The sequence below is a fragment of the Zea mays genome, chromosome 3, assembly GCF_902167145.1.
Source record: "Zea mays cultivar B73 chromosome 3, Zm-B73-REFERENCE-NAM-5.0, whole genome shotgun sequence".
Lineage (NCBI taxonomy): Eukaryota > Viridiplantae > Streptophyta > Magnoliopsida > Poales > Poaceae > Zea > Zea mays.
In genome coordinates, this window is record NC_050098.1 from 153,506,872 (window position 1) to 153,577,855 (window position 70,984).

The following is a 70,984-nucleotide window of genomic DNA, read 5'->3' on the forward strand; positions in this document are numbered from 1 at the left end:
TTTCAGCTTGTTTCCTCCACTTGTGTTTGAGGCCTTGCGCTCTGGCTGTTCGCAGAGCTCGAGTCTACCCTTGATGAGTCCACCAGGGCGCTTGCCCAGGCGGCCGAGCAGAGGGAGGCCGACCACGCGGCCATGTCCGAGGCCATCTCGGACTTCTGCCGGGTCTTTGGCTTCGGTGACGTCCCCTCAGGAAGCTCCCCTCAAAGTCGCCTGCAGGCCTTGGGTGACCACGTGCGCGGTAGACTCCGCGAGGCGCTACACCACGGCGTCAGGCGGGCCTTCGCCGTGCTCGCTTCCCACTACGTCGTGGATCTGGAGCGGGTCAGAGAGGGGTATTGCCTCCCTGAGAAAGATGAAGCCGCCCTGGCTGAAGTCCAGAGGCTCGACGCGGCCGCCGTGGGCCCGGGCGCAGTGCTGGCGACCACCATCGAGGCAGAGATCCTCCCGCCTGCCCCGTCGTCCGAAGCCGGGGTGGACTCTGCCGAAGGCGGGGACGAAGCCGAAGGCGCGGCTCCTTCCCCGGGCGACGCCTAACTCTGCCGGAGCAGTTTCCTTTGAATGCACGTGTGTCTTTTGCGGCCGCTGAGGCCCAAACACTTTATTATCGAAGCATAAAGTCGTGCCCCTTTTCCTTTTATTTTGCGTGCCCGGCCCCGTTCGTCAGTAGTAGGGTGGCTTGCCCAAGTAGGAGTCATTTTTCGTGGTAGGTGACGAGTGAGGTATCCTTAACCCAGAGGCGTAGGAGTCCCTCGGCTCAGTCAGCCTTGCCACTTACATGCACCTGCGTTTGCTTCTTGGGGTTCTGCTACGACATAGCCGAGGGAACGCGAAAGCCTTTTTGATTGAAAATTTTGACGCAGAGGGGGTTCCCCCCTTTTAGCCCCCGAGGGAGGGTCGGGCTTTGCCGAGGCAAGGCTGACCCTTCCTTGATGACTAAACTTTGCGTGGGAACGAGGTATACGAACAACTTGAAAGCATCTTAAGGGTAGAAGCGACGTAGCTGTTGGATGTTCCAAGCGTTGCTGTAGACCTCACCCTGACTGTTGGCCAGCTTGTACGTTCCGGGCTTCAGAACTTTGGCGATGACGAACGGCCCTTCCCAGGGAGGCGTGAGCTTGTGCCGCCCTCGGGCGTCTTGTCGCAGCCGAAGCACCAGGTCGCCCACCTAGAGGTCTCGGGACCGAACCCCTCGGGCGTGGTAGCGTCGCAGGGACTGCTAGTACCGCGCCGAGTGTAGTAAGGCTATGTCCCGAGCCTCTTCCAGCTGGTCCAGTGAGTCTTCTCGATTAACCTGGTTGCTTTGGTCGGTGTAGGCCCTCGTCCTCGGGGAACCGTATTCTAAGTCTGTGGGCAAGATGGCCTCGGCCCCATAGACTAGAAAGAACGGCGTGAAGCCCGTGGCTTAGCTTGGCGTTGTCCTCAGACTCCAGACCACCGAGGGGAGTTCCTTCATCCATCGCTTGCCGAACTTGTTGAGGTCGTTGTAGATCCGAGGCTTGAGTCCTTGTAGAATCATGCCGTTGGCGCGCTCTACTTGCCCATTTGTCATGGGGTGAGCCACGGCGGTCCAGTCCACCCGGATGTGGTGCTCCTCGCAGAAGTCCAGGAACTTTCTGCCGGTGAACTGGGTGCCGTTGTCGGTGATGATGGAGTTCGGGACCCCAAAGCGATGGATGATGTTGGTGAAAAACGCCACCGCCTGTTCGGACCTGATGCTGTTTAGGGGTCGGACCTCGATCCACTTGGAGAATTTGTCGATGGCGACCAACAGGTACGTATAGCCCCCGGGTGCCTTCTACAAGGGGCCGACGAGGTCCAGACTCCACACAGCAAAAGGCCAGGTGATGGGTATCGTCTGCAGGGCCTGAACGGGCAGGTGGGTCTGCCTTGCGTAGAACTGACACCCTTCGCAGGTGCGGACAATTCTAGTGGCGTCGGCCACCGCCGTCGGCCAGTAGAAACCTTGTCGAAAGGCGTTTCCAACAAGGGCTCGAGGTGCTGCGTGATGGCCGCAAGCCCCCGAGTGTATCTCTTGTAGGAGCTCCTGGCCTTCGGCGATGGAAATGCATCGCTGGAGGATGCCTGAGGGGCTGCGGTGGTAGAGTTCCTTCCCGTCCCCCAGCAAGACAAACGACTTGGCACGCCGCGCCAACCGCCGAGCTTCGGCTCGGTCGAGGGGTAGCTCTCCTTGGTGGAGATATTGCAGGTACGGGGTCTGCCAGTTTCGATTAGGCGCGACCCCGCTTCGCTCCTCCTCGATGCGTAGTGTCTCACCCTCGGGGGCCGAGGGTACCTCGGGCCGAACCGAGGGTGCCTCGGGCTAGGCCGAGGGTGCCTCGGGCTGAGCCGAGGGTGCCTCGGGTTGGGCCAAGGGCGCCTCAGGCCGAGCCGGGGGTACCTCGGACTGAGCCGAGGGTGCCTCAGGCTCGGCCGAGGCCTTCTCGGGATCGGGCGTGTCGTCGGTCTTGACAGAGGGTTGATGCAGGTCTCGGGAGAAGACGTCCGGGGGAACCGTTGTTCGCCCCGAGGCTATTTTAGCCAGCTCGTCCGCAGTCTCGTTGTAGCGTCGGGCGATGTGGTTGAGCTCGAGCCCATAGAACTTGTCTTCCAGGCGCCGAACCTCATCGCAGTAGGCTTCCATCTTCGGGTCGCGGCAGTGGGAGTTCTTCATGACTTGGTCGATGACGAGTTGCGAGTCACCGCGAGCATCGAGGCGTCGGACCCCTAGCTCGATGGTGATGCGCAACCCGTTGACCAGAGCCTCGTACTCAGCCACATTGTTGGACGCCGGGAAATGGAGGCGTAGCACGTAGCGTAGGTGCTTTCCGAGGGGCGAGATGAAGAGCAGGCCTGCGCCTGCTCCCGTCTTCATCAGCGACCCATTGAAGAACATGGTCTAGAGTTCCGGTTGGATCGGAGCTGTTGGGAGCTGGGTGTCGACCCATTCAGCCACGAAGTCCGCCAACACCTGGGACTTGATGGCCTTCCGAGGGGTGAACGAGATCGTTTCGCCCATGATTTCCACCGCCCACTTTGAAATTCTACCCGAGGCCTCTCGGCACTGGATGATCTCCCCCAGGGGGAAGGATGACACCACAGTTACCGGATGAGACTCGAAGTAGTGTCGCAACTTCCGCCGCGTCAGGATCACCGCGTATAGCAGGTTCTGAATTTGGGGGTAGTGGATCTTGGTCTCGGGCAGTACCTCGCTGATGAAGTAGACTGGCCTCTAGACGGGCAATGCATGCCCCTCTTCTCGTTTCTCAACCACAATTGTGGCGCTAACCACCTGAGTGGTCGTGGCGACGTAGATCAAGAGGGCTTCTCCGGCAGCGGGGGGCACCAAGATGGGCGCGTTTGTAAGGAGCGCCTTCAGGTCCCCGAGGGCTTCCTCGGCCTCAGGGGTCCAAGTGAAGCACTCGGCCTTCCTTAAGAGGCGGTACAGTGGCAGGCCTCTTTCGCCGAGGCGCGAGATGAAGCGGCTCAGAGCCGCAAGGCATCCCATGACTCTCTGTACGCCTTTCAAGTCCTTGATGGGCCCCATGCTGGTGATGGCCGCGATCTTCTCCGGGTTGGCCTCGATGCCCCGCTCGGAGACGATGAACCCCAAGAGCATGCCTCGGGGAACCCCGAAGACACACTTTTCGGGATTGAGCTTCACGCCTTTCGCCTTGAGACATCGGAATGTCACTTCAAGGTCGGAAAGGAGGTCGGAGGCTTTCCTCGTCTTGACTACGATGTCATCGACGTAGGCCTCGACCGTCCGGCCAATGTGTTCGCCGAACACGTGGTTCATGCACCGTTGGTACGTTGCACCCGCGTTCCTCAAGCCGAACGACATGGTGACATAGCAGTACATGCCGAAGGGTGTGATGAAAGAAGTCGCGAGCTGGTCGGACTCTTTCATCCTGATTTGGTGATACCCCGAGTAGGCATCAAGGAAAGACAGGGTTTCGCACCCAGCAGTGGAGTCCACAATTTGTCGATGCGAGGCAGAGGGTAGGGAACCTTCGGACATGCTTTGTTTAGACCAGTGTAGTCTACACACATCCGCCATTTCCCTCCTTTCTTTATCACAAGCACAGGGTTGGCAAGCCATTCGGGATGGAATACCTCTTTGATGAACCCTGCCACCATTAGCTTGTGGATCTCCTCGCCTATGGCTTTGCGCTTTTCCTCGTCGAATCGGCGCAGAGGCTGCTTCACGGGCCGGGCCCCAGCTCGGATATCCAACGAGTGCTCGGCGACATCCCTCGGTATGCCGGGCATGTTCGAGGGACTCCATGCGAAAACGTCGATGTTTGCGCGGAGAAAGTCGACGAGCACTGCTTCCTATTTGGGATCGAGCTCGGAGCCCATCCGGATCTGCTTGGAGGCATCGCTGCTGGGGTCAAGGGGGACAGATTTAACCGTCTCCGCTGGCTCAAAGTTGCCGGTGTGGCGCTTCATGTCTGGCACCTCCTTAGAGAGGCTCTCCAGGTTGGCGATGAGGGCCTCAGATTCGTCGAGGGCCTCGGCGTACTCCACGCACTCCACGTCGCATTCGAACGCGTGTCGGTACGTAGGGCCGACGGTGATGACCCCGTTGGGGCCCGGCATCTTGAGCTTGAGGTAGGTGTAGTTGGGGACGGCCATGGACTTCGCGTAGCATGTCCTCCCCAGTACTGTGTGGTAGGTTCCTCGGAACCCGACCACCTCGAACGTGAGGGTCTCCCTTCGGAAGTTGGAGGGCGTCCCAAAGCAGACGGGAAGGTCGAGTTGTCCGAGGGGCTGGACGCGCTTCCCGGGGATGATCCCGTGGAAAGGCGCAGCACCTGCCCGGACCGAGGACAGATCAACACGCAGGAGCCCGAGGGTCTCGGCGTAGATGATGTTGAGGCTGCTGCCTCCGTCCATGAGGACCTTGGTGAGCCTGACGTCACCGATGACGGGATCGACAACGAGCGGGTATTTCCCCGGGCTCGGCACGCGGTCGGGGTGGTCGGCTTGGTCGAAGGTGATGGGCTTGTCGGACCAGTCTAGGTAGACTGGCGCCGCCACCTTTACCGAACAGACCTCCCGACGCTCTTGCTTGTGGTGCCGAGCCGAGGCGTTCGCCGCTTGCCCACCGTAGATCATGAAGCAGTCGTGGACCTCGGGGAACTCTCTTGCCTGGTGATCTTCCTTCTTATCGTAGTCGCGAGCCCTGCCACCCTCCGCGGGTGGCCCGGCCTTGTGAAAGTGGCACCGAAGCATGGTGCACTCCTCAAGGGTGTGTTTAATGGGCCCCTAATGATAGGGGCATGGCTCCTTGAGCATTTTGTCGAAGAGGTTGGCACCTCCGGGAGGTTTCCGAGGGTTCTTGTACTCGGCGGCGGCAACAAGGTCCACGTCAGCGGCGTCGCGTTTCGCTTGCGACTTCTTCTTGCCTTTCTTCTTGGCGCTGCGCTGAGTTGATGCTTCGGGTGCATCTTCCGGTGGGCGGCCCTGGGGCTGCTTGTCCTTCCGGAAGATAGCCTCAACCGCCTCCTGGCCAGAGGCGAACTTGGTGGCGATGTCCATCAGCTCGCTCGCCCTGGTGGGGGTCTTGCGACCCAGCTTGCTCACCAGGTCGCGGCAGGTGGTGCCGGCGAGGAACGCGCCGATGACATCTGAATCGATGATGTTGGGCAGCTCGATGTGCTGCTTCGAGAATCGCCGGATGTAGTCCCGGAGAGACTCTCCCGGCTGCTGTCGGCAGCTTTGGAGGTCCCAGGAGTTTCCAGGGCGCACGTACGTGCCCTGGAAATTGCCAGCGAAGGCTTGGACCAAGTCATCCCAGTTGGAGATCTGCCCCGGAGGCAGGTGCTCCAAACAGGCGCGAGCGGTGTCTGAGAGGAACAGGGGGAGGTTGCGGATGATGAGGTTGTCATCGTCCGTTCCACCCAGCTGGCAAGCCAGCCGGTAGTCCGCGAGCCACAGTTCCGGTCTCGTCTCCCCCGAGTACTTTGTGATAGTAGTCGGGGTTCAGAACCGGGTCGGGAACGGTGCCCGTCGTATGGCGCGGCTGAAAGCCTGTGGACCGGGTGGTTCGGGCGAGGGACTCCGATCCTCCCCGCTGTCGTAGCATCCCCCACGCCTGGGGTGGTAGCCTCGGCGCACCCTCTCGTCGAGGTGGGCCCGACGGTTGTGGTGATGGTGCTCGTTACCGAGGCGACCCGGGGCCGCAGGCGCCGTGTTGCGCGTGCGCCCGGTGTGGACCGAGGCTTCCCGCATGAATCGGGAAGTCGCGGCGCGATGTTTCGAGGGGTACCCCTGCCTTCGGGAGGCGGAGTTTTCGGCCCGTCGGACCGCGGCGTCCTCCAGGAGATTCTTGAGCTCTCCCTGAATTTGCCGCCCCTCGGTGGTTGATGGCTCCGGCATCGCGCGGAGAAGCATTGCCGCTGCAACCAGGTTCTGGCCGACTCCGCTGGAGGTGGGTGGCGGCCTTACCCTGACATCGTCGGCGATGCAGTGCTGGATACCCTAGGGTAGATGACGCACTTCTCCGGCCGGAGGTTGGCCCGCCCATTCCTGCCCGACGTCCCGGCAGATCGGCTCAAGTGTTCCTGCTCCCTCGTCGAGCCTGGCCTGCACCCCGCGGATTTGCTCGAGCTGTGGGTCATGACCCCCCGCCGGAACGGGGACCACAACTAGCTCCCGTAGGATGTCAACGCGAGGCACAGGCCTAGGGAGATCACCGTTCTCCGGCATACCAAGATGGTTGCCTTCGGAGGGACCCCCTAGATCGACGTGGAAACATTCACGACTTGGGCCGCAGCCCTCGTCGCCAAGGCTGTGGCTACCGTCAGAACAGTCGGAAAGGCAGTAGTCGCAAGCGGTCATGAAGTCCCGCATGGCACTGGCGTTACCAAGCCCGGAGAAATCCCAATAGAAGTCGGGCTCGTCATCTTCCTCGGACCCCGAGGGCCCGTAGGTCGAGACGTCCGTCAGCCGGTCCCAGGGTGACCGCATACGATACCCCAGAGGGTTTGGACTCGCCTCTACGAGAGCGTCCACCAAAGCGAAGTCGCTTGGCGGGTCGAGGCTGAATCCAAAAGGCGTGAGATGGGAATCGGTTGGTACCTCTTGGTCGACGGGCGGTGACGAAGTCACGTTAGGGACTAACTGCACCGTCGTCTCAGGTACGAGGGTGACGCCCAGCAAGTCCTTCGCGAGCGTGCTGGCGTCGTTCGTTTGCTTGGGATTGGCATGTTGCGGGGAGACGGCGCTCGTCTTCGTCTCAGACGCGAGGTCGATGCCCGACGTGCCGCTCGTTGGGGCGCCGGCGCCGTCGACTCGCTCGACAGCCGACGAGGCGCCGCCTCCTGCTTGGCGTTGGTTGCCCCGTCCCCTCCTCTGTCGGCGGGGGAGGAGACGGGGCGAGCTCGAATGTTGTTCTTCCACCACGCGGGGAAGACGTCGTCGATTCCGCCGCCTGCGGGCGGGCTGTCGGTCGCCATTGTTGCTGTCGCACGGCGGGGGAAGGAGTATCATGTCGTAGCTGCCGTCGAGGGACATGAACTCATGACTCCCGAAACGAAGCACCGTCCTGGGCTGGAAAGGTTGCTGGAGACTGCCCATCTGGAGCTTGACGGGAAGCTGTTCGTCAACACGCAGCAGGCCCCTACCTGGCGCGCCAACTGTCGGCATTTCGAAACCCGGGGGTCTCTGGACCGACGAGTAAATTGTCGCCGCGTGCCCCAACCCAGATGGGTCGGCGCGAGACAGAGCACGAAGGGGGGAGGCAGCCGGAGGGAGACGGGTGTGAGAGGTGGAATCCCGCGGCCTTCGTGTTTGTCCCGCGCCCAGGTCGGGTGCGCTTGCAGTAGGGGGTTACAAGCGTCCACGCGGGAGGGAGCGAGCGGCCTCACGCGGGCGCCGTCCTGTCCTTCCCCGCGCGGCCAACCTTCTGTAAGAGGGCCCTGGTCCTTCCTTTTATAGGCGTAAGGAGAGGATCCAGGTGTACAATGGGGGGTGTAGCAGTGTGCTAACGTGTCTAGCGGAGGAGAGCTAGCGCCCTATGTACCTGCCATGTGGCAGCCGGAGAGGTTTTGGCACCCGGTTCGTATGGTGTCGTGGCCGTCGGAGGAGCGCTGGAGCCTGGCGGAAGGACAGCTGTCGGGGCTGTCGAGTCCTTGCTGACGTCCTCTTGCTTTCGTAAGGGGGCTGAGAGCCGCGGTCGTCATCGGGCGTGCGGGGCGCCATCATTACTTGTCTGGCGGAGCGAGCCAGACAGGACGCCGGTCTTGTTCCCCGTAGCCTGAGTCAGCTAGGGGTAGGGTAATGATGGCGCCTCCTGTTGACGTGGTCGGTCCGTGCCCTGGGTTGGGCGATGTGGAGGCTCCTCTGAGGTCGAGGTCGAGTCTGTCTTCTGAGGCCGAGGTCGAGTCCGAGCCCCCGGGTCGGGCGAGGCTGAGACCGTCGGCTGAGGCCAGGGCTGAGTCCGAGCCTTGGGGTCGGGCGAAGCGGAGTTCGTCGTTCTTCGGAGCTGAGCCCGAGTCCGAGCCCTGGGGTCGGGCGGAGCAGAGTTCGTCATCTTCCAGGGCTGAGCCCGAGTCCGAGCCCTGGGGTCGGGCAGAGCGGAGTTCGCCGTCTTCCGGGGCTGAGCCCGAGTCCGAGCCCTGGGTTCGGGCGGAGCGGAGTTCGCCGTCTTCCGGGGCTGAGCCCGAGTCCGAGCCCTGGGGTCGGGCGGAGCGGAGTTCGCCGTCTTCCGGGGCTGAGCTCGAGTCCGAGCCCTGGGGTCGGGCGGAGCGGAGTTCGCCGTCTTCCGGGGCTGAGCCCGAGTCCGAGCCATGGGGTCGGGCGAAGCGGAGTTTCCCATGGCACCTAGGGCCAGGCTTGGCCGCTGTCAGCCTCACTATGTCGAGTGGCACAGCAGTCAGAGCGGCGCAGGCGGCGCTGTGCTTTTGTCAGACCGGTCAGTGGAGCGGCGAAGTGACTGCGGTCACTTCGGCTCTGTCGACTGGAGGGCGTGCGCCAGGATAAAGGTGTCAGGCCACCTTTGCATTAAATGCCCCTGTGATTTGGTCGGTTGGTGTGGCAATTTGGCCAAGGTTGCTTCTTGGTGAAGACTGGGCTTCGGGCGAGCCGAAGGTGTGTCCGTTGCTGGAGGGGGGCCTCGGGTGAGACGTAGATCCTCCGGGGTCGGCTGCCCTTGCCCGAGGCTGGGCTTGGGCGAGGCGTGATCGTGTCCCTCGAATGGACCGATCCTTGACTTAGTCGCACCCATCAGGCCTTTGCAGCTTTGTGCTGATGGGGGTTACCAGCTGAGATTTAGGAGCCTTGAGGGTACCCCTAATTATGGTCCCTGACAAATCTTCACCATCAAAATATGGTGGTTTGCCTAGGGGCACGAAAAGTAATGGAGCGCGCTTTGAAATACGGGGATAGCGTAGGGGCATCTTACTATACTTCTTTCGCTCATGGCGCTTAGAAGTAGTGGACGACTCAGAGCTTGATGTGGAGGGTGACGAAGAGTCGGTCTTGTAGTAGACCACCTTCTTCGTCTTCTTCTTCTTGTCACCTCTCCAATGCGACTTGATGGAGTGAGCCTTTTTCTTAATCTCTCCCTCTCTCAAATGGTCACTTAGACCGAGTGAGCCTTTTCCTTAATCTCTTGGGTCACTGAGACCCCGCAAGGACCACCACACACTTAGGTGTCTCTTGCTTCGATTACAAATCACTTGAGAAAAGAAATGAGAAAGAAAGAAGGCAATCCAAGCGACAAGAGCGCAAATGAACACAAAATCTCTTTCTCACAAGTCACTAATTGTTTGAGATGAATTTGGGACTTGGATGGGATTTGATCTTTTCAATAGTGTCTTGGAATGAATGCTAGAGCTCTTGTATTGAATGTTATCTTCAGAAAACTTGGATGCCAAAGGATGTGGTGGTTGGGGGGTATTTATAGTCCCCAACTGTCGGTGTTTTGGGTCCGACCGCGCACCCAGGGTTACCCCTCAAGGTGCTTTTAGGAGTAGGACAGTGTTACCGACTGTAGCTCGATGGTTCGTGTTGGACGCACGAGATATAGTGGACAATGATGTACATGTTCGGGCCGCTTTGAGATGCGTAACACCCTACGTCCTGGCGAGAGTGCTTTATGTGTTGAATTACAGGGGAGTTCTCTAGTGCTGGAAAACGTAGAGAGCGGGGTGAATGGCTAAGTAATGAGTGATGTCCCTCGTCTTGAAGGGGTGCCCCCTAGGCCTTATATACTCGACCGTAGGGCATTACATGTGGATATGATAACAATGTGTGCCAAAGTAATAGTGAACTAACTGAGTCTATCTTCCTATAGTTCAGCCGACTCATCCTCGCTCAGTTCCGATGTACGGGGCCCCTGCGCGGGAAGGTCGGGTCACAGTTGCGATCACGACTCAAATCCATCGGGCCGTCTGGGCCTGCGTTGATCCAGTCTTGTGTCAATCTGCCTTACTGGACGTTTCTCCCAGGCCCACGAAGGGATGACCTCGCGAACTATTGGGTCCATGGGTCCTTCGTGAGGTCTTTTATCCTTCCGGTGGACCCGGGGGATATCTGTCCCCCACAAGCCCCCGATCTTTGGGTTGATTTTGAAATAACCGACTCAAAGATCCTAGGTCTAGCTTGCAGTCTTTGATTTTACCAGGAAATGTCTTGAAAATAAGCCTGTCGGGTCGCTACTTCTGAACTCTGAGTGATTCGGTTAAAACGATTTTTTTACTGTCTTCTTCTGCTATTATTCCTCGAAATTTGGTGTTCTTTCTCAGGTTCATGCTTCGGAGGTCAGCATTTTGCACTATTGAACTGTGAAGTCCATTGGGTGCACCAATGGGTGTAGCCCCCGAGTTTCGAGTGGATTTTGGCAGATAATCCACTCGAAGGTCTTCATTTCAAGTCTTCTCAGAGATTATTTTTATCTTCCACCTGTGCTTTTTCAGAGGTAAACCTTGCCTTAGTTTTGCCGTATGCTTTAGAGGTCAGCATTTTATCTTTCGGGGATGATTATTCATTGGGTGTAGCCCCCGAGCTTCGAGTGGATTTTTGAAAATAATCCGCTCGAAGGTCTTCATCTCATGGTGTCTTTTTTTCTTTAGGAATCATCCTTTTCTTTTGTCGAATGCCTTAGAGGTCAGCATTATGTCATCAACGTTATGCTTCAGAGGTCAGCATATATTTTTGTCTCTGAAGCCGAGTACCCGATCTGCCCATATCTTGCTAGGTCTGGCAATTTATTTGATCTGTGACTGATTGGACATTCGATAGACAGCTTTTGGCTAGTCTTCATATCACTTCGTGCTTCAATGCTTCTGTCGATTAGACTTGTACCTCATCGGCTATATTTGGCATTCCTCTGATATCTGTTGATATCCTTCTTTGGTCTTGGGGTATTCATTGCATATACTGTATGGATGTGACTGCTTGGGAAAATCTATTGAAAATTCCTGGACGTCCCCCCAATGGGTGTAGGCAAGGGATGGCTTGGTGCACTGAGCGTTTAGCGAACTGCCTCTGAGTAGTAACTTGATGTGACTGCGGGTGTAATCATATCGCCCAAGAAGTTGACTGAAGTCCCAATGGGTGTAGTGTTACGTGGAACGACGTCAGCCGCCTGACGTGTTTTCAGACGGTTTGAATTGCATATTGAATTTTTGTGACTGTTCCATGGCCGTGGTAGGAGGTGAGCGGTTGCCTTCTTCTTCTATAAATAGTGCTCTTGCTTCTCTGGCATTTTCACATTTCTTGCTGCTGCTTGCTGTTTCATCTCCTCTTCTTCCTTCCACTCCACCATGGGCAAGAGCAAGAAAGGTGGTGGCTCTTCGCATCACTCCGGCGACAAGCGCAAGCGCGAGCCAACTCCTCTCTCGGAGGACTTCGGTGACTCGGAGTACTCGGAGGAGGAGTTCTCCTCCGAGTCCGAGGGCTCTCTGGCTCCTGCCTCTCCCTCGGTGTCGTCTAATGATTCAGACGACTCCCAGGGGATCGCCGCAGAGATATGGACTTACATCCGGGCCATCGAGCGCGCCAGGCTCGAGGGCTCGGATAAGTCAGAGTACTCCTCGAACGAGGAGAACTCCTCGGGCTCGTCCGAGGAGGGCGGCGGCGGCGATGGCAGTGACTGTGACGGAACCTCCCAAGTAATTAGGCCCACCTACAGTTGTCCTCGTCCAACGGACATCAGACAACCCTGTAGGTGCCCCTAAACTACTTGACAAGTTCGGTATCTTTCCTTACCTCACCAGGAACGTCTCACCCATCTTGTAGACATTACAGAACATCGGAGATAAAGAAATGCGGAAGCGAATTACATAATCTTACATTTATTTCAAAAGCAAGCTTGAGTTAGGTTATTACAGACCAGTCTAAAAGTGAGTGCATAGAGGTAATATAATACAAACCAGGGGAGGCACAAGACTGCTCCCGATAAGCTAAAAGCAAAAGATCCTAAACGGAGGACCGAGTCCTCCCGCACTTCAGTCTTGATTTTCTTCTTTCGGAACCACCTTGGCACAGAAGCAGCAAAAGTCTGCTACTTCCTCACCTAAAAACAACAAAGGGATAAACCCTGAGTATGGAATACTCAGCAAGTCTTACCCGACTAAGGAAAAGACTCCCAAGGGTATGCTGGATAAATAGGAGTCAAGGAGAGGATTTAGCAAAAATCAACTTATAGTTTTGCAGAAGAAGCTTACTAAGTGAGTCCTTACTTTTCATCTTTTAATGCCATCTTAAGTATTAATAGACTCTATTTGCATCTAGTCTAATTTCACATCAAATCAAGACAACATTAGTTTTATCCATAGTGTTCACCTCCTGACTCTAGGTTGTAGAAAAGTGACCAAGTCTTCATAACCGCGAAGGTACGGCGATCCGAATCGATTATACTCAGCTGAGGATCTCCAATCACACGACATATGTAGCACTTAACCCTTGCATATGTCAACCCGCCACCGGGGTTCTTAAGACCGGATCAGGTTCACGCAGACCGAGAGCACAGATACACCACCGTCCAGCCTCTTGCCACGGAGGGTACACGCTACTCTCGCCACCGCTCCACGCCCATCTCGTGTTGTCTTATTCCGGCCTTAGTCTGCCCGAGGCAAGGCTTACCCATGACGAGGCATGTGACCAGTTAAAGGGTCCTCGGTCAGCACGCCTACATACGCGTTAATCCTTAACCAACCTGGGTAGAACATCACCTGTTCCTACCCCAAGTTTCCATTTAAGTATTTCCACCCTTAGGAATGTGTCTGTTCCTTAGGATGAAAGAGCATCACGGGGAGCTTTGCAGTAAGATCCCACTATTGCTCCAAATGAAAATATTCTTGCAGGTAGAAGCTATCCTCTCCATGGTTAAATTGAGGACAACTTCTATCCACAAGATCTAAGCAAGGCTAAGCATTTTTGTAAATCATAATTTTGATACTTCACAGAAGTATCTATAAAGGTATGGATATCAAGGAAAGCAATGCATCAAAGGGTTTCAAGTAACTCCTATGAACTTAATGCACATTTCACTAGACTTAAGTGTGCGAAAAGTATTTAAAAACTCAAGGAAAGGGGTTGCATGCACCGGGGCTTGCCTTCGTTTACAGGTGATTCAGGCTCGGATCCACAAATGTCGAAGTAGAAACTATTCCCGGCCTGAGTGTCCAAAGGTGGTTGTACTTGCTCTTCAGTTACTTCTACCTCTTCTTCTCGTTCTAATCATAACCATACATATGTATAAGAATGGATGCCATGGGATGCTCATGAGGATGCAAAGACAACATAAACTTATTATTTATGTCTTGAATACAACTTGCCTTCACGGGGTTCCGGGAACTTAGGGTTTCCGGAGTCGGTAAAGGAGTTCATGGAGCAGGGGGGAGTGTTTTGGGTTTAGTGATCAAACAAGGTCCAACTCAAACCAAACTCTACCCATGGCTTCTAAATAATGTGATAAGCTTACATAAAAAGTTTGGGAAATTTTGGGCTTATTATTTATTCTCTAAAAATCCAGAATCAATAGTTTAGGTTATTTTAAATACCCTAAAATTCCTTGTTCAAACTAAAAATCATAAAACTATTTTTATTAAATACTATGGAAAATAACAAGCCTAGGAAAATTAGTCTCATATTTTTAGGATTTTTCTATAATTTTCTACAGATTTCTAGAGTTCTGCTGTAAAAGAAAAAGGAAAACGATAAAACAGTACTGGGCCGATTCTGGCCCAACAAGCCCAGGTCCAGGGAGAACAGTGCTCGCGCCCGCGCGCGCGCGCCCGCGCCCAGGCAATTTTGCAGAAAGGGCCTCGCGCTTCTGGCTAAACAGAACTAGGTCCCTTTACTATTGTTTTGAGTCACTGACGGATTGCACAAATGCCCTTGGGGTTCTGTCAATTCACAACACGAGATCCCCGACGGCGCTTAAGCGCGGCCGTGCTCCGACGAGCAAGCAGACCGGCCGATTGGGGCAGTGACCGGTGCTCCCGAGCGACATACACGGAATTAAACTCCTACGGAGCATTTCCCCTAACCTAATTGTACTAATGGTGGACTGGGGAGTTACGGCCACGGTGGCCGTAAGCAAAATGGGGAAATGATCGTGTTCCCGGCGACCCAGGGCGGTCTAGTTCGATTCAATGCTTCGGTAAGCATCAAGAGGACACAAAGATGTTGAAACAAGAGAACCGAGGGTGAGATCGGACCTGAAACGGGCTGTCCACGGCGAGCTCGATTCACGGCGGCGGAAAATGGATTTGGGGAAACGAGAAAATCAAGTGCGCGGGTGGATGATTGTGGCCGATTAGCGGTGGCTGGATGCGTAAGGATGTGGTGAAGCTCACGGCGGGGTCAATTTATAGAGCTCCGAAGCGGTGGCACTTAATTTGATCGCGATGCGTCGACGGCCGGAGAGGAGGAAGAAGCACTGGCTTCGCGGGTACGTGGCCAACGACGTGGCAGTAACTCCGGTGAGCCACGGAGGGTTCAGAGAAGGTCATGGCGACACGGTGAAAGTGTAGAGCCACGCGGCACCCGGCCGAGAGGCGGCGGTCGACGGCGAGTACTTACCGCCAGCCGCAAAGTCGAAGGAAGACAGGGGGGGTTCGTCGGAGTGGTGGCCAGCTCACTGGTGACGAGGACCTTACCGCGACAGACTTATCTAGTGACCGCCGAGCACGAATCACAACGACGACGATCGACGGCGACGGCTATCGGCGACGAGCACGGGGAAGATCTTTTTCAGTTACCGGTTACTGTACCATGGGAAGACCCCATCAGTTAGCCTGACAGAGCAAGTTCAGAGCAGTATTTTTCCAAATTTTACACTGCAACTTTGTCAATACTCTATACCAAAGTTGTAGAGTTACAAACCAACTACAATCCAACTATAGAGATCAAACTCATTTGAGCACTGGATCATGCTTGGATTTGGGCTAGAAGTTGATGTCAGTCATGTGCTACACTGAATTTCAGATCAAACAGCCTGACAGCCAGTTTTGGATTGGGTTTTTCTCCAAATTTCTCATAACAACTAAGCTCACACTCTTTAGCAAAGTTGTTCTCCTATAATGGGTCTTCAACTTTGATGTGGTGACCTAGGGCAAAAACCCTATATCCTGAAAGATACAAGGCTCCAAAGTTGAGCCAATATCACTGAAATCCAGACTTAGAATAAACTCACATGAGGTATATTTTGCATTTAAGTCCAAAACCTTGGGTTTTGCTTTCAAGTCCACATATTTGTGAACCAAAGGACTTAAGACACTTATTTGGCTTGGTTTTTGCACTTTAGTCCAAAAGTGGACTAATTTTGAATATAAGCCCCTAGGGTTTGGTTTTAGGGTTTTCCAGGGTTCCAATTAGGGTTTCTGGTATCTCAGGGGTATAAAAGTGATTCAAGCTTATCCTTAGGGTCATTTTATGACTTTTACCCTAAAGTATTTAGGTTTTCTTAACTTGGGTAAAGTTTTACCCCTATAATCCCCATTTAGGGTTAAGTTCCTTAACCAGGGTTCTAGTTGCAAAACACTTAAAACAATACAACTTGTTTGAAATTTTTGCCTAGTGAATGCACTCTAGGTGTGTCAAACATATGCAATGCCAATGCTATGATGCCATGCTCAAGTTTTAGTTACAGTAACACCAGGGGTGTTACATCCTTCCCCCCATAAAAGAATCTCGTCCCGAGATTAAAAATCCTAGGGTAGGGAATGGTAAAGGAAACGCATCACATTTTTATTTCCTTATTTTTGGTACAAGACAGGGGTGATGTGGGGGTTACTTCTTTATTACAACAGCTATACAGGCTTTACAATTTACATGAGGCTAGGAAGCCTGGGAAATTCTTATCTAAAAAGTCTTGGGTTTCCCATGTAGCCTCATCTTCCGAATGTTGGTTCCACTGTATCTTGTAGAACTTGAGAGTCTTTCTTCGGGTGACCCTGTCCTTTTGATCCATAACTCGAAGAGGATGTTTCGAGTATGTTAAATTCGGTTCCAGGACAACATCAGTCACTTCAACGGTTCGATCAGGAACCCAAAGACACTTCTTCAATTGTGACACGTGGAACACATTGTGCACAGCAGACAATGTTTCGGGGAGCTGAAGTCGATACGCCACTGGCCCATATCTTTCTAGAATAAGAAAAGGACCAATATATCGTGGTGCAAGTTTTCCTTTAACTCCGAAACGCGATACGCCCTTCATTGGTGATACCTTCAGGTAGACATAGTCCCCTTCAAGAAAATATAAGGGCATTCGCCGTTTGTCTGCATAACTCTTTTGCCGTGCTTGAGCTTTCTTCATATTATGGATAATTCTATGAACCTTTTCTTCAACCTCTTTCACCATATCAGGTCTAAAGAAGTATCTTTCTCCAGGTTCAGACCAATTTAACGGAGTTCGACACCGACGTCCATATAAAGCTTCAAAGGGTGCCATCTTGATACTTTCTTGGTAACTGTTATTGTATGAAAACTCCGCTAGGGGCAAACATTCATCCCATTTTGGTGAGAAGTCCAGGACACATGCCCGCAGCATATCTTCAAGTATTTGGTTCACCCTCTCAGTCTGCCCACTGGTTTGAGGATGATAAGCCGAACTGTGGAGTAATTTAGTACCCAAGGAGTTGTGAAGTGCTTCCCAAAACTTCGCTACAAATTGAGGTCCACGATCCGACACAATGGTCTTTGGAACACCATGCAAACTGAGAATACGGGCAATGTATAATGCTGCATAAGTGGCTATTGTATATGTGACTTTAACAGGTAAGAAGTGGGCAATCTTCGTGAGTCGATCAACTATAACCCAAATAGAATCATACCCTTTGGCCGTCCTGGGTAATCCCACAATAAAGTCCATACTGATGTCTTCCCATTTCCATGTTGGGATTGGCAAAGATTGTAATGGACCAGCAGTTTTCATGTGTATGGCCTTGACACGTCTGCAAGTGTCACACTTCGCCACATAGCGTGCAATCTCAATCTTCATTTTTGTCCACCAGTAATGTTGCTTTAAATATTGGTACATCTTAGTGCTTCCGGGATGAATAGAATAGCGACTAAGATGTGCTTCATCCAGAATTTGCTGGCGGAGCTCTTCGTTCTTTGGCACAACTATGCGGTTTTTAAACCATATCACACCTTGATCGTCTTCTTTGAAACACTTGGCTGTTCCAGCCCTTATCTTTTCTCGTATGTGCTTCATACCCAGATTATCTTTTTGAGCATCAATTATTCTTTGCAAAATGATTGACTCAAGCCTTAACTGATTTAGAGTCCCTTGTTGAATGATCCCCAGGTTTAGCTTTTCCATTTCTTGACACAAAGTGTTCTCGAAGGTCTTTGCCATAAGACAGTGGCAGGAAGTCTTACGACTCAATGCATCTGCCACCACATTGGCCTTGCCTGGGTGATAATGGATCTCCAGTTCATAGTCTTTAATGAGCTCAAGCCATCGTCTTTGTCTCATATTCAACTCTGATTGGGTGAAGATGTACTTCAAACTTTTATGATCTGTATATATGTGACAGATATTACCCAGCAGATAGTGACGCCAAATCTTTAGGGCATGAACCACAGCAGCTAGCTCCAGATCATGAGTTGGATAGTGCTCCTCATGCCGGCGCAACTGCCTTGAAGCATACGCAATCACTCGGCCCTCTTGCATCAGTACACAGCCGAGCCCACTGCCAGATGCATCACAATATACGTCAAAAGGTTTAGTGATGTCCGGTTGAGCTAATACCGGAGCAGTGGTCAATAGTGTCTTCAATTGCTCAAAGGCTTCATTGCACTTAGAAGACCAATTGAACTTGATGTCATTCTTCAACAAACTTGTGATTGGCTTCACAAGCTTAGAAAAATCTGGTATGAATCTGCGATAATACCCAGCTAGTCCAAGAAAACTCCGGACTTGGTGAACAGTTGTTGGGGGTTTCCACTCCAGAATATCTTTGACTTTGCTAGGATCTACCGCAATTCCTTTAGCTGATAACACGTGCCCCAAAAATTGAATTTCTTCCAGCCAGAACGCGCACTTGCTGAACTTGGCATATAGCTGATGTTCCCTGAGGCGCGTCAATACAATCCGTAAATGCTGAGCATGGTCCTCTTCATTCTTAGAATATATCAAGATATCGTCAATGAAGACTACCACGAACTTGTCCAACTCGGGCATGAACACCGAGTTCATTAGATAAGTGAAATGGGCAGGGGCATTTGTGAGTCCGAAAGACATTACCAAATATTCAAACAATCCATATCGCGTAGTAAACGCGGTCTTCGGTATATCCTCGGGCCGAATACGGATTTGATGATAGCCCGACCTGAGATCAATTTTGGAAAATACCCTCGCCCCAGTCAGTTGATCAAATAAGATATCGATCCTGGGAAGGGGGTACTTATTCTTGATAGTGACCTCATTTAGGGGTCGATAATCCACGCACATTCTCAAGGTTTGATCCTTCTTCTTAACAAAAATGGCGGGGCAACCCCATGGGGACGAGCTTGGCCGGATGAATCCTTTATTCAGTAGATCTTGCAATTGAGTCTTCAGTTCCGCCAATTCATTAGGGGGCATACGGTACGATCTTCGGGAGATAGGAGTTGTACCGGGCTTTAGCTCAATTACGAATTCTACATCTCTTTCAGGGGGCAGTCCAGGCAAATCTTCCGGAAATACATCTGGAAACTCACATACTACCGGAATGTTCTTGATCTCCGGTACAATGGCTTCATAGACTCTACCAGAAGCTTTGGCTGGATTGGTTGCGGGGAGAGTCAAAAGAATCTCTTCTTGGTTATAGCTCAACCTGACGGTTCTGAGTTCAGTGTTGAGAATTGCTTTGTATTGGGTTAACCAATTCATTCCCAAAATTACCTCTATATCCTGGCCTTTCAGAACAATCATGTTAGCAGGAAAGTTTCGTCCGGCCATTGTTACTGGCACTCCATAGGCCACTTCTTTAGTATAAATGTGTCCCCCAGGTGAATGAATTTTAAATCCCTCCTTTGATTCATGGTATGCCATATGATGTTGTTCCACAAACTTCTTGCTAATAAATGTATGTGAAGCACCAGAATCAAAAAGAATAATTGCTGGGTGACTGGCTACAGGAAACGTACCCATCATCACCGGTTCTCCTTCCGGTGTAGTAGCCACTTGAGTGTAGTATACACGCCCCGTTTTCTTTGTATTCTTCCCCACAGCATTTACCTTGGGCTGAAGTGATTTCCCAGATCCTTGCGAAGCATTAGATTGATTTCGCCTAGGGTATGGGCAGTCCTTGATGAAGTGTCCCGACTTGCCGCAATTAAAGCACCCTTATTCCTGCTTGCCATTAGTCTTGGCGGCCTCATCGTCAGGTGTGGGAGTCCAGACGTCAACCAACCTCAAAGAAGGAGGAGGCTCAAAAAGGTCTAACTCCCCACCCAGCGCACGTCCCGCAACGTGAGATGGTCCAGCTTCTGCCTCAGCAGGTTGTGTAGGCTCACTTGGGTGTAGTTGTGAGTATAGTATATGGACTTCCTCGTGCAATGTATTGCAGTAAACTTGCAGGTCATCGACAGTCGAGCTAAGTTCTTTAATTCGGGCCTGAGCCCTTGCTTCCTTAGCACACATTAGCAAACGAGACTGCACGGCCCAGTCAAGTGCTAAGTCTCGATCAGCGAGTTGATCTTGCAAGTGTCGGATGTCCCTTCTCAGTTCGTTGATTCTATCACCGTCAGCGACCCAAGCATCAGACCTATGTTGAAGTGCTGCTTGAAGTCGACTCACACGAGCTTCAAGGTCTCCGATAGGGTCGTTACTTCCACTGCTGCTACTTTCATGTCGGGGAGCCAATTGATGCCGAGGCACCCCAATTGGTCCCGTAGACTTGCGTGCCGTTAGCCTGGTACGTGGCGGCATCTTTTCTAAGGGGGAAAATGCTATTAGTATAGTGCTTAGCATGATGCATGTATAATTATAGAATCAACCTTAGTCGATTCAACCTTCTATATGTTGCACTCTTCCTATCTGGTCTTTACGATAGACTTCTTCAGAATACTTAGGTAAGAAGAGAAAAGAATTTCTAGGTAAGACTTTTGAAAATTCTTTTGAAGATGCTTCATAATATCTGCCAAGAAGGGCTACGCTCCGATACCAGCTGTGACGGAACCTCCCAAGTAATTAGGCCCACCTACAGTTGTCCTCATCCAACGGACATCAGACAACCCTGTAGGTGCCCCTAAACTACTTGACAAGTTCGGTATCTTTCCTTACCTCACCAGGAACGTCTCACCCATCTTGTAGACATTACAGAACATCGGAGATAAAGAAATGCGGAAGCGAATTACATAATCTTACATTTATTTCAAAAGCAAGCTTGAGTTAGGTTATTACAGACCAGTCTAAAAGTGAGTGCATAGAGGTAATATAATACAAACCAGGGGAGGCACAAGACTCCTCCCGATAAGCTAAAAGCAAAAGATCCTAAACGGAGGACCGAGTCCTCCCGCACTTCAGTCTTGATTTTCTTCTTTCGGAACCACCTTGGCACAGAAGCAGCAAAAGTCTGCTACTTCCTCACCTAAAAACAACAAAGGGATAAACCCTGAGTATGGAATACTCAGCAAGTCTTACCCGACTAAGGAAAAGACTCTCAAGGGTATGCTGGATAAATAGGAGTCAAGGAGAGGCTTTAGCAAAAATCAACTTATAGTTTTGCAGAAGAAGCTTACTAAGTGAGTCCTTACTTTTCATCTTTTAATGCCATCTTAAGTATTAATAGACTCTATTTGCATCTAGTCTAATTTCACATCAAATCAAGACAACATTAGTTTTATCCATAGTGTTCACCTCCTGACTCTAGGTTGTAGAAAAGTGACCAAGTCTTCATAACCGCGAAGGTACGGCGATCCGAATCGATTATACTCAGCTGAGGATCTCCAATCACACGACATATGTAGCACTTAACCCTTGCATATGTCAACCCGCCACCGGGGTTCTTAAGACCAGATCAGGTTCACGCAGACCGAGAGCACAGATACACCACCGTCCAGCCTCTTGCCACGGAGGGTACACGCTACTCTCGCCACCGCTCCACGCCCATCTCGTGTTGTCTTATTCCGGCCTTAGTCTGCCCGAGGCAAGGCTTACCCATGACGAGGCATGTGACCAGTTAAAGGGTCCTCGGTCAGCACGCCTACATACGCGTTAATCCTTAACCAACCTGGGTAGAACATCACCTGTTCCTACCCCAAGTTTCCATTTAAGTATTTCCACCCTTAGGAATGTGTCTGTTCCTTAGGATGAAAGAGCATCACGGGGAGCTTTGCAGTAAGATCCCACTATTGCTCCAAATGAAAATATTCTTGCAGGTAGAAGCTATCCTCTCCATGGTTAAATTGAGGACAACTTCTATCCACAAGATCTAAGCAAGGCTAAGCATTTTTGTAAATCATAATTTTGATACTTCACAGAAGTATCTATAAAGGTATGGATATCAAGGAAAGCAATGCATCAAAGGGTTTCAAGTAACTCCTATGAACTTAATGCACATTTCACTAGACTTAAGTGTGCGAAAAGTATTTAAAAACTCAAGGAAAGGGGTTGCATGCACCGGGGCTTGCCTTCGTTTACAGGTGATTCAGGCTCGGATCCACAAATGTCGAAGTAGAAACTATTCCCGGCCTGAGTGTCCAAAGGTGGTTGTACTTGCTCTTCAGTTACTTCTACCTCTTCTTCTCGTTCTAATCATAACCATACATATGTATAAGAATGGATGCCATGGGATGCTCATGAGGATGCAAAGACAACATAAACTTATTATTTATGTCTTGAATACAACTTGCCTTCACGGGGTTCCGGGAACTTAGGGTTTCCGGAGTCGGTAAAGGAGTTCATGGAGCAGGGGGGAGTGTTTTGGGTTTAGTGATCAAACAAGGTCCAACTCAAACCAAACTCTACCCATGGCTTCTAAATAATGTGATAAGCTTACATAAAAAGTTTGGGAAATTTTGGGCTTATTATTTATTCTCTAAAAATCCAGAATCAATAGTTTAGGTTATTTTAAATACCCTAAAATTCCTTGTTCAAACTAAAAATCATAAAACTATTTTTATTAAATACTATAGAAAATAACAAGCCTAGGAAAATTAGTCTCATATTTTTAGGATTTTTCTATAATTTTCTACAGATTTCTAGAGTTCTGCTGTAAAAGAAAAAGGAAAACGATAAAACAGTACTGGGCCGATTCTGGCCCAACAAGCCCAGGTCCAGGGAGAACAGTGCTCGCGCCCGCGCGCGCGCGCGCCCGCGCCCAGGCAATTTTGCAGAAAGGGCCTCGCGCTTCTGGCTAAACAGAACTAGGTCCCTTTACTATTGTTTTGAGTCACTGACGGATTGCACAAATGCCCTTGGGGTTCTGTCAATTCACAACACGAGATCCCCGACGGCGCTTAAGCGCGGCCGTGCTCCGACGAGCAAGCAGACCGGCCGATTGGGGTAGTGACCGGTGCTCCCGAGCGACATACACGGAATTAAACTCCTACGGAGCATTTCCCCTAACCTAATTGTACTAATGGTGGACTGGGGAGTTCCGGCCACGGTGGCCGTAAGCAAAATGGGGACATGATCGTGTTCCCGGCGACCCAGGGCGGTCTAGTTCGATTCAATGCTTCGGTAAGCATCAAGAGGACACAAAGATGTTGAAACAAGAGAACCGAGGGTGAGATCGGACCTGAAACGGGCTGTCCACGGCGAGCTCGATTCACGGCGGCGGAAAATGGATTTGGGGGAAACGAGAAATTCAAGTGCGCGGGTGGATGATTGTGGCCGATTAGCGGTGGCTGGATGCGTAAGGATGTGGTGAAGCTCACGGCGGGGTCAATTTATAGAGCTCCGAAGCGGTGGCACTTAATTTGATCGCGATGCGTCGACGGCCGGAGAGGAGGAAGAAGCACTGGCTTCGCGGGTACGTGGCCAACGACGTGGCAGTAACTCCGGTGAGCCACGGAGGGTTCAGAGAAGGTCATGGCGACACGGTGAAAGTGTAGAGCCACGCGGCACCCGGCCGAGAGGCGGCGGTCGACGGCGAGTACTTACCGCCAGCCGCAAAGTCGAAGGAAGACAGGGGGGGTTCGTCGGAGTGGTGGCCAGCTCACTGGTGACGAGGACCTTACCGCGACAGACTTATCTAGTGACCGCCGAGCACGAATCACAGCGACGACGATCGACGGCGACGGCTATCGGCGACGAGCACGGGGAAGATCTTTTTCAGTTACCGGTTACTGTACCATGGGAAGACGCCATCAGTTAGCCTGACAGAGCAAGTTCAGAGCAATATTTCTCCAAATTTTACACTGCAACTTTGTCAATACTCTGTACCAAAGTTGTAGAGTTACAAACCAGCTACAATCCAACTATAGAGATCAAACTCATTTGAGCACTGGATCATGCTTGGATTTGGGCTAGAAGTTGATGTCAGTCATGTGCTACACTGAATTTCAGATCAAACAGCCTGACAGCCAGTTTTGGATTGGGTTTTTCTCCAAATTTCTCATAACAACTAAGCTCACACTCTTTAGCAAAGTTGTTCTCCTATAATGGGTCTTCAACTTTGATGTGGTGACCTAGGGCAAAAACCCTATATCCTGAAAGATACAAGGCTCCAAAGTTGAGCCAATATCACTGAAATCCAGACTTAGAATAAACTCACATGAGGTCTATTTTGCATTTAAGTCCAAAACCTTGGGTTTTGCTTTCAAGTCCACATATTTGTGAACCAAAGGACTTAAGACACTTATTTGGCTTGGTTTTTGCACTTTAGTCCAAAAGTGGACTAATTTTGAATATAAGCCCCTAGGGTTTGGTTTTAGGGTTTTCCAGGGTTCCAATTAGGGTTTCTGGTATCTCAGGGGTATAAAAGTGATTCAAGCTTATCCTTAGGGTCATTTTATGACTTTTACCCTAAAGTATTTAGGTTTTCTTAACTTGGGTAAAGTTTTACCCCTATAATCCCCATTTAGGGTTAAGTTCCTTAACCAGGGTTCTAGTTGCAAAACACTCAAAACAATACAACTTGTTTGAAATTTTTGCCTAGTGAAAGCACTCTAGGTGTGTCAAACATATGCAATGCCAATGCTATGATGCCATGCTCAAGTTTTAGTTACAGTAACACCAGGGGTGTTACAGTGACAGCGACGACGACGGAGGCGATGGTGATGGCGGCGGAGGCGACGACAAGAGCGGTGACGGCGGCGGCAAAGGTGGCAGCGGCGACGGCGGTGGCGGCAGCAGCAGGGGCAGCAACAAGGCCAGTGGCTAGATGCCACTGGTTTTAAATGTTAGTATAGATTAGTAGTAGAAGTAATATTAGTGAAATAATGTAGTAGTAGCTAGTAGTATAGTGTAGTAAAATATGATGTAGTAATGGGGAGGTCATCAACTCATAATGAGTTGATTTGTAAGTTCAGTAGTGCTTCCCATATAATGAAGAATGATTTCGCTCCATCTTGTGTGTATCATTTTGCCTTCTTGCTGATCGTCGATCGTGTTAATGCCTACTGCAGAGGCTGTTTCTGAACGTAATGCTTAAGTAGCGACTTAGAATCATTGAGTCATGCTTCAGACTGCCTTCTTCGCGATGCCAACGCTTTAGTAGTGGTGGCCAAGTGATTATCAGCGATGTTGGGGCTTTTAGAAGTGATAGCCGAGAGATAGCGGGCCATGTCAGTGTTTTAGAAATAACGACCGAGCAGTTACTGGCGATGTCAGCGTTTTAGAGGTAACATCCGAATCCTCTGGAGCCACGTCAATGTTTTAGGAATAACAGCCGAGTGACTGCTGGCGACGTCAACGTTTTAGAAGTAACAGCCGAGTGATAACGGACCACGTCGGCCGCTTTGGAAATAGTGGCCGAGTGAAGTCAGGTAACGTCAGCGTTTTTAGAAATAATAGCTGAGTTAATTTGGGCTGCGTCGGCCGTTTTGGAAATAACGACCGAGTGATGACATGGCACGCCAGCGTTTTAGAAATAACGGCTGGGTGATGACATGGCACGCCAGCATTTTAGAAATAACCGCTGGGTGATGACATGGCACGCCAGCGTTTTAGAAATAACCGCCGGGTGATGACTGGGCGCTTTTTAGAAATGGCGTCTGGCCCGGGAAAACCCCATATGTACTGCACTGTCGCACACCTCCACGTTCCTTGCCCTAGTTTCTGCTTTTCTGCATCCAAGCTTTCTCTGCTCTCCTGCAATATTGCTTCCGCTCCGCTCGCTAGCAAGGTTGAGATGGCGCCCAAGCGGAAAGCTTCGAGTTCGTCCGTCGCAATCATTCCCCCATCGATCCCAACAGTCAGTTGCCTTTCGCAGGTAACCATATGTCTATTGTCTCTGAATCCGACCTTCTTCATCTCGTTTCTATCGGAGTTCTTCCTCCGAAGGAGCTCTGTTCATGGTGGATCTGTCGTGGGGTCACTGTTCCGACAGAAGATACCCACGAATCCGTCATTTACGTTCCTTTTCTTATCCGCGGACTTGCTCTTCCGATTTCTCCTTTCTTCCGCGGTCTCCTTGATTTCTATCGCTTGAATCTGACCCATCTGAATCCCAATTCCATTCTGCAAGTTTCCATTTTTGTTCATTTATGCGAAGCCTTCCTTGGTGTTTTGCCTCACTTTGGCCTTTGGAAGTATTTGTACCACTGTTGGCCTGGGATGGCCGGAGGGCAGCACCAGCTGGTGGGGGGTGCGAGCTTGGAGATGCGCCGTGGGAGGAAGACTGACTACCTCGACATCTCACTCAAGGACAACATCAAGGGATGGTGCCTGGATTGGTTCATCGTGGAGAATCATGGGAATTCCCTCCCCCCACGGTCAGGGAGACAACCGGATGTTCGCACTCTGAGCTGGACCGAATCCCCCATAGACCAGGAGGTGGCTAAGGCAGGGGCTCTGCTAGCTGAAGTTGGATTGTTGAAAGAAAGGGGTCTGACTGCAGAAGCTGTGGTCGCTGACTTTGTTTTCAAGAACATTCAGCCGCTAAAAGACAGAGCATATCCGACCTATCTGTATCGAGGCCTGGCTGATTCAACCCAGGTAACCAACAGAAGAATTCCTGCTGTGGACTTGGTGAGCCGGCTTGAGATGATACTCAGAGGCAAGGTGTCGAACATCGGCGCTCCTGTTGCATACTCGGCCTGGAATCTGCCTCCTTCCCAGGCCTTTACCAGTTTCGTGTAAAATCCTGCTGATGGTGATAGCGGTTTGGGCCTTAGAGTGCGACCCTCTCCCGAAGAAGTTAGTGCTTTGGTTGCCTCACTCGGAGAAATTCCTGACGATGAGAGGCAGGTTCATTTTGAGGTGCCTTTGAATCCAAGTGACGCAGAGATAAGTGCCATGCTGAATATGTTAGCTGAGGATTCTTCTGATGCCGCTCCTGCTGAAACACTGGTGGTGGCGTCCATCCCTGAGGCCGGCAAAGCTTTGGATGCTCAGAGGTCTGACAGTGTTCGCCCGAAGCGTTCTCGCTGAGACAATCAGCCCACTTCTCCTGCTGAGGGGAAGAAAAAGAAGAAGAGATGTCTTCGTCGAGTGTCTAGCTTGGATCAGGATATCGGTCCTTCTGTTCCTACTGCTGAGGAAGTGCCAGTGCTTGAATTTGCTGAAGTTGACCCCAATGGGTGTGACCCGACTGCTGTGGATCCCAATGGGTGTGATCCTGCTGAAGTTGACCCCAATGGGTGTACTGTCCGTGTTGTTGATGAAGATGATGAAGAAGAGGATGAAATCCCTCTGATTCGGAAGAACAGCCGGCGTTACATAGCTAGTGGGGAAAGTAGCGGTGTTCCTTCTCTTGCTTTGTCTGCCCTCATTGGTCTGCAAGAATTATCTCTGACGAACTTCGATCAGACTCTTGAAGACATGGTTCCAGAAGATCTGTTGTCAGAGCCGGCAGATGGTGGCGCGATGAATGTTTGTGCTGGTGTGCCCGATGCCGGGTTGGGGTCATCCCGGGCAGCGTCCCACGCCTCATCGACCTTAGAGCGCGGTCTTGAGGGTCAGGAGGCTGGTCTGGATTGCACTGCTCCCACAGAAGTGACTGAGGGTCCTTCAGCCTTAGAGGTGGTTGTTGCAGAAAACTCGGCCCTCAAGGATGGTGCTGGCGCTTACCCAGCCCCCGAGGGTGTTGCCGGAGATGATCCGGCTCGGATGGGTAGCGCGAGCTGTGACCCAGCCCCCGAGGGTGTCCAAGTGGGTTCTCCCTCCCACACTTCCATGGATGTTCACGTAGGGTCTTCTCCTCCACATTCTGGTTGCATGGCGATAGCCCAAGCCTTGGGTCAAGGAGTCGCTTTAGAGGCCAGCGCACCTGATGACAGAGTTCTGGCTTCTGCTGATGACACTGAATTGGTTCCCACTGATGCATTGCGGGTTGTTCCGGTTGGTGATCCTTCGTCAAGCCATCAATTGACTTCCCACGACTTGGGGGTTCCCTCATTCTTCTCCAACCTTCAGGTATTTTGGTTTCTTCTGGTCTGACTTTACCCCAGGCAGATAATTGTTCTCATGCTTGTCTGTTTTTAATGCCAGGCATTGGTTGATGAGATGGTTAGTTGGCTGAGGTTGCAGGGTGCCTCTGTCCCAGAAGGAGCTTTGCCTCTAGCTCATTGGAATCCAGTGCTGCTTCAGCGGCGTGTATCTGATTTGGAGGTGGCAAATGCCGGTCAGTGCTCTTTTGCTTCCTTTTTTTGATTACTTGATTAATTCTGTTTTTTAACTGAACACCTTTGCTTGACTATTTCTTGACAGATATGGCTCGGTTGTATTCTGATCTTGAGGAAAAATATTCTCAAGGTCAGACTGAACTGGCCAGGGTTTCTGCTTCTCTGGATGATGCTAACATGGTGAGCTCCACCCTTCGTGCTCAGCTCGACTCTGAAAAGGTGACCAGTGAATCTTGGCTTTGTTTGTTGTGTTCTTATTGCTTGCTTGACGTTTGGAGAAACTGATTCTTGTCCGCAGGAGGAAAAGTGTGCCCTCGCCACTTCTCGTGACAACCTTGACAAGCTATACCGCGATGCCAGCAATTTGTTGACCATCTTGGAGAGGAGTCATCGCTTCACCATGGAGGAGTTGGATAATCATCGTTATAAGCTGCAAGAGTCCTTGGATGATGTGATTCGCCTCAGGCAGTTGGTGTCGACCAAAGATACTATCATCAAGGATCTGCGTGCTTCAAAGAAATCAGTCGCCCAGGAGCTAGAAACTGCTCGGTTGGCTGTCAAGGCTGCTGAAGAGACTTCTGCTACTCTGAGGGTCCAGCGTGACAAAGCTACGGATAAAGCTATTCACGCGGGGCGGATCCTGATGAGGAGACCCGGCGTGGTTGTTCCTGATGACATAGTGGCTGACGTGAATGCCGCTCCTGATTCCTCGAGTCGTCCTTCTTCGTCAGTTGCTCCTGAGAAGAACATTACTAAATAGAAAACACTGAATGCTTTGAATGTGTGGTTAATGTGCTCGGATGTTTTGTTAGTGAACACTTTTGAATACTGAATGCTACTATTGTTTTCCCATTGTTAGAATTCCATAGTATCTACAATTGTAGAAGTAAATGTAGTGTGATGGTTTTGAAATTTCGTCGTGGGGCATAGAAGTTGCCCTAAGATGGGTGATTGCAAACGTGCCAAGTGTGCCGTGCCAATTTAAGTCAGTGCCAACTTAAACTGACCGCTCCGTTAGTAGGGCATAGTGGCCACCCCGAGTTAAGTAAGCGTGAGCATGTCGCATCACCTTAAGTCATTGTCGACTTAAGCCGATTGCTCCGTTAGTAGGGCATAGTGGTCACCCCGAGTTTAGTAAGCGTGAGCATGTCGCACCGCCTTAAGTCATTGCCGACTTAAGTCGATTGCTCCGTTAGTAGGGCATAGTGGTCACCCCGAGTTTAGTAAGAGTGAGCATGTCGCACCGCCTTAAGTCATTACCGACTTAAGTCGATTGCTCCGTTAGTAGGGCATAGTGGTCACCCCGAGTTTAGTAAGCGTGAGCATGTCGCACCGCCTTAAGTCATTGCTGACTTAAGCCGATTGCTCCGTTAGTAGGGCATAGTGGTCACCCCGAGTTGATTAAGTATGCCAATTGACAGCGAACAATTTGAGTGCCTTTGAAGCCTTTTTATTGATGATATATTTCTCAATTTACAGAATACATCGTCGTCCCAATAGCTTTTGGGATGTAGCTAGGGGTAAAACTTCCTGAGTTCCCAATTTCCGTGTCGTCCATCTAAGTGAGACGATATGATCCCGGTCGAGTGACTTCTGCTACTATGAATGGTACTTCCCATAGAGGTGACAATTTATGTCGTCCCTCCCCTGTTAGAATTCGGCGGAGGACGAGATCTCCCACTTCGAAGGATCGACGCCGTATGGCCTTATCATGATAGCGCCTCAGAGTTTGCTGATACCGTGCTGATTGAATCACCGTATTCAGTCGCTCTTCTTCGAGTACATCAACATCCTCCAGCCTAATAGCTTCAGCTTCTGCTATGTTTTCAAAGATTAACCTCGGTGCCCCGAACTTGAGATCAGCAGGTAGCACTGCCTCCGAACCGTAGACCATAAAGAAGGGAGTATTTCCATGCAGAGCTCGGCTAGGTTGAGTTCTCAGGCTCCAAACCACATACGGCAGCTCTCTAATCCACTTTCCTGTGAACTTCTCATTCTTGTCAAAGACTTTCTTTCTGAGTGCTTCTAATATCATCCCATTGGCTCTTTCTACTTGCCGTTGGCTCTTGAGTGCGCCACCGAGGCATATTTGATCTGAATGCTCTTTTGCTCGCAGAAATCGAAGAACTCTGAACTGGTGAAGTTGGATCCTAGGTCAGTTATGATGCTATTCGGTATCCCGAACCTGAATATTATGTCTTGTATGAATTCCACTGCCTTAGCTGAAGTTAGAGAAGCAATGGGTTTGAACTCTATCCATTTAGTGAATTTGTCGATAGCAACCAGTACATGAGTGTATCCTCCTTGAGCTTTCTTGAAAGGTCCAATCATATCCAATCCGCAGCACACGAACGACCAAGTTACGGGTATAGTCTGCAGCTGCTGTGCTGGTAGATGCTGCTGTTTTGACAAGTACTGGCAGGCTTCGCACCTCTGGACTAACTCGGCTGCATAACTCTCCGTTGTTGGCCAGTAGAAACCCGACCTGAAGACCTTCCCAACTAGGGTCCTGGATGCTGCGTGTACTCCACATTGCCCAGCATGGACCTCATCTAGAAGTTGCTTTCCAGTAGCTGAGAGAATGCATTTCATGAGGACTCCTGATGTGCCCCTTCTGTATAGTGTTTCCCCAATAAGCGTATAGTGAGCTGACTGTCTTGCGATGCGCTCGGCTGCATTCTTGTCATATGGTTCCTCCTCATTCTTTATATATTTGATGATCGGCCCCCTCCAGTCATCAGAATCTGACTCTGGTTGGCTCAGAGTATTACATTCCTCTGCCCGATCCAGTGAAATGCTTGGGTGTAATATTTCTTGAACAAAAACTCCAGGCGGGACCTGAGTCCGACTGGATCCTAGCTTGGACAATACATCAGCTGTCGTGTTTCAATCTCTCTCCACATGGTGAAATTCCAGACCTTCAAATTTGTCTTCTAGTTTCCGGACAGCAGTGCAGTATTTTCCCATGGAATCGTTCGAACAATCCCATTCTTTATTTATATGACTTATGATCACCAGAGAATCTCCATATACCATCAGTCTCTTGATGCCCAGTGATATGGCAATGTTCAGTCCATGAATCAGAGCTTCGTATTCTGATGCATTGTTAGAGGCTGGAAATAACAACTGAAGGGCATATTTGAGGTGTTCGCCTCCAGGTGCAGTAAAGAGGATCCCTGCAGCTTTAACGAGCCATTGAAATACATTCGCCATACTTCTGCGGTTTCTGGGTTATCCGGTACCTGTTGTTCGGTCCACTGTGATACGAAATCCACCAGTGCTTGAGTTTTGATGGCAGTGCAAGGTCGAAATTCGATGTCATGAGATCCCAGCTCGCAGGCCCACTTGGCTATTCTCCCGATGGCTTCTTTGTTGTGAAGAATATCTCCTATCGGAAATCCAGTGACTACTATGACTTTGTGGTCGTCAAAGTAGTGACGGAGCTTGCGTGCAGTTAGAAGTACTGCATATAATAGCTTCTGAACTTGAGGGTATTTCTTCTTCGAGGGACCCAGAACTTCACTGATAAAATAAACAGGATGTTGTACTAGGTATGCATGTCCCTCTTCTGCTCGCTCGACTACCAACGTGGTGCTCACCACATGAGTCGTGCAAGAGATATATAACAGCAGATCTTCAGCTGGTTGAGTCGGCGTGGCTCGACGCGGTGGTTTCAGCACTGGTGGTGTTGTCAGGAACTTTTTCAACACATATAGAGCTTCCTGTGCTTCTGAAGTCCACTGAAATTTGTCCACCTTCTTGAGTAACTTATAAAATGGCAAGCCTTTTTCTCCCAGCCTGGATATAAATCTGCTCAGAGCTGCCATACATCCGGTGAGTCTTTGCACTTTCTTTTGTGATCGTGGTGCTTCCATCTTCATGATGGCCTCAATCTTTTCCGGATTGGCTTCAATTCCTTGGTGACTGACAATAAACCTGAGCAACTTTCCTGCTGGTACTCCGAAAACACATTTTTCGGGATTAAGCTTCCATCTGTATCGCCGTAGGCTGTTGAAGACCAGTTGTAAATCTTCAATGAAATTTTCTGAATTTTCTGTTTTGATCGCCACATCATCCACATAAGCTTCCACATGCTTGCCCCAGTGATCGGCTAAGCATGTTTGAATAGCTCTGTGATAAGTCGCTCCAGCGTTTTTGAGGCCGAACGACATGGAGGTATAGCAGTAAGCTCCGAATGGAGTGATGAATGCTGTTTTTTCCTCGTCTTCTTTTGCCAGACTAATCTGATGATACCTAGAGTAGCAATCCAAGAAAGACAACACAGAACATCCGGCGGTGGAATCTACCACCTGATCTATCCTAGGAAGCCCGAAGGGATCCTTTGGACAGTGTTTGTTGAGATCCGTATAGTCGACGCACATGCGCCAATCCACTTTATTCTTTTTGAGTACAAGAACAGGATTAGCTAGCCACTCAGGATGCAACACCTCTCTAATAAATCCTGCTGCGGCCAAGCGAGCCAACTCAGCACGGATGGCTTCTCTCTTGTTGGGCGTGAAGCGATGTAATTTTTGCCGAATCGGCCTCGCCTAGGGTAGACCTTCAATTTGTGCTCGGCCAGTTCTCTCGGGACTCCCGGCATATCCGCAGGTTGCCATGCGAATACGTCTTGGTTATCTTGCAGGAACTGGACGAGCGCGCCTTCCTATTTGTCATCCAGGCTAGAGCTGATGATGGCGGTTTTGCGTTCATCAGCGAACCTAAGGTTGATCCTTTTGGTTTCTTCAGTCGGCCACATAGAGGTCGCGGCTTGAGCTTCATTTGCGGTACCGCGAGGTCTTCCTCAGGCTTTGAGTTCGCCTGCGTAGAAGAAGTCGCCGATGGTTTGATGGTGAGGGCCGCCTGAATGGCCACTCGGAAACATTCTGCGGCGCCTTGGAAGTCAGCGTGCACAGTTATGATCCCTTGCGGTCCTGGCATCTTCAATATCATGTATGTATAATGCGGGATGGCCATGAACTTTGCCAATCCAGGCCTCCCGATGATGGCGTTGTACCCGCAGTCGAAGTTTGCCACCTCGAACCTTAGGAACTCGGTTCTGTAGTTCTCCCGTGTTCCGAAGGTGACCGGCATGTAGATGTGGCCCAACGGGTATTCTCCTTCAGTCGGCATGATGCCGAAGAAAGGAGTGTCCGACTCATGGAGCTCTTTGAGGTGAACTCCCAAGCCTTGGAGTGTCCGGGGGAAGATGACGTTGATGCTGCTCCCCCCGTCCACTAATACCTTCTTTACCCTGCTCTCTCGGATCACCGGATCGATGAGGAGCGGGTATTTGCCTGGGTGGTCGAAGTTGAGCCACTGATCTGCCCGGGTGAAGGTGATCGGGTGCTCCGACCACCGGTATGGGGCGGGAGGACCGGTAGCCGCCACCAGTATCTGATGATCATTGAGCTTTTGTTGTCTCTTGTTCTCCTGCGATCCGTGTCTGCCGAAGATGACATTGACCTCTCTGTCGACGCGCACGAAGGCTCCACCTCCTCCCTCCTCCTACTGCTGGGGTTGTCGCGGTTCTCCTGGTCCTCCTCGTGGCGGGGGAGGAGGTAGAGGTTGGAAGGGTCGGCCGTGCCCGACGGAGTGCTTGAAGTCTCTACAGTTCCGAAGGGTGTGGCACATGTCCTTGTGGTACGGGCACTGGGCGTCGAGGATGTCGTCCAGCGTGCATTCGCCTCCACGAGGTCCTCCTCGGGCGTGAGAGGCAGGTGGTCCGGCGGCGTGGACTTCTTCGTGAGGCCTCTTCTCCCAACGCTTGTCGGGCTGCTGGTTCGTGTCGCGTTGCGGTGCCGCTGGTGCTGGCTTCGCTCCTCCGATGAGGTCCTGAGCTCGCTCGTCGGCGGTGATGTAGAGGTCGGCATCCCGGAACAGCTGCTCAGAGGTAGTCGGCGCCTTCTGTAATATGGTTCGGACGAAGGCCGAGTCATTGGATCCCCTATAGAAATCCTCGATCACTGCTGCCTCCGCGACCTCGGGGATACGATTTCTCATGGTCTGGAATATTTTGAGGTATGACCGAAGAGTTTCGTCCCCTTGGCGCTTGATGGATTTGAGGTCCCATGGTTGCGCCGGTTTGTCGGAGAGAGACTGAAAGTTGGCGGTGAAGCACCGACTGAAGTCACTCCAGTCGTCGATGCAGTGTCAGGGTAGGTGTCGTAGCCACTGCAGTGCGTCTTGCCCGAGGACGATGGGCAAGTATGCGGTCATCACATCTTCGGTTGCCCTAGCAGCTCGGGCAGCGGTGGTGTAGACGGCCAGCCAGCCTCCCGGATTCTGCTTAGGTTCATATTTGTCGATGTTGGATACCTTGAAGTTAGGGGGCCATTGAATGGCCCTGAGGCGCGGAGTAAGTGCCGATACTCCACATGTGTCCTCCTATTGTCGATGATGTTTTCTGTCCTGGGGAGGGGAGTGGTCGTCGTGGTGCCTCGACCGTCCCCGGGTGGTGCCACCAGTTGAAGCCGTGGCCGACTCGGTCCTGGTAGCCTGACTCCGTGCTAGGATGCCGTGGTCCCGGTCATACTCTTCCCGGCGACGGATCTCGTTCTCGTGTCGTCGTTCACGCGAAGCATTGATGGAGCTCCGTGCGTCCCGGCGACTATTGATGGCGTGTCGTAGATCGTTCGGCGGGTGAGCAAGGGGTAGAAGATGATTGGCTGCTTGAGTGAACAGCCGCCGATAGCCCTCGGCGTCGGGAGTCCAAGGGAGGCCATCAGCTATCTGAGCCAACACCCCTCCGACTTCACTCACCGTGTTCATGGCTCGGGCGAAGTCGGGGTTCAGGTTGCGCCCGAAGAGTGGATTTTCCCGATGTTGTCTTGTTTCCTGTTCGGCCTGTTCTTGAGCTCATTGATGATCGCGTCGTCGGGAATTCCTTCTTTCCATGAAGACACGTTCTTCCAGAGTTTCTCCCATCTCCGAGACCTCGTCTCGCGATACGGGTTGCGCCGGGTCCCGCTCTCCGGCTTCGTGATGCCGTCGGATATTTCGGCGTCGGTTCCTTCGTCGGCGGGATTCTCGCTGAGGAGGTTCCTCTCCAGGCGCAGTCGGTTCGTCGTCGGAGATGGGGGGCGATTCCACTCTCCCGATGAAGAGGACGTCGGGGTAGAAGGGAGTCGTTGTCGCGACGATCTTTTTCCTGTCCTCCTTAGAGGACGGAGGCACAGGAAGAGCAGCTTGACGACCCGTGGCCTCATTTGCTTCTTTCCTCCTTGTGATTCGTGTCCATTCTTCTGTCGGAGAGGTGGACAGCGGAGTCTACGAGTAGACGGACCCTTGGTTCTTGGTTTGCTGACGGCGGTCTTTTTTCGGAGCGCTGGAGGTTGCGCTTTTTCCTGCCTCGCCCCGATTTTCTCGGAGATTTCTGAGGAAGGCTTTCTCTCTGGCGGATCCGCGATGCGATGCAGAGTTCCCTCCTCATCCGCTACAGATGAGATAGTACCGAAGCAGAACATGGATCCGAGGCGGAAGATGATCTTGTGCTGGAAGGTGACGACCATTGAGCTAGCTTGGATCAATGACACACCCCCTACCTGGCGCGCCAGCTGTCGGTGTTTTGGGTCCGACCGCGCACCCAGGGTTACCCCTCAAGGTGCTTTTAAGAGTAGGACGGTGTTACCGACTTTAGCTCGATGGTTCGTGCTGGACGCACGAGATATAGTGGACAATGATGTACAGGTTCGGGTCGCTTTGAGATGCGTAACACCCTACGTCCTGGCGAGAGTGCTTTATGTGATGAATTACAGGGGAGTTCTCTAGTGCTGGAAAACGTAGAGAGCGGGGTGAATGGCTAAGTAATGAGTGATGTCCCTCATCTTGAAGGGGTGCCCCCTAGGCCTTATATACTTGTCGGTGTCACTACACCATGACACAATATTGCCAACAGATTGTCTGATGGTAAAACACCTAAATAGCGTCGCACAGTCTGTCGGTAAAGAGCTTTGCCGACAGATAATGTGTGTCGGCAAAAGTCCTGTCGGCAATAACCTTTACCGACAGACATAGATCTGCCGACAGACTATGTGTCGGTAATGTTCATGTTATTGCCGACAGACATATCTTTGCCGTCGGACAAATTTTTGCCGACATATTCTTGTGCCAACGGCTTGTGTGTCGCTAAAAATCTATATACCGACAGATTGTCTGATGTTATCCCTATGTGCAGTTTACAAAAAATCATGTATACAAATATATGCTAATGAAACAAATAATAAACTGATTATGATGCACATTGCAGAACAACTTGAATAATATGTAGCTCAAAATATATGAAATTTGATTACTAAAAAAAGAAATCAATCTTTGACTTTGAATTCCAACATATATTGTTTTGGAACACAATTTGTGTGATGAACAAATAAAAATAATAGCATACATGTTTTCTAAATTCTGAATTGATCTTTCAGTTCTATTACATGCAAAGTCTAAAGATTCATCTAGCAAACTAAAATCTCTCCATCAGCTTGGTGTTACGCCAACGGCTAGCATGCATGTGAGTAATCATTTTTCACACACTTCAAGCACTCTGATCCTTGCTTCCAGCACCTCTTCCCTACAACATATTTTGATAATTTGTCAATTACTATATCAATAGGTATATAAACTCCCAACAGAAAAAAACAAACTGAAAGTTTAATAAAAGTATTAAATGGAAGTCTATAAGAACTAAGTCTATATTGTTATAGTGCTGATTATGATTATGATAGGAAAATGGAAGTCATGACAACAGTAAACCAAAGATATACAGTAAAGGCAACAGTTCAAATCCATTATAAATAATTAAATTGGCACTGTCATGAATGAAATTGGCAACAGTTCAAATCTAGGTGGGCACATACTATACCTTGACAACAGCAGCATGTGTACTATGTCGATATCAGCAAAGATGGGCCAAAAGATCACCGAATAAGTTCTGAAGAGGACAAAACAGAGACATTAATTTGGACATTAAAAATTAAGACATAATAGAGTATTGTGTGATTGTTGCACTGCTACAGGTATCTTGAATGAAGATAATTAAACAGAGATTAATTAAACAGGGATATGAACCCATACTATTCTATCTTATACTAACCTACTACGCTCCAGACTTTTGGTTAATGACCACTACATGTTTATAAACAGGTTTGTTTCAAAGTATATTGCTTTTTTTATGTAAGCAAAGAATGTTCTAGCCCCTAGAGAGCCTGGTCAGGCTTGCATTGCCATTGATGCGGGCAATCAATCAGGCCCCTTATATCATGATTGTCGCCAACAGCCTGATGCAAGAGAACTGTCGAGTGAATGAGGAAAGGCTTCACAGTCATGGGTGGCCGCTGATGAACCTCGAGAAGCAACAGAACTACATATGATCGGGAGAATCCAAAAATAGTAGTGGGATGAGCTTCACTGCTTGAAAAAGTGGAAGCAGAACGAAGTGAAGCAGTGAAGCAGAACGAAAACAGAACTAAAAAAATGAAGCAGAGGAGATTGTTGATCTGTGCCTTGCTGACAAATGCACCGGCCTCCAGGGCTTCCTGGTCTTCAATGCCGTTGGTGGTGGCACTGGCTCTGGCCTTGGTTCTCTCCTCCTTGAGCGCCTGTCTGTGGAGTATGGCAACAAATCCAAGCTGGGCTTCACTGTGTACCCATCTCCCCAGGTGTCAACCTCTGTTGTGCACACTTCATACAGGAAGCATGCACACGTACATGTTATCAGTCTTTGTCACCTGATAATGATCATCGACCTCAAATAATACGAGACAGTTATCGAGATCTGACAACGTCTTCAAAGACTCCAAGAGTAGATCCATGAAATTGTGCTCTGTGAAATCTTTGATGCACATGGGCTTGAGCTGTGCCATTGAAACGACCAGCTTGCAGGTAAGCTTCACTGTCCGCAGGTAAACTGCAATTGATTTATGATGCAACTGAAGATAGCTATTGGTACACCACATGGATTGACAATCCACACCGATGCTTGCAAAGGTTTGGCAAATGCAGTCCTCAGGGTCTTCCAAGGTGCAGCTGAGCATAGAGAGTGTTTTAGACACCTCATGAAGAATTTCAGAAAAAAGTACCAGGGTGATGTGTTAAGGTACATGTGGCCTTGTGCTTGGGCATGCACACCTCGTAGGCACCAGGTCTTATGGGAAAAAATTAGAGAAAGTAGTCCTGAAGCTATTGTGTACTTAGAAACGAACCATAAACAGATATGGTCACGAGCTAAGTTCAGTGCAGATTGCATGGTTGATTATGTGAATAACAACATATCGGAGTGCTTTAACAACTGGATTAAGGACTACAAAAGCTTTCCGGTGGATATTCTCATGGATGCTATAAGGGGCAAGATCATGGAAAAGATAGCAACAAGGCAAAAGATTGCTGCAAGGCTAACCGGACGAGTACTTCCTAGTGTTATCAATGAGCTGAACATTAAGAGCAGATCCTTGAAATATACAATCACAGGAAGTGGTGCTCTTAAGGCCGAAGTACTTCCTAGTGTTATCAATGAGCTGAACATTTTGGGGGTATTTTCGAATCTGAAGAACTTTCAATGCTAGAGAAATAATTTTCCCTTAATTTTTCATTCATGACAGTCAAGGTCTTTCTGGGCCTAGGTAGTCAGTCAGACCTTTCGAATGACTACACTTATACACAATTATATATGAAGAAAATATTTACCTGCTGCTGTAGAACCTTGGGTCAACGTTGATTTTTTGTTACGACCCATCTAAAAATACAGAACATTAGAAGCTTGTTCCATTAATTACATAAATAAAATACAAGGTTGTAGTATTACCTTGTTTGTTGGCCATGCAATGGGCATAAAAAGAGCATCTCCCATACTCTCTACACCTAAGTATGGTCGTGGCAGAGTACTTTCCCTTTTTAGCACGCGAGTCACAAAAACCTGTGTGAACTCTCTTCCAAGAGGAACATCTCCCACCTTAGTGGTTGGGTCGGTTGAGATAATATTTGCTATTGCAACAGGAACTTCTGATCTCATCATAGAATATAATATCACTTCTTTACCAACCTAATAAAATATGCGAAGTAAGATTACAAAGTTCAAATAATGAAACATAAATATGAAGTGATAGATGAGAAAATTACAGGATTATCATCTGCATTTTGAGATGATCCATGATTTCTTTGAGGTACCATTGTTGCAATGTCTCGCCTGTGACTTTGCTCTTCAATAGTATTAACATCTTCACGATTCCTTAGACGACCCATAGTGCTTGCAACTCGCCTAGTAAGTTGGAAGTCATCTTCAACCATATTTTGTGAATGGTTATTACCATTGTAATCATGTGCTACCTCATCTGAACGATGCACCCTTGAGTTCTAAAGAAAAATAAAAAGGGAAAAAGTGTTAGTGAGATAAAGGAAACAAGCCTAATTAACATGATAGACACTGACTAAACATATGCAATATTATATCACCTGTCGAGAATTAGACCCATGTTGTGATGGGCTTTCTATATGTTGCACCCCTTGAGCTGCTACCATCATTTGATAAATTTGATCCATTTTTTCTTTCATTTGATTCATATCCTGTCTTAAGGCTCTAACCTCTTGCTCAGACTGACTGCGAGCTTGCAATGCCATTTGAAGCTTTGTTGATATTTTCATTTGAGTTCCAGGGGTGCCTACATCTTGTGGAGTTGGTCCTATGCCTAAACCACGAATACGACCTCTTGGTTCTTTCTCTCCAAAAACATGTGCATATAAATCACCATCTTCAATACTTCTGTCCTTCAGTTCTGGGTTCTCAGCAACAGCTTCTTCAAATTTATTCTTAAGAGGACCACACATATATTATATTTTGTTCACTTATATTTTAATTATTACATAAATCAAAAATATGTGTACTCACAATGAATATTTCTGCTCCAGGTAGAGGCACAATATCCCCTTCTTTGTTCTTACGCGTGTGTGTTCTAACATATATTTCATCTCTTCTCGCAGGGCGTCCTTGTTGCTCGGCCTACAAGAAAAAATGATTTGGTCCAGTAATTGATTAGATTTTTCATAAATTAAACTAATGATTATACAAACTAGTGATTATAATTTTTTACCAGTTCATGACCCACACGAGCATAACTCTTGCTGCCAGCTGCATGCGACATAGTCAGCTTTGAACGGTTATCTTTACCTCTATTTGAATGAACCTACAACATAAATATGAATCTTTCAAAACAATAATACAAATTCATTCATACAATAGTTTATTGAAGGTTTATATCTCAAAAAAGAATTCAAAACAAACCAGCATGTACCTCGGCTTCTGGAGACATCCAATAAGTTATCAACCACTCCCAATCAGATTCTTTCACCCTTTCATCCCTTTTAGCAATAAGCTCTTCAAAACTCAATGTTTCATCAAAATATTTGTTCTTTAGGTCAGCCTTAAACTCTCTCCACTTTTTTGCTGCAGATGTTATAACATAATCTATACCAGATTCATCCATTTCATAGTATTCCTGTTTCAACAAAAATGTAGTTGATTACCAAATCTACTGACAATAGGCTAAGACAAATTATCTCACTAAATCAGTTTACCTTCACTTTTGTCCATAACTCAAACTTCTTTTTAGAATCAACTAGTCTCCAATCCTCACAAGAAACAGGGATATTTTTCCTCACCAAAGTTCCTATGAAATTACCAAACTCTTTGCTGTTCCTACCAACTGGTTGTCCATATTCATTAAGGGTAATGCAGATTTTAGGCCCACCACTACTTGAATATATGTTCTTCTTTAAGGTTGGGCCCCTTCCTTTCCTTATATTTTGATGCCCAATAGGTTGCTCTGCTTATTACAGGAGATAAAACAGATGAAAACCTTTGTTGATAACTATTTTCAAAATTGCTACAATAAATTTAAAGTTTGTTTGATTTTTACCTTCATCATTGATGGGATTGTCAGATTCTTCGTAACTATTTTCAGATTCTTCATCAACAATATCCCTTTCAGTCCTTGATCGCAAAGTAGGTCCATTAGTTGAAGCTGCTAATGTCCTTGTCTACACTCAAAGAAATGAAAACATTACTAATCGTCCATGCTAGTTAAAACTTAAGGTTCAGAAATTAAAGCAGTCAACCAATTGCCAGTGAAGCAGCAGAAATTTCAAGCAGTGAAGGAGCAGAAATTAAATTACATGCTCAGTCGTCCATGCCAGTTAAAACTTAAGGTTCAGAAATTTGGTTCAGAAATTAAAGCAATCAACCAATTACCAGTGAAGCAGCAGAAATTTCAAGCAGTGTGCGTTCAGAAATTTCTCGGACAGGGGGTCAGCTTCACTGCTTGAAAAAGTGGAAGCAGAACGAAGTGAAGCAGTGAAGCAGAACGAAAACAGAACTAAAAAAATGAAGCAGAGGAGATTGTTGATCTGTGCCTTGCTGACGAACGAAAACAGTAGTGGAGATGGCAAGGTGTCTACTGAAATTGACAAGTTGTCTGGCAAGGTGTAGAGAGTGCCTTGGCAGACCAGAATTGGAGAGATGCAATGAATTCAGAGCTGCAGGCCATAGAAAACAACAACACCTGGTCTTGGCCAGATTTGCCTAAAGGGCATAGAGCTATAGGATTGAAGTGGTGGTTGAAGCAGCTGGGAATGTATTGAAGCAGCTGGGATTGTATTGAAGCAGCTGGGAATGTATTCAAGCTGGGAATGTATTGAAGCACAAAGATTCTGTGTTAGTCACTCTGGGTTTTGGTAAGTGCAGTGTGGAGGATGCTGTCTACAAGAAAGGAACTAATGATTCACTATTGATGGTAGGGGTTTATGTGGATGTCAGATGAAAGGATGTAATGACTCTACAAGAAAGGAACTAATGACTCACTGTTGGTGGCTGCCAATGCTGTCTACAAGAAAGGAACTAATTGTCTATCAAAGTGCTTATGCTGCAAAAATAGTAGAGCTATGTCAGATGAAAGGATGTAATCCCTGTGATACTCCTATGGACAGATGACGCACACAGACAGTACAAGAACTGAAAGTCTGAAGGAAGGTGGAGGAACAGAACTATCTTTACTGGGAGCTATGTCAGGTAAGATACATTGAAAACAGTACAAGAAGTAGAGACTGCAGAATGCATGTATTGAGATAGATTGTGGTACTATTAAATTAAATGTAAAAAACATGGACTTATTAAATAGGGAAATACATTAACCTTATATTTCTTATTGGCTCGATGTGATCCATTTGCTTCTTCATTAACCATAGTACTAGGTACATGGAGATTAAGAGATCTCATCCTCTTCAAATTTTCTTTTATGTTGGCAGCCCTTTGTAGTTCATATTCATTGACCTCTATTTCTTTACCCATTCCTCTTCCTCTTACAAACTTTCCTCCTGAATCAAGACATAAAGAGATTACAATCAAGATTCAAGACAAAGAGATTACAACGTAAAATGAAACATTTTTGCGAAAACAGATATAAACATATCTTACTTGCTAGGTTGGTTTTCGGCAATCATTATTCCATCTATATCAGTCCTAACACAACTACCACCAATAGATACATTAACTTGTGTGTTTGCATCCAAATCTGGCAAGAAAGAACCTATTTCTGTACTATTGTCTAGCCTTTCTTCCATATCATACATGTCACGTTGTTTTGACTTTAAAACAGCAAACCAATCAGCATCAATAGGATCTTGCACATAGTAAACTTGAGTTGCCTGAGATGCAAAAATAAATGGCTCATCTAATTCCTTGTCACCGGTATTGAATAAATGCTTGAAGTTGACCATTGTCACCCCAAACTTGTCTATTTTGACCCATTTGTCTCGTACTCGGTTATCAATCCAATCACATTTGAACAATACTATTTTTCCCTGGTGATGGTAGTTAAGCTCAAGAATGTCTTTTATAACACCATAATAAGTTTTGCTCGTTGATATTGGGTTATTATTGTTTGTCCCATCAAAACTTGCTGCTTGTGCAACTAGGGCTACACCACTACACTGCACTGACCTACCCACATCATAAGAATGTGTATGGAAATTTATCCCATTTATAGTATAACTGTCATAAGAATGTGCAACCATGTTAGGCTCCTTAGCTAATATTGTTATCTCCTCAGGTAATTCTTCACCCGTTGTTTCCACCTGATGATATTGAAGATTGTTATTACAATAAAGAAATAATGTGGAACTATATTCTATATAAACATTTTCCTAGATACTTACGTGTGACTTAAACCACTCGTGAAAAGTCTCATAGTGTAAACGACTGATTGCTCTTTGATTTTGATGACCACCAGAGTAAAGGTATTCTATATGTTTACTAAACAAACATTATAATTTAGTAATCATGAAATAAATGGATGATACTGATTATAACATATAATGGTTAACTTACTTCAAGTAAGGCTCTATATGGTCATAGTTGAACAAGACATATCTATGTGCTTGAAGCCATGTTTTGTGGTCTAATGTGACACTATGCTTACCAACCAATCCTCGACCTATGTTATGGAAGAAAGGGGTGGTATTGATTAAATCAACATCCAAGCCATCGTCATTTCTTTTTTTCCGGTTAAATCTAGTTTCACCATGTAAATAGCGAGAACAGAATGTGAGGCTCTCATCAAATAGATAACTTTCTGCAATTGACCCCTCTGGGTGACTCCTAGTGCGAACATGGCCCTTACATCTCATTAAAAACCTATAAAAGAGAAATGGCATATATGTTAAACCTTCCTTTGAGTAAAACTAAGTTTAATTTATTGCTAAAATATATTAAATTTTACCTCTCCACTGGGTACATATTACGAAATTGAACAGGGCCAGCAATTCTAACTTGAGTAGGGAGATGAACCATTAAGTGTACCATAATATCAAAAAAGGATGGCAAGAATATAGTCTCAAGAATGCTTAGAGTCTCAGCTATTTCTGACTCTAGCTTATGCATATCGCTTATACGAATAACTGGCGAATAGATTTGCTTGAAAAAATTGCTCACACGAATCAACGCAGCACTAACTATTTCTGGTAAAATCCTTCTCAGAGCAAGTGGGAGTAAATACTGTAACAGAACATGGTTATCATGGCTCTTTAGCCCAACAAGCTTCTTCTCCTTCACATCCACATTGTTTCTTATATCTGATGCATATCCATCTGGAAATTTTACTCCTTTCAATACCTCACAAAATAATGTCTTCTCGGACGCACTCATTGTATATGATGCTGGTGGTAAATATAACTTGTCACCCACTGGAATAGGATGAAGCTCAGTTCGAATGCCTAGGGACTGAAGATCCAAACGATATTTCAAGTTGTCCTTGGACTTCCGTTGAATGCCTAGGAGGGTGTTGACAATGTTATCACACACATTCTTCTCGATATGCATGACATCTAAATTATGTCGTAACATTAAATCCTTCCAATATGGAAGCCTAAAAAAATAGACCTCCTTTTCCATATGATAGTAGGCTCCCCTTCCTTCTTTTTTGCTTTCTTTTTATGTTGGCAACCTTTCCCATGCACTGTGTGCATATTCTCTGTTTGCAATAAAATTTCCTCTCCAGAAAGTGGTCTAGGCGCTGGCCTATCCTCAACTTTACCATCAAACGAATCTAGATCAAATCTATATGGATGGTTTGGGCCCAAGAATCTACGGTGTCCCATATAACAATTTTTTGTACCTTGTTTCAATCGTAGAGAACATGTATATGAGTGGCATTCAATACATGCTACGTCACCTGATGTACTACATGCTGCAATGTACCCTAGGCCTGGATAATCAGATATGGTCCATATTATTGCAGCACGCAATTGAAAATACTCATGCTTTGAAGAATCATATGTTCTTACCCCTTCAACAAACATATCTAGCAGATCATCAATTAGTGGCTGAAAATAAATATCTATATCACTACCAGGAGATCTACGGCCTGGAATCAGCAATGAGATGATGAAATTTGTTTGCTTCATACACAACCATGGTGCAAAGTTATATGGGATGAGAATAACAGGCCAAATGCTATAGCTAACATTCATGGACCTAAACGGATTAAAACCATCTGTAGCTAAAGCAAGTCTAATGTTGAGACTATCAGAAGCAAACACTGGGTGCTTTTGGTCAAAATCCTTCCAGAGAGGTGAATCTGCAGGATGCCTTAGTAATCCATCTTGTATACGCTCCTCATCATGCCACCTCATGTCACTTGCTATCTTAGATGACAGAAATAACCTCTGAAGCCTTCTTTTTATTGGAAAATAACGAAGAACTTTGCATGGAACCTTGTGTACACGTTTTCCATTTAAACTTATCCTTTTTGATTTCCAGCGTGACCTTTCACATGTGGGACATGCATCATACTTAGCATACTCCTTCCTAAACAAAATACAATCATTTTCACATGCATCAATTTTTATATACCCGAGTCCTAGACACTTAATTACTTTCTTTGCTTCATTGAAATTTTTTGGCAATGCCAAGCCATCAGGGAAAGCCTCCATTAGTAGATCTAGTAGCATATCAAAACTTTTATCTGTCCACCCTCCAAGCAATTTCAAGTGAAGAATTCTTATTAAGAAATGCAACTTGGAGAACTTCTTACACCCTGGGTATAGCTCTTGGGTATTATCTATCACTAACTGATTGATGGCTTCTAAATCTACATCAGTTTCATCTAAACCATCAGATACTTCAAAATCCCCTTTATCATCTAGACCACCAGCTAAGTCTTGAACCAAATTGGCTATGTCATCTTCATCTGAATTGTTTACAGCCTCTGTATCAGTGTAGTCATGACTATTAATAGGCATAGAGTCTATTTCTCCATGATAAGTCCACCTTTTGTATCCCTCTTGAAAGCCATCACATATCAAGTGTGCACGAACTTCATTTTCATCTTTCCATAGAGAATTAACACATTTTCTACAAGGACATAGAATTTTGTTTCCACCTATAGAATTGCTAAACGCAAACTCAATAAATCCAGCCACCCCATCTATGTAGACCTTCGTGTGCCTATGAAGATTAGGTACAAATACGATATGTTGGTACAAGGTGATTACCAAAAAATAATGGTTTATAGTGGATTGTCAGAAATATACCTAGGTTCATTCATCCACCTTTTATCCATGTTGTACCTTAATAAATAATAAGATGGATTGTACCCTTCCCAGCTTCATAATATAGGTGAAAAAATGGTGGAAAAGGGGGGATCATTACAAGTATCAAAGATAAAAACCGAATTAAGTAGATTTCCTAGTGAAGATAGTTCTAATCAATAGAATATGGAAAAGTTAAGGCTGGAGATTACCACTTACCAATGGATGTGATCCAAGAATCTGTAGCAGCCCGCCCGCACTCGTCCTCGCGGTAGTCGCGCACACTTGCCCTCGCCGGCAGCCTGCCCACACTACTCCTCGATGGTGGCAGTCGGCCGCTTGCGACTCGCCACCGTCCCCTTCTCCTGTGATTAAAAGCATATCGATTTAATTTTGTTTTAAAAATAAAATGTATATAAAATTTTAAATAAAATAATGATAGTAAGACACAGGTGGATGGCTAAAACAATAGAACACACAATAATAATAACACTAAGGTGCGGATATCTTGGTTCAGTAGTTCTTTTTTATCTGAATTTGCTAAATCCTTCGACAGTTGCATTGTCTACGGGCAGATCGAAGGGTTTATGACCTTTGCAGCACTAATGAGAACAATTACTATATTAATTTAAGGGACTAGCTAAAGTTCAAAAAATACTGTACCCTGACCACAGTAAAATCATCACAAAATGCCATGCATTCAGAGCAAATATCAGTATCAACTATCAAGTAACTCCATATCATTTTTGTAATCATTTCACTAGAAGAATCCATCAACACTGAAGTAACATCTTACTGAAATTCTTCGTACTTGGACATTTGTGGTTCACTGATCTTCAATATTCGATATAGTACCCTAGAAAGTTGAACTGACGGCTAAACCTACGTGCTCTGTCATCCTTCAGTAAATTGCTAATGAAGCATTTTGGGTGTGTTGATTTCAAATCATAGTAATCATGAACCAAAAAAATACCGATATGCTTTTAGGAATTAGGACTAACCAAGAGATAAGAGTCAAGTTACACACTAAATCCACTTAACATTAATTACCAGAAGCCATGTGAGGCCCCGATTGGCTGGACCCTGGCTCCATGACGGCGTTCGAGCCCGAGATCGAGTCCCTACGGGTACCCAATCTTCCAGGGCGGCGTGCACGTCTGCTCAGCAGAGAGCTCGCCATCATGGAGATGAAGTCCGTCATCGTCTCCGTCGTGCAGAGCTTCGACATCGAAACACTCGTGCCAACGAATACTACTTCAGGTAATTATGTATAGATCACGGCTTAACGTGTTGGGCTACACCATCAGCAACCACAGACGAGAGAAATCGAGGCAGGGGCAAGAAGGGAAACCAACCTTGGCCGTGCTCGACGAAGGGGATCAGCAGCAGGAGGGGACGAAGTGGATTATTGGTCGTGCTCGACGAAGGGCGTGAGGCAGTGGTGGACTGGCGGCTGCTGCTCGACGGAGGGCAACGGAGGCCGGGCGCGACCGCGCGCGGGTGAGGGAGCGCAGGCCGGACGTCGGCGGCGGCGGCGTCTAGGGTATAAGGCGCGGCGGCTCCTGCGCAGGCACACGCGATGGGAATTTTTCTTACGGGTACCCGACCGCGCAGGAGAGGATGACATGCATGTTGGTCTTTTTTTAATTAAGTCCTAGCAGTTTGTTTCCGACAGATGTTGTGTCACGAATAATTATTTATACCGACAGATAGTCTATCACAATAGCTACAAATTTTTGCCGACAGTTTGTTTGACACCAAAATACTATATGCCGACGGATGCTGTGATGGTATTATGTTGCGACAGACTGGCTGTCGCCAAAAGCCTATTTTTACCGACAAATGTTTGTCGCTAATTTTATGTCATGGTATAGTGTGTTTCGAGACCGGGGGGTCCCTAAGCCGACGAGTGAATGTCGCTGCGTGCCCCAGCCCAGATGGGTCGAGCGCGTGGGCGAGCGCGAAGGGGGGAAGTGAGGTGGCCGGAGACGGGCGTGAGAGAGGTGGAAATCCCGCGGCCTTCGTGTTCGTCCCGCGCCCAGGTCGGGTGCGCTTGCAGTAGGGAGTTACAAGCGTCCACGCGGGTGAGGGAAGCGAGCGGCCCCAAGAGAGCGCCTGTCCCGTCCTCGTCCCCGCGCGGCCAACCCTCTCTAAGAGGGCCCTGGTCCTTCCTTTTATAGGCGTAAGGAGAGGATCCAGGTGTACAATGGGGGTGTAGCAGAGTGCTACGTGTCTAGCGGGGGAGAGCTAGCGCCCTAAGTACATGCCGATGTGGCAGCCGGAGAGATCTTGGCACCCTGCTGGTGTGATGTCGTGGCCGTCGGAGGAGCGACGGAGCCTGGCGGAGGGACAACTGTCGGAGCGGTTGAGTCCTTGCTGACGTCCTCCTGCTTCCGTAAGAGAGCTGAGAGCCACCGTCGTCACAGAGCTTGCGGGGCGCCATCATTGCCTGTCTGGCGGAGCTAGCCAGATGGGACACCGGTCTTGTTCTCTGCGGCCCGAGTCAGCTCGGGGTAGGGTGATGATGGCGCTTCCTGTTGACGTGGCTGGCTTGCGCCCTAGGTTGGGCGACGTGGAGGCTCCTCCGAAGCCGAGGTTGAGTCTGTCTTCCATGGCCGAGGCCGAGTCCGAGCCCCTGGGTCGGGCGAGGCGGAGGTCGTTCGGCAGAGGCCAGGGCGGAGTCCGAGCCCTGGGGTCGGGCGGAGCGGAGTTCGTCGTCTTCCGGGACTTAGCTCGAGTCCGAGCCCTGGGTCGGGCGGAGCGGAGTTCGTCGTCTTCCGGGACTTAGCCCGAGTCCGAGCCCTGGGTCGGGCGGAGCAGAGTTCGCCGTCTTCCGGGACTTAACCCGAGTCCGAGCCCTGGGTCGGGCGGAGCGGAGTTCGCCGTCTTCCGGGACTTAGCCCGAGTCCGAGCCCTGGGTCGGGCGGAGCGGAGTTCGCCGTCTTCCGGGACTTAGCCCGAGTCCGAGCCCTGGGTTGGGCGGAGCGGAGTTCGCCGTCTTCCGGGACTTAGCCCGAGTCCGAGCCCTGGGTCGGGCGGAGCGGAGTTTCCTATGGTGCCTCTGGCAGGGCCTGACTGCCTGTCAGTCTCACTCTATCAAGTGGCACTGCAGTCGGAGCGGCGCAGGCGGCGCTGTCCTTTTGTCAGGCCGGTCAGTGGAGCGGCGAAGTGGCGGCGGTCACTTCGGCTCTGCCGGGGGGCGTGCGTCAGGATAAAGGTGTCAGGCCACCTTTGCGTTAAATGCTCCTGCGATTCGGTCGGTCGGTGCGGCGATTTAGTCAGGGTTGCTTCTTAATGAAGGCAGGGCCTCGGGCGAGTCGGAGATGTGTCCGCCGTTGAAGGGGGGCCTCGGGCGAGACGGAAATCCTCCGGGGTCGGCTGCCCTTGTCCGAGGCTAGGCTCGGGCGAGGCGTGATCGAGTCGCTCGAATGGACTGATCTCTGACTTAATCGCACCTATCAGGCCTTTGCAGCTTTATGCTGATGGGGGTTACCAGCTGAGAATTAGGAGTCTTGAAGGTACCCCTAATTATGGTCCCCGACAGTAGCCCCCGAGCCTCGAAGGGAGTGTTAGCACTCGCTTGGAGGCTTTCGTCGCACTTTTTTGCAAGGGGACCAGCCTTTCTCGGTTGCATTTTGTTCCGGTGGGTGCGCGCGAGCGCACCCGCCGGGTGTAGCCCCCGAGGCCTCGGAGGAGTGGTTTCACTCCTTCGAGGTTTTACTGCCTTGCGCAATGCTTCGGCTGGCCTGGTTGTTCCCTCATGCGAACTGGCCGTAGCCCGGGTGTACGGTCGGGGCCCAAGTTCTTGGGCTGGTATGTTGACGCTGTCAACGGTTTGGCCGGAGCCGGGTTTGCGAGAGCAGCCCCTGAGCCTCTGCATAGGGCGAGAGGACGATCAGGGACAGACTCGGCTTTTTTACATACACCCCTGCTTTGCCTTTCCGCAAGGAGGAGGGGGGGAAAGCGCCATGTTACCCTCGATGGGCGCCGAACATGGTGTCTCCGGTGAGCTGCAAGCGGGTAATCCGAGTGGACGTCCGTGCCCCGTTCGTTAGGGGTCGGCTAGGGGCCCAGAGGCACGCCCAAAAGTACCTGCGGGTGATCTGCCGGACCCGGTCCCCTGGCGACGGGGTCCGAGGGCTCGATGCCTCCCTCCGATGGGATTCCGTTACAAGATCGCTCCCGCTGGTCTCGGAAATGTCCTAGGGTACCTCGGGAGCGCAGCCCGAGCCTTGGTTATGTATCGAACGTACCCCTGGTCATCCCTCGCTCGGCGTCTGAGGCGGCTATGAACCCTTCGGGGGCCAGCCTTCGAACCCCTGATCAGTAATGGGCGCGGAGCCCGAGTAGCCTGAGGCGGCCGTGGAACCCTTCGGGGGGCCGGCCTTCGAACCTCTGACCAGTAGTGGGTGTAGGGCCCACGCGATCTGAGGCGGCTGTTGAACCCCTCGGGGGGCCAGCCTTCGAACCTCTGATCAGTAGGGAGGCTCGGAGCCCGGTTCATTCACGGGGAAGGATCCTTTTCGGGGTATCCCCCTTCCCCGGTCCCTGTTGCAAGAGATAGAGAAAGAGGGAAAACGGAAAAGGATACGAAATCGAACGACACGGCGTACCTTTTTTGGCGCGGTTATTACGGCGAAGGCGAAGCGTCGCCCGCTTCTCCTGCCATAGGTGCCGCCTATCCCGCCGCGGAGTTAATGTGACGGGGCGAGTGGTTGGCGGGGCGGCCGTCACGCGTGCTCGAGCCGTTCGAGGAACGGATCACGGGCGCGTTGTCTTCACGCTGTGAGAGGAGGTTCTCTTGCTGCCCCCGGATGGGACGTGAGCTTGGTTGACGACGTGACCGCTGCTCCCGCCCGCCTGCCACCGTCATTACTGCCGGCCCACTTTTGGCCGCATTGACCGTCGCGCCAGGCTGGCGCTGCTGGGTCGTGTGCCTGGTCGCCTCGAGTCGCGGTATTGGTTCCGCAACCGAAGAGGCGCGGTGGTGGCGCGAGTGGCGGTGCAGTTGCTTGCATGCAGCATCCGGCGCGCCGGTTGAGTGACGCGTGGGCCTGGGCCTCCAGGTCGGGCGCGTTGGGAGTCGGAGAAGCGCGTCCACTTGGCGCGGTTGCATGCCGCCCGTATGGCTGCCCTCCTCTTTCGCCCGTTGGTCTGGGAAAAAGTGGAGGGTCACTTGTAACCGCTGGGCGGTTGAGTGCACCACGCGCGGCGGTTTGGCTTCTTCTGCTCCGAGCCGGTTTGCATGACATGCGGGACCCAGCCCCCGCGCCGCAGGGGAGGGCCTTGGAACGTGTTGGAGAAGACTCAGCCCGTGACGGTTGGGGGCGCAAGTAGGGAGAGTTGCCTTTAAAAGGAGGGCGACCCCTTTTGGAAGGTGACCATGTCTTCTCGCTCCCTTATGCATCGCGTCTCTCCACCTTCCAAGCCCCCGGATGGGGGATACCCGCCGTCTTCTCGCCTCATCGTTGGAGGAACGCAACTCCGTGGGAGTTGGTACCTTTCAGCCATCGTTCGGCTTCAAGGATTTTCATCACACAGCCCGGTTGCTCCCCTCCGCTGGTGGTCACCCAAGACGGTGACCTCCAGCTCCTGGACGGGGAGAGGCAATCCGGGCTGTGATCCCGATCCCGCCCTCAGCATCGAGGGTGTTCGTCATCCTCGCTGGGGCGGGGAACGAGGCGAGCCGGGGCTCTACCTCCTGCGTGGGTCGGCGGGCCACCTCTTCTCCCAGCTTCTGGTGGTGGCAATCGCCCTCCAGCCCTGCGGCAGAGACGTCCTCCAGCCATGCCGGGGAAGGCGAACTGTTGCTGCCCAGCTAGGATGCAACATTCCGCCCTCTTCCTCGCGTTCGCGGCGAGGACGACAGCGAGGATCTGTCGGCGTGCTTGGGAGCGGCCCGCTCTTTGGCTTTAATATCTGGTTCGCGTCCCTTGAGCGGGAACGCGAACGAGAGCCCTCCGGCGGCCGCGTCCACCCGGGATCATGGCTGCTGCTGCAGAGGTCGCCGGCGAGTTTCCCGACGTTCGTTGCCCCGCAGGCTCGAGGTCGCTCATACCCGCGGGGGACGGAACCAGAGTTCCGTTTTGTATTGGCACTTTGAATGCCAGTGTTTTTTGTTCGTTGTGGCTGTCGAGGCCTGAACATGTATGTAATTTTGGCACGGAGCCGTATTTTTTCCTCATTTTCGAGCACTAAGACTCGCCTGTTGATTATCTGAACCGCTTCACCAAGCATGAGTCGCCCCGTGTCAAGGTGACGAGTGAGGTATCCGTATCCCGGAGGCGTAGGAGTCCCTCGGCTCGGTCGGCCTTGTTGTCTGAGGCTCCTCTAGCTTAGTTAAAGGGACCCCTTGGCCGCTCTTCGACGAGCCGAGGCCAGGGGTAGCGATATCAGCATGAACAGGGGCAGAGTTGGCTCGAAAAGGAAACCTGGTTGGCCGGAGCCCAGCCGGGTCGTCCGTTGGCGGGACCGACGCCGGAGTTGACCAGCCGAGACCTCGGGTCGGGCTGGCGCTCTTGGGAGATGGTCGGCCGAGGCCCTAGAGGTGACCGGCCGAGCCGCCTGCTCGGGCCGGATTCCCGGAGAAGACCCTGGCGGCGATGGCCCGGGCGTGGTGATGACATCGTCCTTCGAAGTGGAGGTCTTCGGACCGCGTCGCCGTCCGAGGCTAGATCGAACCTCGCCGAAGTTGTCGTCGATGCCGAGGGTGCTGCTGGCCCCTTCCAGCGTCAAGACCCGAGCCTGCAGGACCAGCTTGTCTTGTAGCGTGTGCCTTCTGCGGCCGCCGAGGCCAGAACACACACCCTCGCTGCGTTGTAAAGTTGCGTCTCTTTTCCTCTTGTTTCGAGTATCCGGACTTTTTTGTCGGTAACAGGGATGTTTGTGTGAGCGAGAGTTGCTTCTCGCGGAAGGTGATGAGTGAAGTATCCGTATCCCGGAGGCATGGGAGTCCCTCGGCTCGGTCGGCCTTGCCGCTTACGCGTACTTTCACCCGTCCGTGAGGCCCTGTCACCGACTCAGTCGAGAAGGCTCGAAGGATCGCTTCGGCAGAAGAGCTTCCGAACGTGAAGACTTGTTCGGTCCGCGGAATCACTTTATCCGAACGCGAGTTACTTATCGCAGAAGGTGATGAGTGAGGTATCCGTATCCCGGAGGCGTAGGAGTCCCTCGGCTCGGTCAGCCTTGGCTGCTTACGTGTACTCCGTCGTTTTCAGGATCCACTTTTCGAAGTAGTCAAAAAGCACGAAAGATATTCTGGCAGAAGAGATCTTTTTTCGAGGAAAATTTCAACGCAGAGGGGGTTCCCCCCCCTTTTAGCCCCCGAGGGAGGGTCGGGCTTTGCCGAGGCGAGGCCGACCCTTCCTTGATGACTAAACTTTGCGTGGGTGCGAGGTATATGAACGACTTGAAAACATCTTAAGGGTAGAAGCGACGTAGCTGTTGGATGTTCCAAGCGTTGCCGTAGACCTCGCCTTGACTGTTGGCCAGCTTGTACGTTCTGGGCTTCAGAACTTTGGCGATGACGAATGGCCCCTCCCAGGGGGCGTGAGCTTGTGCCTCCCTCGGGCGTCTTGCCGCAGCCGAAGCACCAGGTCGCCCACCTGGAGGTCTCGGGGCCGGACCCCTCGGGCGTGGTAGCGTCGCAGGGACTGCTGGTACCGCGCCGAGTGTAGTAAGGCCTTGTCCCGAGCTTCTTCCAGCTGGTCCAGCGAGTCTTCTCGGCTAACTTGGTTGCTTTGATCGCTGTAGGCCCTCGTCCTCGGGGAGCCGTGTTCCAGGTCGGTGGGCAAGACGGCCTCGGCCCCGTAGACCAGGAAGAACGGCGTGAAACCCGTGGCTCGGCTTGGCGTTGTCCTCAGGCTCCAGACCACCGAGGGAAGTTCCTTCATCCATCGCTTGCCGAACTTGTTGAGGTTGTTGTAAATCCGAGGCTTGAGCCCTTGTAGAATCATGCCGTTGGCACGTTCTACTTGCCCATTCGACATGGGATGAGCCACGGCGGCCCAGTCCACCCGGATGTGGTGCTCCTCGCAGAAGTCCAAGAATTTTCTGCCGGTGAACTGGGTACCGTTGTCGGTGGTGATGGAGTTCGGGACCCCGAAGCGATGGATGATGTTGGTGAAGAACGCCACCGCCTGCTCAGACCTGATGCTGTTCAGAGGTCGGACCTCGATCCACTTGGAGAATTTGTCGATGGCAACCAGCAGGTGCGTGTAGCCCCCGGGCGCCTTCTGCAAGGGGCCGACGAGGTCCAGACCCCACACAGCAAAGGGCCAGGTGATGGGTATCGTCTGTAGAGCCTGAGCGGGCAGGTGGGTCTGCTTCGCATAGAATTGGCACCCTTCGCAGGTGCAGACAATTCTAGTGGCGTCAGCCACCGCCGTTGGCCAGTAGAAGCCTTGCCGGAAAGCATTCCCGACAAGGGCTCGAGGCGCTGCGTGATGGCCACAAGCCCCCGAGTGTATCTCTTGCAGGAGTTCCTGACCTTCGGCGATGGAGATGCATCGCTGGAGGATGCCCGAGGGGCTGCGGTGGTAGAGCTCCTTCTCATCGCCCAGCAAGACGAACGACTTGGCGCGTCGCGCTATTCATCGAGCCTCGGCCCGGTCGAGGGGTAGCTCTCCTTGGCGGAGATATTGCAGGTACGGGGTCTGCCAATTTCGATCAGGCGTGGCCCCGCTCCGCTCCTCCTCGACGTGCAGTGCCTCGCCCTCGGAGGCCGAGGGTACCTCGGGCTGAACCGAGGGCGCCTCGGGCTGTGCCGAGGGCGCCTCAGGCTCGGGCGAGTCGTCGATCTTGACGGAGGGCTGATGCAGATCCCGGGAGAAGACGTCCGGGGGAACCGTTGTTCGCCTTGAGGCTATTTTTGCCAGCTCGTCCGCAGTCTCGTTGTAGCGCCGAGCGATGTGGTTAAGCTCGAGCCCGTAGAACTTGTCTTTCAGGCGCCGAACCTCATCGCAGTAGGCCTCCATCTTCGGGTCGCGGCAGTGGGAGTTCTTCATGACTTGGTCGATGACGAGCTGCGAGTCACCGCGGGCGTCGAGGCGCCTGACCCCTAGCTCGATTGCGATCCGCAACCCGTTGACCAGAGCCTCGTACTCAGCCACATTGTTGGACGCCGGGAAATGGAGGCGTAGCACATAGCGTAGGTGTTTTCCGAGGGGCGAGAAGAAGAGTAGGCCCGCGCCGGCTCCCGTCTTCATCAGCGACCCGTCGAAAAACATGGTCCAGAGCTCCGGTTGGATTGGAGCCGTTGGCAGCTGGGTGTCGACCCATTCGGCCACGAAGTCCGCCAATACCTGGGACTTGATGGCCTTCCGAGGGGCGAACGAGATTGTCTCGTCCATGATTTCCACCACCCACTTTGCAATCCTACCCGAGGCCTCTCGGCACTGGATGATCTCCCCCAGGGGGAAGGATGACACCACAGTTACCGGATGAGACTCGAAGTAGTGTCGCAACTTCCGCCTCGTCAGGATCACTGCATACAGCAGCTTCTGAACTTGTGGGTAGCGGATCTTGGTCTCGGACAGTACCTCGCTAACGAAGTAGACTGGCCTCTGAACGGGCAATGCATGCCCCTCTTCTTGCCTCTCGACCACAATCGCGGCGCTAACCACCTGAGTGGTCGCGGCAACGTAGACCAAGAGGGCTTCTCCGTCAGCTGGAGGCACCAAGATAGGCGCCTTTGTGAGGAGCGCCTTCAGGTTCCCGAGAGCTTCCTCGGCCTCAGGGGTCCAAGCGAAGCACTCGGTCTTCCTTAAGAGGCGGTACAGAGGCAGGCCTCTTTCGCCGAGGCGTGAGATGAAGCGGCTCAGGGCCGCGAGACATCCCATGACCCTCTGCACGCCTTTTAAGTCCTTGATGGGCCCCATGCTGGTGATGGCTGCGATCTTCTCCGGGTTGGCTTCGATGCCCCGCTCGGAGACGATGAACCCCAAGAGCATGCCCCGGGGGACCCCGAAGACACATTTCTCGGGATTGAGCTTGACGCCTTTCGCTTTGAGACATCGGAATGTCACTTCAAGGTCGGAGAGGAGGTCAGAGGCTTTCCTTGTCTTGACTACGATGTCATCGACGTAGGCCTCGACCGTGCGACCGATGTGTTCGCCGAACACATGGATCATGCACCGCTGATACGTCGCGCCCGCATTCCTCAAACCGAACGGCATGGTGACATAGCAGTACATGCCGAAGGGTGTGATGAAAGAAGTCGCGAGCTGGTCGGACTCTTTCATCCTGATTTGGTGATACCCTGAGTAGGCGTCGAGGAAGGACAGGGTTTCGTACCCAACAGTGGAATCCACGATTTGATCGATGCGAGGCAGAGGGTAGGGAACCTTCGGACATGCTTTGTTGAGACCAGTGTAGTCTACACACATCCGCCATTTCCCCCCTTTCTTTCTCACAAGCACAGGGTTGGCAAGCCATTCGGGATGGAATACCTCTTTGATGAACCCTGCTGCCATTAACTTGTGGATGTCCTCGCCTATCACTCTACGCTTCTCCTCGTCGAATCGGCGCAGAGGCTGCTTGACGGGTCGGGCTCCGGCCCGAATATCCAGCGAGTGCTCGGCGACATCCCTCGGTATGTCGGGCATGTCCGAGGGACTCCACGCAAAGATGTCGGCGTTTGCGCGGAGAAAGTCGACGAGCACTGCTTCCTATTTGGGGTCGAGCCCGGAACCGATCCGGATCTGTTTGGAGACGTCGCCACTGGGGTCGAGAGGGACGGCCTTGACCGTCTCCACTGGCTCGAAGTTGCCGGCATGGCGCTTCACGTCTGGCACCTCTTTGGAGAGGCTTTCCAGGTCGGCGATGAGGGCCTCGGATTCGGCGAGGGCCTCAGCGTACTCCACGCACTCCACATCGCATTCGAACGCGTGTTTGTACGTGGGGCCGACGGTGATGACCCCGTTGGGGCCCGACATCTTGAGCTTCAGGTAGGTGTAGTTGGGGACGGCCATAAACTTCGCGTAGCATGGCCTCCCCAGCACCGCGTGGTAGGTTCCTCGGAACCCGACCACCTTGAACGTCAGAGTCTCCCTTCGGAAGTTGGAGGGCGTTCTGAAGCAGACGGGAAGGTCGAGTCGTCCGAGGGGTTGGACGCGCTTCCCGGGAATGATCCCGTGGAAGGGCGCAGCGCCTGCTCGGACAGAGGACAGATCGACGCGCAGGAGCCCGAGGGTCTTGGCGTAGATGATGTTGAGGCAGCTGCCCCCGTCCATAAGGACCTTGGTGAGCCTGACGTCGCCGACGACGGGGTCGACAATGAGCGGGTATTTCCTCGGGCTCGGCACGTGGTCGGGGTGGTCAGCTTGGTCGAAGGTGATGGGCTTGTCGGACCAGTCTAGGTAGACTCGCGCTGCCACCTTCACCGAGCAGACCTCCCGGCGCTCTTGCTTGCGATGCCGAGTCGAGGCGTTCGCCGCATGCCCACCGTAGATCATGAAGCAGTCGTGGAGCTCGGGGAACTCTCCTGCTTGGTGATCTTCCTTCTTGTCGTCGTCGCGGGCCCTGCCACCCTCCGTGGGTGGCCCGGCCCTGTGGAAGTGGCACCGAAGCATGACGCACTCCTCAAGGGTGTGCTTGACGGGCCCTTGATGATAGGGGCACGGCTCCTTGAGCATCTTGTCGAAGAGGTTGGCACCTCCGGGGGGCTTCCGAGGGTTCTTGTACTCGGCGGCGGCAACAAGGTCCGCGTCGGCGGCGTCGCGTTTCGCTTGCGACATCTTCTTGCCTTTCTTCTTGGCGCCGCGCGGAGTAGACGCCTCGGGAGCATCTTCCGATGGGCGGCCCTGGGGCTGCTTGTCCTTTCGGAAGATAGCCTCGACCGCCTCCTGGCCAGAGGCGAACTTGGTGGCGACGTCCATCAGCTCGCTCGCCCTGGTGGGGGTCTTGCGACCCAACTTACTCACCAGGTCGCGGCAGGTGGTGCCGGCAAGGAACGCGCCGATGACATCCGAGTCGGTGATGTTGGGCAGCTCGGTGCGCTGCTTCGAGAATCGCCGGATGTAGTCCCGGAGGGACTCTCCCGGCTGCTGCCGGCAGCTTCGGAGGTCCCAGGAATTCCCTGGGCGCACGTACGTGCCCTGGAAATTGCCGGCGAAGGCTTGGACCAGGTCATCCCAATTGGAGATCTGCCCCGGAGGCAGGTGCTCCAACCCGGCGCGAGCGATGTCGGAGAGGAACAGGGGGAGGTTGCGGATGATGAGGTTGTCGTCGTCCGTTCCACCCAGTTGGCAGGCCAGGCGGTAGTCCGCGAGCCACAGTTCCGGTCTCGTTTCCCCCGAGTACTTTGTGATAGTAGTCGGGGGTCGAAACCGGGTCGGGAACGGCGCTCGTCGGATGGCCCGGCTGAAGGCCTGCGGACCGGGTGGTTCGGGCGAGGGACTCCGATCCTCCCCGCTGTCGTAGCGTCCCCCACGCCTGGGGTGGTAACCTCGGCGCACCCTCTCGTCGAGGTGGGCCCGACGGTCGCGATGATGGTGCTCGTTGCCGAGGTGGCCCGGGGCCGCAGGCGCGGTGTTGCGCGTGCGCCCGGTGTAGACCGAGGCTCCCCGCATGAATCGGGAAGTCGCGGCATGAGGTCCCGAGGGGTATCCCTGCCTTCGGGAGGCAGAGCTCTCGGCCCGTCGGACCGCAGCGCCTTCCAGGAGATTCTTGAGCTCTCCCTGGATTCGCCGATGTGGCGGAACTGCCCGAATTATTCCAACTTAAGTGTCTAAGTCCCGCGGTAAAGGCTAGACTACACTTAAATGGGAATAACCCGTCAATCCCTCGGATCTAGTCCGACGCGGCCACTGACAGGATCAAGTACCACAATCTCACTCGATGGTGAGTCACAGAGCAAATACAATAAAGCATAAAACCATGCATGGAAGAGTATTAAGTTATTACATCATCATCGGAGTTTTTCAAAAGTAGCCATCAGTGTTCGAAGTGCAGCGGAATAAAACTAACGATAAGTAAACAGAGAGATGGGGAAGCCTGTCCCATCACTCCTCATGCTCCTCCTCAGCCGAGGCAGGGTCCCACTCGACAGTCCAACCCGGTGGCAAGATGGACGGCCAAGTCACTCCAGCAACCATTTCCTCCAGAGAACCTGTAAAAAAAATTGTGCCACAAGCAAGGCTGAGTATACTAATACTCAGCTAGACTTACCCGGTGTGAGGAGTCTACTCCTCTACCTCTAGACATGCAGCTGTTTGGCTGTGGGGTTTGGTTGCCAAAAGCACTAGCTGAGTTTCTAAATCAAGATTTTAACTTAGTCAAAATTAAGTGTGACTCTCTTAAGGCTAAAAGTGGACTATCTACTCATACATGGTAGCAAGCATTATTAGCAATCAACATCTTATCTCAACTCATCATACTTCCACTTATTACTCAATGCAGTACAATGGATCAAGCAGTCTCATTAGCTGCGAGAAGCAGACGATTCGAATCGAGTTTTTATCCTTGCAAGGTAAACCTAAACACACGACATGTAGGGGCACTCCGTCCCCACACACATCAACCGTCCCCTTCGATTCCCTGGCAACAGAAAGGGGCTCACCGCCTTGGCGTACAATGCCTCACTGACCCCGACTGGCCGTCGTGCAGTGACCGCACTTGTACCCACCATAACCGGAATGGGAGACCTCGTCTCAGGTCGCGTGAGGAGGGCAATCTGCGGGCAGGTTCACTCAGGTACTAGGCTTACCGATTTACCATATTTCTCGGTATGTGTTTAGTACGTTCAAACGCTTGACACAGGTATCCGCACGTTAATCCTTATTCCATTTTCCATCTCGTGAACAACCAATCCCCATGGATTGTTGTCCACCAACTAGTATCATGACAGTGTGAAAGTGGGTACAATCAATTTCCTGATCTCGCGCGAGTGCTAGAAAAATCACTCGTCTTCTACCGAGATCCTAATTAAATAAAGCAACTACTCGACCTGTCATACTAGTATTCATCTCAAAAGGATTCCTGAGATCATGCAACTAGGGTTTCAAACAACTCCTACACCTAAGTGCACAATCAAACCTACAATCATTAAGTGAAGTTGAAAGGGAATTAGGCTTACACCTAGTCCCAAATTAATTTTGGTGGTTGAATTGCCCAACACAAATTTATTGGACTAACCAGATTGCCCAAGTGTATAGATTATACAGGTGTCAAAGGTTCACACTCAGCCAATAAAAAGATCAAATTTGGATTCAACACAGGAGCAAAGGGCCAACCGAAGGCACCTCTGGTTTGGCGCACCGGACTGTCCGGTGTGCCACCGGACAGTGTCCGGTGCACCACCGGACATGTCCGGTGCACCAGAGGACTCCAACGCAAACTCGCCACCTTCGGGAATTTCCAGAGGCACTCGCGCTATAATTCACCGGACTGTCCGGTGTACACCGGACAGTGTCCGGTGCGCCAAGGAGGAGCAGCCTCAGGAACTCGCCAGCTTCGGGAAACTCCAACGGCCGTCCGCTATAATTCACCGGACTGTTCGGTGTACACCGGACTGTCCGGTGCGACTCCGGAGCAACGGCTATCTCCGCGCCAACGGCTCTCTGCCGCGCATTTAATACGCGCTCTGTGCGCGCAGAAGTCAGGCGCGCCCATACTGGCACACCGGGCAGCAAACAGTACCTGTCCGGTGTGCACCGGACACCTAGGCGGGCCCACAAGTCAGAAGCTCCAACGGTCAGAATCCAACGGCAGTGATGACGTGGCAGGGGGCACCGGACTGTCCGGTGTGCACCGGACTGTCCGGTGCGCCATCGAGCAGACAGCCTCCCAACGGCCACTTTTGGTGGTTGGGGCTATAAATACCCCAACCACCCCACCATTCATTGCATCCAAGTTTCCAGCTTCCAACCACTATACAAGAGCTAGCATTCATTGCAAAGCACACCAAAAGAGATCAAATCCTCTCCCAACTCCACACAAAGCCCTAGTGACTAGTGAGAGTGATTTGTAGTGTTCATTTGAGCTCTTGCGCTTGGATCGCTTCTTTTCTTTCGCATTCTTTCTTGTGATCAAACACTCACTTGTAATTGAGGCAAGAGGCACCAATCGTGTGGTGGCCCTTGCGGGAAGTTTGATTCCCAAGTGATTTGAGAAGAGAAGCTCACTCGGTCCAAGGGACCGATTGAGAGAGGGAAGGGTTGAAAGAGACCCGGCCTTTGTGGCCTCCTCAACGGGGAGTAGGTTTGCAAGAACCGAACCTCGGTAAAACAAATCCGTGTGTCACACTCTTCATTTGCTTGCGATTTGTTTTGCTCCCTCTCTCGCGGACTCATTTATATTTCTAACGCTAACCCGGCTTGTAGTTGTGATTATTTTTGAGAATTTCAGTTTCGCCCTATTCACCCCCCCCCTCTAGGCGAATTTCAATTGGTATCAGAGCCCGGTGCTTCATTAGAGCCTAACCGCTCGAAGTGATGTCGGGAGATCACGCCAAGAAGGAGATGGAGACCGGCGAAAAGCCCACTACAAGCCACGGGAGCACTTCATCGGAAGAGTCCCGCACCAAGAGGAAGGAGAAGAAGAAGGACTCCTCCAAACGGAAGGAGAAAAGATCTTCCTCTTCTCACCACAAAGAGAAGAAGGAAAAATCTTCTCACAAGTCGCATCGGAAAGGCGACAAGCACAAGAGGATGAGGAAAGTGGTCTACTACGAGACCGACACTTCTACAACATCGACCTCCGACTCCGATACGCCCTCCGTAACTTCTAAACGCCAAGAGCGTAAGAAGTTTAGTAAGATCCCCTTACACTACCCTCGTACATCTAGACATACTCCATTACTTTCCGTTCCATTAGGCAAACCGCCAACCTTTGACGGTGAAGATTATGCTAGGTGGAGTGATTTAATGAAATTTCATCTAACCTCACTCCACAAAAGTATATGGAATGTTGTTGAGTTTGGAGCACAGGTACCATCAATAGGGGATGAGGATTATGATGAGGACGAGGTGGCCCAAATCGAGCACTTCAACTCCCAAGCCACAACCATACTCTTGGCCTCTCTAAATAGAGAGGAATACAACAAGGTGCAAGGGTTGAAGAGTGCAAAGGAAATTTGGGACCTCCTCAAGACCGCGCACGAGGGTGATGAACTAACAAAGATCACCAAGCGGGAAACGATCGAGGGGGAGCTCGGTCGCTTTCGACTTCGCCAAGGGGAAGAGCCACAAGACATGTACAACCGACTCAAGACTTTGGTGAACCAAGTGCGCAACCTCGGGAGCAAGAAGTGGGATGACCACGAGGTGGTTAAGGTTATTCTTAGATCTCTCATTTTCCTTAACCCCACTCAAGTTCAATTAATTCGTGGTAATCCTAGATATACTCAAATGACCCCCGAAGAAGTTATCGGGAATTTTGTGAGCTTTGAATGTATGATCAAGGGCTCAAAGAAGATCAACGAGCTTGATGAATCTTCCACGCCCGAAGCACAACCGGTGGCATTCAAGGCAACGGAGGAAAAGAAGGAGGAGTCTACATCGAGTAGACAACCAATTGATGCCTCCAAGCTCGACAATGAGGAGATGGCTTTAATCATCAAAAGCTTTCGCCAAATCCTCAAGCAACGAAAGGGGAAGGATTACAAATCCCATTCCAAGAAGGTTTGCTACAAGTGTGGTAAGCCCGGTCATTTCATTGCAAAATGTCCTATATCTAGTGACAGTGACAGGGGCGACGACAAGAAGGGAAAGAGGAGAGAAAAGAAGAGGTACTACAAGAAGAAGGGCGGTGATGCCCATGTTTGCCGGGAATGGGACTCGGACGAGAGCTCCACCGACTCCTCCTCCGACGAGGACGCCGCCAACATCGCCGTCACCAAAGGACTCCTCTTCCCCAACGTCGGGCACAAGTGCCTCATGGCAAAGGACGGCAAGAAGAAGAAGGTAAAATCAAGATCATCTACTAAATATGAAACTTCTAGTGATGAGGATGATGCTAGCAATGAAGAGGATAACTTGCGCGTTCTTTTTGCCAACCTTAACATGGAACAAAAAGAAAAGTTAAATGAATTGATTAGTGCTATTCATGAAAAAGATGACCTTTTGGATTCCCAAGAGGATTTTCTAATTAAAGAAAACAAGAAACATGTTAAGGTTAAAAATGCTTATGCTCTAGAGGTAGAAAAATGTGACAAATTATCTAGTGAGCTAAGCACATGCCATGACACTATTGCCAACCTTAGAAATGAAAATGCTAAATTAATTGCTAAGGTTGATTCTCATGTTTGTAATGTTTCAATTCCCAATCTTAGAAATGATAATAATGATTTGCTTGCTAAGATTGAAGAATTAAACGTTTCTCTTGCTAGCCTTAGAGTAGAAAATGAAAATTTAATTACTAAGGCTAAAGAACTGTGACACCCCAGGTGTCAGTTTCGTGTTACGTCGCGAGATTTGTCCTAATCTCAGATGCTCAGTAAAAATTTTCTATTTTTCGCTCGCCTATGTCCCTAATTATCCAGATTATTCATTCACGTTTCACCGAATTCGGAGTTACTCAGTCTCACAGAAGGCCAATTTTGGAGCCTGTTAAAACTTTTGTTTCTCGGCACGAATGCGAACTCGGTAATCATTCTCAATTTATCAAACTCATATAAGGCTCATTTAATCAAACGCTCGACAGCTGCTAGTCGAGCTGTGTCCGACTCCGATTTCTCGATGTTCGATCTATGTCCAAAAATTAATCCGACTCCGTACTCTCACACGGAATACTCAGTACGTCGTCCTCTAATTAATTCTTACTCGACTCAGCCAAATATCTTATGTCCGAACCGAATTCAAAACCCCGTATCGACAGCGTTTTTAAAATGTCACGATTCGCCTTCTCCGACTAAAAATCCGAAAGCCGATCAAATCTCAGGATGATTTATTTTCGAATCACGCGTAGGAAATTATGTTCGAGCGAAATCAAATTAGACTCTCGGTCGAATTAATCGCTCAATCATCCGTTCGCTGAAGCTCTAATTCGCTCTGTTCTCTGTCGAAACGAATTCCGCGGGAGCATTTTTATTCGGAAAAATAAATTAGCGCGACCCGATTGGGTATTTTGGGCCAAGCCCATTCAGGCCCAATAGGCCCACTAAGGAAACCCTAACCCTACCTCATGGCTATAAATAGCAGCCCTCTCTTCTTGCACTTGGTTATTTTGCACTCCCACCCCTCAAAAATTTTCAGCCGCCACCAGCAGCCTTCTCTTCCTCCCCACGTCTCCTTCCTCCTCTTGCCGTGCAGCAGCAAGCACCTCCCTGGCTTCCCTTGCGCAGGGGGCTTTCTTCTCCATGGGCGCTGGCCAAGATCACCCCATGGCGCTTGGCTCCCTGGAACACAGCAGCACGCCAGCGCAGGGCCTTCCCATGGCTGCGAGCTCCTTCTCCCGGCGAGCGGCTGCAGCAGGGGGTCGTCTCCTCCATGGCGCGGACGAACTACCTCCCTGCAGGCAAGCAGCAGCCCCCTCAGCTCCTTCTATGGCGCCCAGTCTGCATGCACGACCGAGATCCATCAGTTCCTATGTTCCCCATGGCCGAGCTCGCCCCATGGACTTGGCTCCTTGGTTCTTCTTTCACGTACGCGCCCTCTCCAACCTGCAGCACGTCCCCTGCTCCACGGCCAGCAGGAAGCCAGCGCCCCTCTGCAGCTCGGCTTCTCCTCTCCCATGGCCGAGGCCGAGCTTCCCTGGTGCAGGCGCCCCCTTTTCTTCCACCTCTGGCCGGTCTTTTCTGCGCAGCAAGCCGCGCGCAGCAGCAGCATTGTTCTTCGCCTTGCGTCGTCGTCGAGCTTCGCCACTCTCCTCCCCATGACCCGCAGCCCTCGCACCCTCTACCCTCCCCAAAAACAGCAAGCCCCCAGCAGCCCCGGATTCCCTCCGTGTCGCTTGCATGCCACCCGCTCGATGTATTGCGCAGCCACATTGTCGCTGCTCGCTGCCCGTCAACGTGCAGCCCTTCTGTTTTCTCCATTGGCACAGCAGCCCCGTCGTCTCCGCGCGCTGCCGGCTCGCTGTTTTGTGGAGCCAATGGACAGCACGCCGTGATGCCTGCCGTGTGTTCGCTGTTTTTGCGCAGCCCCAAACATCGACGTCGTTCACCCCGGTGAGACCGCGACGCTCCTTGTTCGATTCCGCATCGACATTATTTTCCTATGATTAATTATGTATGTGTGCTGCTTTGTTTTATTTTTGAGGAGGAGAGAACCCCGTGTTTTGCGTGGAGAAGGCAAGCCGCTCGACGCTCGTCGATGTCGTAGCGATGCACAAATCGGAATCACCGTCGTTCTTGCAAACACCGATTGGGTTTGTTTATGGTGAGCCATGTCGCTCTCGATTGACTTGATTAATAAATTATATAGATGTGGTTGAAATGTTTTGGCGGTAGGTCGTAATATGGTCGTGCTCGTGATTTCGAGTTAGAGATTGGTGGTCGTCGATTCGTATAAATTGGTCGATGTGGTGCGTGTTTAAAAATTGCATTGGTATGGATTGAAGTTTGTGGCGAAAGAAAAAGGAAGTAGAAAAGAACTCGGATGTTTTTACGTTTCGATAGGAAGATGTGCGATGTGTTGTTTGATGCGAAGGATAGGTTTTACTAGTTTAAACGGTTAGTCGGCAGACTCGAACAGTAAAGCTAAAATTGATTATGCGATTAAGATGAGGTGACGACATGCCGTAGTAGTTGTTGCCTTCTCTATGTTTTCGAGTCGGATAAATACCATAGGCAATTAATTGTTGATACCCAAAGATTGTTAGAAACAAGTAATCGTGCTCTACCTATCGCGTCAAAGGAAATATGGTGTGTTGATTAATTAGGAGCTAAGGGACCTAATATAGAAAAGTAGTTAAGAAAACTAATCGAATTGCTTTTAGCTATATTTTAAGTTAAGATGTCTAAAATGGTGAAACTAGTTTTGTTGGTCTCATGGTGTTATGATTGAGAAAAATATGAACTTGTGTATGAATTACTATTTTTTTCATGCTGTGTTAAGCCAACTCTTGTTAAATAAAGGAATTCAATTGCGTTAAGTAATTGTTATATGTTAAGTAATTGTTATATGTAGGTGTTTCCAGTGCTTCAAGTGGTTGCAAGTTAATTAGTAGACTCTCTATGTGATGCTAGATGTCTAGGTAGACTTTCGTGAATTGTGGTGCTCGGACCGTCAAGATGAAGGTTAAGTCGGTCGATGCCGATTAAGTAGTTAAAATGATTAATGAAACAATCATGGGGTTAAAACTAGAAACTAGTGTTCTTGCACCCGTTTGGGATGTTATAGCTAAATTGCGCATGGTTATGGTCGCGGATGAAAAGTAGTAGCGCTCATGTGATGTCTAATTTAAAACGCAAATTGTTGGGTGATTATCGTGAAGAATGCGTTGTTAATTGGTTGTAGTAATTTTAGTGCACTAAATGATTTGGATAAAATTTGTAAGCCTACTTGCTAGTCCTCATGTAATAAATTTAACTCTAAGAAATGGTAAAGTGCTAGAATGATTAAAGTCTCTAGAATACGGCAATTCTTGAATTACATAGAAGCTGAAATCTATTGATTGCTGTTTTGGGCTGCACGCATTGTTTTTGTTGTGCTGTTTGTTTGATAAACCAAATCATGTTTTCTGTAGAAAAGTCATATATAAAAGTTGTAGATAACTTTATTATCTTGCTGGTGTTAAAATTTGACAGTTATAGGTCTGATAGTTTAGGAGTTGTGCTTTTTACAAATTCAGTAACTGAATCTGTCCAAATTCTGTACAGATTTCAGAAGCTGCATTGTTTGCTCAATTTAATGTTGCAATCTGTTCATGGTCATTATAAGAAAGTTGTAGATGCTTTTCTGATCTTGCTTGTGTTAAAATTTCATAACTAAAGGCCTGACGGTTTAAGAGTTATGAAATTTACAAACTGATCGCTGTGTTCTGTCCTCTGTCAGAACAGATTTCGAAAACTGTAATATTTGATTTGATTAAAACTGGAATCACTTCTTGGTGATTATAAAAGTTATGTAGGGCTTTTTCTAAGCTTTCCAAAAAGTCTTCGATCACTATTTTTGGTGATCTGAAGTTTAAGTTATGAATGTTTCAAATGTGAAGACTGAATCTGTCCAATTCTGGACAGCACAGCCTTCATCGCGTATTCTACCCTTGATACATATTAAACCAGCCAGAGATGTTTATAAATAATTTGTAGAACATTTAATTAGCTTTCCAGAAAGTCTAAAATCACTTTGTTTGGATGTTTGAATCTGTAGTTGTGAATTTTTGAAGTTGCAAGTCTGAATCTGTCCAAATCTGGACAGAACTGTTGTGTTAGCAGTGTTTGACCTTGCTAAGTGCTGAATCCTGTGGAGGTAAAAATACCAAAGTTGTAGAGAACTTTCTAAGCTTTCCAGAAAGTCCTAGTTTCCTAGTTTTGGATTAATATTTGAAAAGTTATGATTAAAACAAGTAACGGCTGTATTGCTGTCCAAAAATCTGCAAGTGAGCAAATGAATGTTTAGTTCACCCTATTTGCTAAAAATGTTTGGTTGACACTTAAGTAATGTAGACTTACCATGACTAAGCTTAATAATGCACGTGTGTCATATTTTGTATGTTTCTTGCTCTAGTTGATTATGATATTGGAGTGCCGTAGTTATTAATGTCTATGTCGTATTCAAACTTACGTTGTCTTGGTTGGACTTGTGTGGTCGGTGATGCTTTTGTGTGATAAATAGAAGAACTAAGGAAAAGCCATAGCAAGTTAAATAAATGTGTATACTTGTGATGTCATAGTTGTGTTGTGTAAATATACAAAATGTGGTCGTCTTGTTAATGGTGTTAATGATGAACGCCGATAACATACGAATAGCTAGCGCTTGCGTATAGTCGTTGCGATGTCTTACAATTAAATGTTAGTTTGCTACCATGTATTTATATAGCTTGTGATATTTTTCATTGTATTCATACATATGCATCCTGCATCTCATTTAGGACCGAGAGGTGACGATCGTGCAAGTGATGTGGTGCCAACCACAAGCTGCAGTTGGTGGACGTACGGAAGGATGGTGGACTTAATCAGTGGATGCTCGCCAAGCGAGTACCTCCCCCAGCAAACACTATCTAAGTGTCAAACTAAAGGCAAGCCCCGGTTTTATGCATAACCGTTATATATGCTATTTTACTACACTTAGTGATTGTAGGCTTGTATTGTGCACTTAAGTGTAGGAGTTGGTTGAAACCCTAGTTGCATGAACTCAGGAATCCTTTTTGTGATGGATACTAGTATGCTAGGTCGAGTAGCTGCTTTATTAATTAGGATCTCGGTAGAAGTCGAGTGATTTTTCTAGCACTCGCGCGAGGTCAGGAAATTGATTGTATCCACTTTCTTCTCATAATGATGCTGGTTGTGGACAACAATCCATGGGGATTGGTTGTCCACGGGATGAAAATTTGAATAAGGATTAAGGTGTGGTACCGTGAGTCAAGCGTTTGAACGTACTAAGCACATGCCGAGAAATATGGTAAATCGGTAAGCCTAGTACCTGAGTGAACCTGGCAGTGGACATATCCCCTCACGCGACCTGAGACGTGGTCTCCCATTCCGGTTATGGTGGGTACAAGTGCGGTCACTGCACGACGGCAGTCGGGGTCAGTGAGGCATTGTACGCCAAGGCGGTGAGCCCTGATCTGCTGACGGGGAATCGATGGGGACGGTTGATGTGTGTGGGGACGGAGTGCCCCTACATGTCGTGTGTTTAGGTTTACCTTGCAAGGTTTAAAAACTCGATTCGAATCGTCTGCTTCTCGCAGCTAATGAGACTGCTTGATCCATGCTGCTACATTGAGTAATAAGTGGAAATGAGGTGACTGGCAAAAGATGTTGTTTGATAAAAATGTTTGATACCATGTATGAATAGCTAGGTACACATCTAGTTAAAAGGGATCATACTAAAACTTGAAAAGCTAAAATATGATTTTAGACTCAGCTAGTGCTTTTGGCAAACCAAACCCCTCAGCCAAACAGCTGCATGTCTAGAGGTAGAGGAGTAGACTCCTCACACCGGGTAAGTCTAGCTGAGTATTAGTATACTCAGCCTTGCTTGTGGCACAATTTTTGCAGGTACCTCCTTGCTTTGGTTGTTGGTGTGACTTGACCTTCATCCCTGCCACCGGGATAGACGGTCGAGTGGGTTACTGCTTCCGCAGGAGAGGACCAGGAGGAGTAGCGTGGCCAGGCTTCGCCATGTTACTCGGTTTTCTCCGTTAGTTATCTCCGCTGCATTAAAATTTATGATTATTATTTCTGAAACTCCGATAATGTAATCACTAATGATACTTATTAAATTTGTGGTATTATGCTTTATTGTATTTCTCTGTGCCTCACCTTCGAGTGAGCTAGTGGTATTTGATCCTGGTAAGTGGCTTTATCGGACTAGATCCGAGGGACTGACGGGTTATTCCTGTTTAAGTGTGTTGCTGCCCTTAAGGGTGCGACTTGGGCACTTAAGCTGGAATAATTCGGGCGGTTCCGCCACAGCTGGTATCGGAGCGAATACCAGTACAGAGAAGTCAATAAGTCATGATTACCAACTTTTCTAAAGTGAAACTTGCTAGAAACCAATGTTGGATAGATCGTCAGGACGATCAGAATAGACCTAGGACGTGAAGCCTTAGGAAACAGATGGGTAGCTAGGTGGCTATATTTATATAGGCCATAAAGGCTACTACTAATATTAATAAGGATGCTATAGAAAGCACCCGAAAAGTAGTTAGGTCTGAGAAGACGACTAGAATGAGCATGCATCATGATTGTCGCATAATTGTCTCTTGTGCACTAAAATGCTTCTCTCACCTTTATTCCAATAATAAAAACTTGTGAATAATGTGTGTATTGCCATGAACTGCAAAAAAAATGTCTTATCCTGTGTGTCATGATAGTCTCGACTAGGTTGTGTTATGTGCTTCTCTTGCCTTGCTATCTAAGTGGTATTGAAATTGTTCAACCCTTTTTGCAAAAAAAAATGTTGTTTGTTTGCTCATGAAAAGACCCCCGCCCACACAACCTTGAGCTTAGCAAGTGAACCCTCTTTTTTTTTAAAAAAAAATTTGCTTGTGTTGGCGTTTTCTAGCCCTTGTGTGTTGCACTATTGAAATTGCACCTGCACAACTTGTAGACCCCCATAGCTTAACCGCTTGCCAAACCGAAACTTCCTTGTGCACGTGGTTTGGTAAAAAAAACATCGTTTGGTGTCTAGTTGCGCAAACCATGACCAAGCCATGTTTCTTTCCGTAAATCCTTGCTCCTAAAACTTCATCGCATTTCTGTTAATCATCCTGGCTGATCCTGTTTGCCTACCTCTCCTTTTGCATGGATCTGGTGATCTCTTTCCTTGTGAATCATGTTGTGGCTTTATCATCCGAATCCCTGGACCCTTTAATGATTCTGCCCCGTTATCATGTTATCTGCTATAACCCGTTCTCAGGTATCGGATGTTGATCTGCCTAAGTCTCTCATTTCTGATCATTCTCATACTCCTTCTCCGAGGATCATGACGTTGTTTTATCAAATTTTATCCTTACACAGTATATCCATTTAGTTCAATGGATGTTGCTGTTGTCTTTGGTTTCTGATGTCTCTAAAAGCTCATTAATCATGATCTCTTGAGTGCTTCATTCTCGTATCTCATCTCGTACTAATCTCTGACCTGATAATCTCCGTATTAATCATAAAATAATTCTCTGAGTTGAAGAAAGTTCTTAT

The 70,984-nt window shown here is 49.8% G+C and overlaps 2 protein-coding genes and 1 long non-coding RNA gene across 4 annotated transcripts in view; 2 read left to right on the top strand and 1 right to left on the bottom strand.

The window, feature by feature from the left end:
- Window positions 1-37,033: 37,033 nt before the first annotated feature.
- LOC109945126 (uncharacterized) lies at window positions 37,034-43,015 on the bottom strand. Its single transcript, XM_020550937.2, has 10 exons — window positions 41,079-43,015; window positions 40,738-40,985; window positions 40,455-40,658; window positions 40,254-40,346; window positions 40,052-40,162; window positions 39,619-39,972; window positions 39,286-39,519; window positions 38,972-39,208; window positions 38,854-38,902; window positions 37,034-37,102 (listed from the first exon to the last, which is right to left on the bottom strand). The coding sequence occupies exons 3-10, from the start codon at window positions 40,644-40,646 to the stop codon at window positions 37,089-37,091; spliced, it is 1,284 nt and encodes a 427-aa protein (XP_020406526.2). The 5' UTR covers window positions 40,647-40,658; window positions 40,738-40,985; window positions 41,079-43,015; the 3' UTR covers window positions 37,034-37,088.
- Window positions 43,016-64,418: 21,403 nt separating this feature from the next.
- LOC100217310 (uncharacterized) lies at window positions 64,419-69,585 on the top strand. 2 transcript variants are annotated; one of them, NR_159994.1, is made up of 4 exons: window positions 64,430-65,347; window positions 65,439-65,558; window positions 68,215-68,361; window positions 69,344-69,585. It is a non-coding gene; the product is annotated as an uncharacterized lncRNA (long non-coding RNA). The 2 variants fall into 2 exon arrangements; NR_159995.1 differs by having other exon boundaries at window positions 64,419-65,558.
- Window positions 69,586-69,901: 316 nt separating this feature from the next.
- LOC109944856 (uncharacterized) overlaps window positions 69,902-70,984 on the top strand; it is a 7,519-nt gene continuing 6,436 nt past the window's right edge. Inside the window, exon 1 of the mRNA XM_020550372.3 lies at window positions 69,902-70,984. This exon is cut by the window's right edge and continues 2,199 nt beyond it. The gene's annotated coding sequence lies outside the window, so the exon portion shown is untranslated.

What these genes read in the sequence shown, in the direction of transcription:
- LOC109945126 (XM_020550937.2), bottom strand. Translation starts at nt 40,646, where the DNA reads ATGGATGAATCTGGTATAGATTATGTTATAACATCTGCAGCAAAAAAG. An exon ending in GGATGTCTCCAGAAGCCGAG is followed by an intron (nt 40,347 to 40,454) that starts GTACATGCTGGT and finishes TTTATGTTGTAG; the next exon opens with GTTCATTCAAATAGAGGTAA. An exon ending in CTGGAGCAGAAATATTCATT is followed by an intron (nt 39,973 to 40,051) that starts GTGAGTACACAT and finishes GGTCCTCTTAAG; the next exon opens with AATAAATTTGAAGAAGCTGT.